General features: G+C 40.2%; 1 protein-coding gene across 3 annotated transcripts; it reads right to left on the reverse strand.

Annotated features, from left to right (window-relative positions):
• Positions 1–11,003: 11,003 nt before the first annotated feature.
• Positions 11,004–40,491, reverse strand: LOC126299336 (high mobility group protein HMG-I/HMG-Y-like). 3 transcript variants are annotated; one of them, XM_049991170.1, is made up of 4 exons: positions 40,388–40,491; positions 39,617–39,722; positions 20,092–20,241; positions 11,004–14,364 (listed from the first exon to the last, which is right to left on the reverse strand). In XM_049991170.1, exons 2-4 carry the CDS (start codon positions 39,692–39,694, stop codon positions 14,254–14,256), a joined length of 339 nt encoding a protein of 112 aa, XP_049847127.1. In that variant the 5' UTR covers positions 39,695–39,722; positions 40,388–40,491; the 3' UTR covers positions 11,004–14,253. The 3 variants fall into 3 exon arrangements, with proteins under 3 accessions (XP_049847127.1, XP_049847126.1, XP_049847128.1); XM_049991169.1 differs by having other exon boundaries at positions 40,252–40,423; XM_049991171.1 differs by having other exon boundaries at positions 40,381–40,421.
• Between the last annotated feature and the right edge of the window lie 31,598 nt (positions 40,492–72,089).

A 72,089-nucleotide genomic window follows, 5' to 3' on the forward strand; every position in this document is an offset into this window, starting at 1 on the left:
AATAGCGAGAAAATAAAAGGCCATTGATGATGTGACATCAGTGAAACACGTATGGGAAATAAAAGAAAGCGGACCCCTCCAAAAACAAATTTATTAGTTAAGCAGACATGGACAGAAAAGCTACAAACTCAAGATGATTTAGATTCTCCGTCTATAGCGCTTGTCACTACGTGCGAATAAATAGCTAGTTGTCTTTCACCAGAATGACATTTCGTGTATCAATCGACCGTTACCTTCGAGGTAATTCATAATGTTCAAACACAATATGTGTTTAAAAATCTTATTGCAAATCGATGTTAGTATTTGGGTCTGCAATTTGTTGGATTACTTCTACTTCCTTTCTTGAGTATTGATGTGGCCTGTGCTAGTTTCCAGTCTTTTGGTACGGATCTTTCGTCGAGCAAGCAGTTATATACGAGGGTTGGAACTTAAATAGTAGCAACTATTTATTCACAAACGATACAAAAGTTACATGTTTGCACCCATTACTGTCCTTCAAAGTAGGCACCAGCGTTGTGCAGAACCCGTTGCCAGCTATGTGGAAGGCGTAGTATACCGTTAGCACAGTCTGTTCTGTTGATGGTGCGAATGGAACGGTCTACTGACTGTCGAATCTCTGGAACAGTTCTGAGGCGAATGCCACGAAGCCAAAACTGAAATGCCAATCCAACGAATGGTGTCGTTAGGTGTCATTATGCGGTCACCGCGAAATTCTGAAGTGCGTCAGAGCCCCAGTATGGTGAAAGTTACGGTGATTCTCGTGTACGACTGTGACGGTGTTAACCTAACGCATCATGTTCTTCCAGGGCAGACCGTCAATGCGCAGTATTGCTGTTCGTTTTTGGAGCATCACCTGCGACCAGCTTTGCGAAAGAAGCGGCGACACTTTCTGCGCAACAAACCCATCATTTTTCAAGACTATGCGCGGGCGCATACAGCGCAACCCGTGGCTGCTCTGTTCGGTCGATGGGGCTGGGAAGTACTGTACCATCCACCATACTTCCCGGATTTAAATCTTGTGATTTGATTTGATTCCTAATACGAAGGAACAACTTCGTGGCATTCGCTTCAGAACTGTTCCAGAGATTCGACAGGCAGTACACAGCTCCATTCGCACCATCAACAGAACAGGCTCTGCTAACGGTATACTAAACTTTCCACATCGCTGACAACGGGTTCTACACAACGCTGCTGACTACTTTGAAGGACAGTAACGAGTGCAAACATTTAACTCTTTTTGTATCGGTTGTGAATAAATAGTTGCTATTATTTAAGCTCCAACCCTCGTACGATAGTTAAGTATGGGGCTATTTTCTCAGCATACTCTGAAAGGAACCTCATTGGTATGCCATATGGGCCGGAAAACTTGTCTTTTTTTAAGTGCTTTAAGCTGCTTCACCACATCGAGTAAATCTACTTCTAAGTTACTCATGTTGGCAGCTGTTCTCGATTCGAATTCTGGATTATTTATTTCATTTTCTTTGGTGAAGGAATTTCGGATTAAAAGTTTGAAATTACTACAGTGACACTGTCTGTGACTATTTTGGAATTAAGAACAGAGATAACCAAGAACAATTTTCAGCAACGTATTCAGTTACAACAAATAGTAATACAGCTAAATAATATCGTTTAATTCTGGGTATTAATTTGCACCCTAAATGATTCACTAACTATTTCTGTATTTGTGCTGTTAATTTTCTTACATTACCCTTAATTAATGTCACGCCTTAATTTTGATAATTATCAACACATCCAATAACTTTTATTTTGCTGTATTACTATGTTGTAACTGAATATGTTTCCGAAAATTGTTGGTTATCTCTGTTCTTAATTACAAATTAAAAAGTCACAGACAGTATCATTGTAGTAATTTCAAAATTAGTTGTGGTTTCGTGTGGTGACATTCTAATTTTTAAGCTTTTTTCTCTGCTGGCTGCGTAGGCACTGCAGGTAATCCCCCTGTTTACACTCTGAACTGTACGATCTACTGATAACATTTCATCCTTTACAGTCCGTTGCTTTCGCTGATTTAGAAAGAGTGTTAAATAATTCATACACATTACTAATGCATCCAGAATTATCTCTTAAACATCCAATATTCCTTCTAGATTCCCAAACATCTGTAATCTCTTCTTCAGCGACAGTGGGACGCATGAAGTTCTGGTCTTGCCGGACTTACGCTGATTGCCAGAATTCTGGATCCTTTCTCCGCCACAGGGAAGTTAAACGTTAACAAAACCCCATCAGCAAGCCGCCAGGAAGTAAGCTGCGAAGACGGCATTGCAATTCCAGTACTTGTCGGGCATTAAGAAGAACTTACCCATCTTCTATAAATAAGGAGTGAACTGCGTATATTCACTGTCGCAATATCCCACTAGCAGCATCCAGAGAACACTCACGTGACAGATTGCCACGGAGTTATTCATCTCCGAAAGTAGCTACCGAAAGCGTCCATCGCGTACTTTCTACCATATTGCGTTGGCGGTATCTCCTAATCGGACCGTTAATATGACATGGTGTTACATAAGTGAAGGACTGTTCTCTGGATGCTGCAAGTGGTATATTGCGACGGCAGATATTTATCGAGTTCCTCATCTCCGAATGTAGAGGTCGAGAAAGCGCATCGCGAATTTTCTGCAATATTCGGTTATCAGTACGTTGATTGGTTGGTTTAAAGTGGAGGGAAGGGACCAAACTACAAGGTCATCGGTCCCTTGTTCCCAAAACCTACAAGGTCATCGGTCCCTTGTTCCCCCCAAAGAGAGAGAGAGAGAGAGAGAGAGAGAGAGAGAGAGAGAGAGAGAGATATTAAAACCACCATAAAAGCACTAGGGTGGAGGCAGTTAAAAGTCTGCCACAGAGCGGATAAAAGTGGGCAGTGAAGCAAGAGCTGGACGGCTGTCATTCGGGAGCCACAGCGAGGTGGGCCCTCGTGACGGAGTAGGTAACCATGCATTAGCCACGTATGGCCAATGCGGAACTGGCAGAGGATAACCGACTCTGCTGCGAGAGGCCTGCATGGAAGACTTCCACACATTCATAGTCTCCTTAATGACACGCAGTTTGTTGTGCGCGCTGTTATGCCATTCCCTCTCCCAAAGCCGGAAAACCCTGCGGTGAGACAGAACACAGCTTCGGAGATGCCTATCTCCAGAAGGGGTTTCCGCGTCGCCTGTTACCATGTTCGTTGTCAGGGATTCCGACGTGTCCTGGGATCCACACAAACACCACCGAACGGCGGGACTGTTCCAGGGCATGCATGGATTCCTGAATGGCCGCTACCAGGATGGTAGCGAGGGTAGCACTGGTCGATAGCTTGTAGGCTGCTCAATGAGTCAGTACACAGGAGAAATGACTCGCCAGGGCATGAGCGGACGTACTCAAGAGCACGAGATATGGCCGCCAGCTCTGCAGTGAAAACACTGCAGCCAACTGGCAAGGAGTGCTACTCAACATGTCCTCCATGAACATATGCGAAGCCTACATGACCATCAGCCATTGAGCCATCGGTGTAAACCACTTCTAGCAACGAACACGTCAAGAATCGAGAATAAGTGACAGTGGAGAGCGGCAGGGTTAACAGAGCCCTTAAGGCTGTGCAACAGGTCCAGACGAAGCTGCGGCCAAGACGTACACTATGGAGGCGTACGTGAACGGACCGCAAGTAGAGGTGGTAAAGGGAAGGGCTCTAGTTGGGAGAGAAGGGACCCACACGAACCGCAATCTTTAGCCCCGATCTGGGCCGCCGGTGCCCGAGATGGACTGCCGCGAGCGGGAAAAGGAGACCGTAATTCTGATGCTCAGGGGAACTATGAATGTGTGCTGCGTAACTGGCGTGCATTTGAGTACGTCTGAGCTGCAGTGGAGGCACATCAGCCTCCTCCAGTACACTGATCACCGGACTCGTCCTACAAGCTCCTGGCGCTAATTGAACCCCATTGTGGTGCACAGGGTCGAGTAAAAGCAATGCTGAAGGCGCTGACAGACAAACCACACTCTCATAGTCAATTCGGAATTGGACAAGGGCAAGGGCTCACGCAATCAGGTTTGCCAACTGGTAAAGGCTGTTCAGATGGCAGACTTAATGGAAACAAGATTATCAGTGGTAGAACGACCCTAGCGGAAGCCACCTTGACACGGAGCCAGCAAGCCACATGATTCCAGGACCCAACCCAACTGCCGACACACCGTACGTTCCAGCAGCTTACAAAGAACATTGGCGAGGCTCAAGGGCCAATAGTTATTCACATCAAGTGGGTTTATACCGGGTTTGAGCACCGGAATTAGCGGGCTCTCCCGCCATTGGGATGGAAAGACACCATCGCACCAGATCCGGTTGAAGATGACGAGAAGATGTCGCTTGTAGTCAGATGAGAGATGTTTAATCATCTGGCTGTGGATGTTATCAGGCCCAGCAGCAGTGTCGGGGCAATGTGCATGGCCACTCTGTAAATGGGGTGTTATAGGATTCACTGAAGGATTGAACGAATGAGAGGATGTTCCCTTCCAGCGGCTGAGTGTGCACAAGGCTCAGGGATAATTCTCTGAAGCAGGTGCTCTGCAATTGCGTTTGCATCATTACATAACTCGCCTTATATGGAAACACAAGGGACAGCTGTTGGGGCCTGGTACCCAAAAAGACATTTGATCTTTGCCCAGACTTGGGAAGGTGACGTGTGGCACCCAATGGTGGAGACTTATCTCTCCAAACACTCCTTCCCTGTAGCAAACACTGGCAGGGAGCCGTTTCAAGGCTATGGGGTGCTCCAGGGAAGGGTGCCGCTGTAGAGCTCGCCAACACTCCTGGATTGCTTCAACAATTTCCGGCGACCACCAACGGACTGCCTTACACCTCGGGCACCCTAAAGAGCGAGGGATCACGTTTTCTGCTGCAGAAACAATTGTGCTAGTCACCTGCTCAACCATTACATAGATTTTACCATGTTGGGGAGATTCAACAGTGACAGCAGAGGTGAAACTTCCCAGTCCACTTTGTTCAAAGCCCATCTAGGCAGGCATCTGTGTGCCTGACACTAGGGCAGTGACAGGAAGAATGGGAAGTGGTCACCACCACACAGGTCGTCATGTGTTCTCAAGTGGATAGATGGGAGAAGTCTGGGGCTGTAAAATGACAAATCAATGGCCAAGTAACTACCATAAACCACAATGAAATATGTGGTGGCCCCAGTATTTAAGAGGCAGAGGTCGAATTGCAACAGTAAAGTTTCGACGTCTCCGCCTCGGCCAGTTAACATGGTACCACCTCACAAGGGTTTATGGGCATTAAAATGAAGTAGGAAAGCTTTATGGAGTTTATCAATCTGTGCAGCTAATACATTCAGGGGTACTGCACCATCTGGAGGAAGATATACACTGCATACAGTTATTTCCTGTGTCGTTCTTATTCTCATCACCACAGCTCCAAAAGGGGGTTTGAAGGGGCACAGGTTCACTACAGACACACACAAATGCGAACTCTACCTGACAATCTATTTTAGTCACTATGGTTTCTCTAATATCCCTTACAGCTGCGGAGGGCAATGCAGATAGCACATTTAAGGCTTAACAATTGCCGTAGCTCAGGCAGGCGGCGGAAAAAACCGCTGCAAGTCCATTGGAGGTTGACATAATGATATTGGGAAGGCATGGAACATTAAATGAGCAGTTTACACCTCACAGTCACCTGCTACCACCAATTTATTGCCTGAGCAGTCTATATCCATTGCGTGTGAAGGTCCAGCGAGATCCACGTCCTCAGCAGACACCAAAATCTCCATCCCATCCTCAGCCACAGAGCTTGTAGGTAGGGGGTGCCACTACAAGTTCCTTGGTCTTAGGAGTTTTCTTTTGAATTTCTGTCGCTGCTCCTTGGGTTTCCCTGGCTGGGAGGACTTCACTGGCTAAGGGTCCTGGACTGAGAATGAGCACGAAGCCCTATGACCAGCTGCTTTTGGGCTCTTCAGCCACTGGTGGGTCCAGTCTTTCCCACTAGAAGAAACCTGGGAAGGGAGTGACCCAAGGGACCCCTTCCTAGCGAGATAAGCCGAAGAAGACTTACGCACCTCCAGCTTAGAAGTGGGGACGGATGTCCCAGATGGTTGGGTGTAGGGGGGACGGGGTGGGGGGTGTTGCTCCCGAAGAAAGTGGTGCAGGAGCAATAGGGAGGAAATGACCCACACCATCAAGGAGCAGCTGTAGTCTTCCAGCTCTGAGAGGCGAGCTGGGTTGGCAGAGCTGATGGTGCCAGAACTGTTGTAGCAGTGGCATAAGATCATGTCATACGCACAGGATGCAGGCGTTCTGATTTTCTCTTAACCTCAGTGTAGGTCAGTTGGTCCTTTCTTTCTGGAGAATCCTGCACTCAGGCAAACAAAGGGAATGGTGCTCTCCGCAGTTGACACAGATGGGAGGCGGGGCACACGGAATATTGGGATGTGATGGGCGTCCGCAAACACTGCATGTGACACTGCAGGTACAGAAGGAAGACATGGCCGAACTTCCAGCACAGCATCGTGGGAGGGATATAGGGTTTTACACCACACTGGTAGACCATCATCTTGACCTTCTTGGGCAATGTATTCACCATCAAAGGCCAATATGAAGGCACCGGTGACAACCTGATTATCCTTCGGACCCCAGTGGACACGCCGGATGAAATGTACACCTCGCTGCTAGAAATTTGCATGCATCTCACCATTTGACTGCAAAAGAAGGTCTCTAAGCTCTTATGGGCCGTGATGGTTACAGAAATATCCTCCAGATTGTCACAAGTGAGTAACTCCTGTGACTGGGCGGAGGATGCTGTTTTGATCGAGACTGACCCAGATCTCATTTTGGACAAGCCCTCCACCTCCCCAAACTTGTCCTCTAAATGCTCAACAAAAAAACTAAGGCTTTGTCATGAGAGATTCGCCATCAGCTCTCAAACATACAAGGTACCGCGGCAAAATAAGATCCGCTGCCATCCTTTGCCTGACGTTCCTCCCATGGTGTGGCCAGGGAGGGAGACAATTTGGGGTCATACTTCTATGCGTTTAATCGAGCTCGTGATCGGTTAAGAGACTGCTGGTGTTTTACCACCAGCAACAGATGATTTACTACACTTCACTGTGTGTCATCTGCTCTGAAGCCACCCACTCCAACCAGGGGCCCTCCCCACGGATGCCACCCAGCCACAGCAAAGGCCACCTGGCAGGATGGCCATTGCCGGGAGTCCTGATGCCCCAGAGGGATGGGTATCTACCCCTTGGCACACATGGGGAGTTAATGGCACAGGCATCAGCAAAGCGATCCCTGTGTGGTCAGTGGGGCTACAACCAACAGGGCACATGGCAGCTCCACCACAACGGACTGGCTACGGTGCTGGTTATCAGGTGCAAAGAAGTCCATGGTCATTGTCAACGCAGAAATCAACAGTGCACAGACCATGGAGGTAAACGCACCCAGGAAGGTGTCCTTGCCCAAGAGATGGAGAATTGGCAGGACTGCAATGAGACGACGAGAAAGTGGGCTAAAGATCTCAATGCACAATGGACACGATGCACCTTGTAAGGGGCCCTTCCCCAATTGGCTCACTCTTTGGGAAAATTTTGAAGAATGGAGGTCAAACCCTACAGGGGACCATCACAAAGGTGGAAACGTGTGAAACTCCGCAGGAATACCTTAAGCCTATTCGAACACCCAGAACTGCAGGGGGCGGGCAATTCTGTGGATAACTGCGACAGAGCACAAAGTCGTTAACGAAAAGGGAGCCGGAGACACTTGGCAGGAGACAGTGCATACCAGTGTTAATGGCTATAGGAAAGAAGATGCTCACTACGGGATCTTGAGGCACTGCATTATCTGTATAGTTTCTGAAAAGGTCATCCATACATACCTTGAAACTGAGCGTTTTAAAAATTCCTGAAGGAAATTGGGCAGGCAATTTCAGCTGCCCCACATGTATAGAGTACAGAGAATACCAGTCCTCCAGCAGGTTAAGTAGGCTTTCTCCAAATTAAAAACAAGGTGTGTCTTATTTCCACAGAAAACCATTCACGGAATGGGTTGGCGAAGTGACGAGATGGTCGACTGCAGAATAGTGTGCACAAAATCCACATAGTACAGTCGTTATCAGATTGCTAGACTCTAAAACACCATACCAGCTGGCCATGAATCACACAAGCCATCACTTTGCAAACAAAGCTGGTGAGAGAAATGGGGTGTTAGCTAGAAGGAAGGTCTGTCCTTACCAGGCTTAGGTATAGGTATGACAGTGGCTTTACGACAGCATCTGAGAAATGTGCCTTCTGCCCAAATGCGATTGTACGCACGAAGCAGAAAGTGCTTACACACAAGAGAAAGTTGCTGCAATATCTGAATGTTAACTTCATCTGATCCTGGAACAGAAGACTGGGATGAGGTGAGGATGGTCGTAGTAAAGGGGAAAGTGTAGCATTCACGAGTCTGAGGAAAAGCATACCACCAGAGCTACCTCCACTCGTTTCCAATGGAGGAGCACAGGGTGTTAGTGGATTGAACTCAAAATCTCCAGAAAATAGCAGCACAAGGTGTTGGCGGTCCCCAATGACAGCACCTGCTACTGTCAGGCTGGAAATTGGAGAATGAAACTTGGTCACAGAGAGTCAATAAAGGTTGCCTCATAGGACAGAGGGTGTGAAACTGTTGAAAGAACTAGTAAAGGAAATCCAGATAACTTTACTGGTATACAACAGATGCAACAACACTGCGCACACAACTCTTATTAATGAATACAATTTACAATCACAGGATAATATGCAAAAATGCACAGAGCACACCTTCGTATCATGGCACACCTCAGTCCACCAGTTGATCAGAACATTGCACAGTAAGCAAGTGAGAGGTATAGAACATTCTGCAGTGGTTAACGCTCTTAAGGTACTCTGCCTGGTCATCACAACTGGAGAAATGTTTGTCAAAAGTCACTAGGGAGGAGTAAATATTTTTTCTCTATATGGGCGGTTAGAAGTAAAGGGATTTGATATTATGGCAACCTTTTCAGTAATTGCTGACCCAACTCTCCAGTAGAAAGTAGTACTGCTCAGTGAGATAACTGTTGGCCTCCAGTAAACTAAGGGCTAATAACAGACTATATTGAAATTTAGGTACGTAAATCCTTAACTTCTTAGTACACTCACCTCACCCAAAGTGGAATGTCAGTCTAGAGTAATTTATCACTGTAATCATTATCCCACATGGTGGCTATATCCCACAGCACTGACAAAGTCAAACAGTTATCATACTACTTGTCTTAAAGCCATTGACAGTACGCAGTTCAGTACCTGAACATTTGCACCTTACATCAGTCACTATGAGCCCTGCTTCACCATAGGCTAGTTGAGACATCACTGCTGTTTTGGGCAAAGGGAATTTGACGGTATCCAATGCAGATACACAGCACTGTGTTTCCAAGCACAATGTTGGATAAAATATAGTGGTACAGGCGAGTCCAGTAGGATTGGAGAAGCTTGGGGAAACGAAGTAGTTGTGCAACACCAAAAGCAGTACAATGTACCAACTTAAATGTTGTGTTTCTACCAAGTGACGTGATTTGGCAGTGCCTGGAGAGGAGGGGGGCATACTAAAAATCAAACTGTCAGCTGTTGAGGACAAGCAGTCAACTATACCAATTAGTGTTTGCTCAGGAAAATAAATATTATGGTTGGTAGAATGTAATAATTTCCAATGGGTCAGTATTTTCCACAGCAAATGATGGTCCATTATATGTATATAGCCTGTGTGATCCCAACCCTACATCAATGTCACTTCACAGTGGCTATGACAGTTTGGTGCTGAATATGTTCCTGTGGACATTGGTTGGCTTGAAACAATAGATGGCTGACTTCATCCTGCTCAATATATTCATTACGGATGTTTTAGTTTTATCAGTGCAACAACACTACCCTAAGGGACTGATCTGTTCCAATGAAGGTCACTCACCAATACACATCAGCTATGATCATCTGTAGTACAACAAAAATTTATCTTCAAATGGCTTCCTCTTTCATCAAACTCAGTCAGGAAACATGGCTAGAGATATAAAGACCTGACCTTGGACCAATAATTAGATACAAGTTTTGGAACACCACCTCGGCGATCTGGGACGAGGAGGCTGGAAATGCCTCCTCTAAAAATGCAGATTGTCAATGTGAAAGGGCTTTAGGCAAGGTGTTAACTAATAAATCATATTGTGTGTCCTTTTGACACCTGGAAAGGTGTTAAGGACCTGTAACTGTTCATTGTTGATTTCATGTCTTATACAGATTCAATAAATAGTAACACACGAACAAAATATCTACTGCTTATATTCAGTTATTTCTTATTGCTGTTCAGCTCGATTCCACCTCAATTACAAGTGCCTTTTTCATCTCTCAAATCCTAGGAATGACACTGGGCAGGTTTTGTTGCACTTCTAGAGGGTATGCTCTTCTTCCCGAATGTCAGTAACTTCCTCAATTACACTTGCAACTGAAAGTGTCCTTTGTTTTTATGAGCAGTAATACAGAGTATGTGATTGGCTCCTGAGTAACAACTGCCAGTTGAAATTTCAGCAACTGATACATTTTATGCTCTCAAGCATACATTGTCAAAGAAAATTGGAATTAATCAAGTGTTCGAAGTATTGTGACATGTGAAAAACTACAAAAGTTTACGGTTTAGTGCTGTGTCTATGCCAAGGTTATTAGCAATGGAACCCAAGCCCATATAGAACTATCATGCTCACACTCTAGACAGACATGCATCCAGCTGGGTCATTACCAATGCATCATGGTTCAGTATTTCCATCACAATTCCACACATTACACATTATTAGACCATCTATTACCAAAACGAAAGACCCTTTATGACAATACTCACCCTTAACATGCCTGACAAATTTTACACAAAGGATGGATGTTTTTGTTGTTAACATAATTACGAAGTATTTCTGCAACTGCTCATGTCAGCTTCTGGAAATCTGTTTGATTCATAATACATATATATATCATTTCCGTATGTTTATTTAGAAAAGAAAATGTGCAGTCGATTACATGATCAAGACAATCTTATGACATTTTGATGATTTGTATGCAGATCTTAAAACTACTTCCTTATGTTTACAGTGTTAAAAGTAACACTCAATTTGGACACAAATAACTGATCTGCTTTACAATACTCAAAACAGAAATAAATCACGTAAGAACCTGTAACATACTTGTAATGGCATGGCAATTGATGAAACTGAACTGCTTATGTATGCAGCATTAAACTAATCAGTTTTATGTATTCAGTGATGGGTTCAAGCCTTAAGGGTGACACAGACCCAGATGCATGTGATACACTTCTTAGATAGTGAACAACCCAAAAGTTTTCCACTCAAAACTTTTTACTGTTAAGTTTAACTACAGCTTGTACAAAATTCTGCAAAAGATAAAAGGTCTTCTTCATACATTCAAATGTTTGCTACTGATCTAGCACAGAATCTTAAGCATTCTGTGATATAATATACTACTAAAATCTATACATAAAACAGAGTATGGGGCTAAACACTGACTATCAGATTCCTACCAAATATCAGCCTTTAACTACAGGATCCATATATTTTAGTATGCTTCAGTTATGAAACGTTCAGCAATATTGCCTACTTACGAATATCACACACACCTGTTTACAGATCTCTACATGAAAATTAAATGTGTGCAGAGAATATAAAAGCTGGGAGAAAGGGACAGCACAAGTGTTAGAAAGTTTGGTGCCAGTGGCCTCTTTCCCTAACACCAGATTTCGAACAACCACACGCAGCACTTCATTACAACTGTCACCACGACAATGACATACTATAGATCAGATGGCAGCTAATCTAAAACCTTCAATCACATTGCTGATGTTACCTGTAACAGCAGTGTAAATGTACCCATGCCATACAGATCACAATGTTTACTTTTTACATTACGTGTTAAGTACCTGCAATAGCCAATCGCACTAATTAAACTGACTCATTGGCATTATTACATAACATTTTTAGCAACTGGTTTTTGAGGAAACAGTCCTTTTACTTTAGAGTTACAAATCAAAATTTGCAATTTTTTTAAAGCCTTGTGTCTTTTTGCTCTGAGAGACCAGCCTAACAGATGCCATTACTGGTGTTTATTCTATGATCAGAAGTATGGTATTTGCATTCCTACATATCAGTAGAGTATGTCTGCTACATAGACAATTTTCAGTGCCAGCGGCATGTGTTTTAAGGCAACATGCTAAGGGCTGATATGTTGGATTAGTTTCTCCTATCCATCAATCCACGACAAAAATGAAATGCTAGGATTCCAAGTTTTGTAGTTTATTTTCCACAGTTTTCCTGATAAGACTTAATGACAATATAGAATTTAAACATTAAAATACTGGTTTTTCCTACTGAAAACAAACAATGGCTGCAAATGGCCTCCGAGTCACTGGTAAAATAAAAAGGCTGAACACACCGATATATCTCTAAACTTGAAAAATCTACACGATTCCCATTAACGAAATTCCTGTTATATTGCAGAAGCTTAAAATATGTGTGTGATCAATGTTCTATATTTAGTTTCCAACTAGTAGTGCTGATATTCTATAAACTAGTAAGGAAAAATAAGGTGTTTCTGGTAAATAACACTGGCTGTTACAGTGAATAATGTAAAGTGAAGCACAGTTCCATAAATAAAATACATTAATTGTAATCCACTAGTCACAAAAAGCTGAACACTGTCATTGCCTCTGAATTATCCCAACATGTAATCTTTTTCTAGATACCTGTGAAACGAAGTAATGCTGTGCACTTCACGTTTGCTAAATACTTTAATTCTCACTGAGGGAAAATATGCAGCGTCCACAAAAGAATACGGCCAGCACTTTTCAATGAGCTGACAAACTTAAAAAGTCCTTGTTAATTAAAAAGAAATTCATCCTATTGATTGAGATTCTGCACTAACTTACATGTGAATACATCATAAAATAAAATATCGCCAGATTCACATACATCTGGGAGGATAAATTGAAACACTATGATTCCTATCAGACACACTTCACAAAATTAAGTGTCATATTGCACACACTACAAATAAAAATTGTCAACATAGTACGTCACACAAAACAGGACTCAAACTTCATTCTAAATCCATGTATATGTGGCAGTGACATGACTGATTATTCTCGACCGTTTAAAAGAATTAACAACTATTCGCAATGAACTAATTCTACAATGTAAGAAAGTTGCTAATGAATAACTTCAAATATTTTCAGTGTGTTCATTTAGCTGAGAACTCATCTGAAGGTTGGGATAAAACACAAAGAACAGGCATAAAAAATTATGTATGTTGGTATCTCCCACCCATAATGTGTAACTAAGCTTGGCCACTGTTCATAATGTAATGGAACAGCAACAGTCCTTTCCATGTAATTCCCCCAACATCTTTTGTCAAAACTTTTAATGTTGCCTCATATATATTTACTTATACAAAATGGGTAAGGGAACAACTGCAGTGTTATTTTATTAGAAGCAAGACCAGTCAAATGCCTTGCACTCTCGGGCAACTCCCTAACTTACTTTGCTTGCCTATAGGCATACTGCAACATTAACAGGTACAAATTTCTTATTTTTCACAGGTACACGCATATGAGATTCAAGAACCTGTAAGAAGGAACAAAAGGGGAAAGACAGGAAATGAAACTGTAGTGCACATTATTTCAATGAAATCTAAAATGGAAACCTTAAACATAGTTGTATAAATGGAACAAGGAGCTACTATTTTAAGAAAGAACTGTACTGTGTCCAAATGTGTAGCAATGGAGTGAAGTGTCTCCAGGCTCTAATCCATAGTTAAGGACTTATAAAATCTGTACAGTTTAACACAGCCCACACACAAAGTTCAAAATGACAATGTTAAAAAACATGCATAAATGCAGTGAACACACCACCTCCCCTGCATCTGAACTGTCAATTCAGTACACCTCTAAAGACATAAACCTTATGGTCACAAACTCACTCCCTAAATAGTTGAACATACAGATTAAGAGCCCAAGCAATAAACATATTGCCCACTCACAACATAGTACACACATTATCAAATTTTGATCCCAAAGGAAGAGGATTTGTCGAAAATGTTACCACACTGTCACTTGACAAACAGTTCCAAAGAAAACAAATGCACTTTCAAATCTCAAGATTATTTTGATCTAAACCACTTGTCAAGTAGTGTGGGTTATATCATACACTGCTCATTAATCTTCCCCTTCTTCCTCTTCATCCTCATCAACTTCCTCCTCATCCCCACCAGATTCTTCTTTCTTATCTTCCTTCTTGGGACGACCACGAGCTCTGTTGCCAGGTTTCTGTTTGGTAGAACATGCAATTTTTCAGTTTTGTGGCAATTTTATATGAAATTTATTAAAATAAATGCACTGCTGATTACATTTGTTAAATTTTTTTTTAAATTTCTGTCAAACATATCAATCAACTGATGGTATATGATAAAACAAGATTGCAACAGTTGTAATTTACAATAATTTAATTTTCTACAAAGTCTAACAAGTATATTTATGAATTACAAGAAGTAAATGAAACTTCAAACACCACTCCAGTACCAGGTTTCTTTCAGACAATTTTAAACTCTCAATACTACAAATATTTAGGAGAAGCACTACCCTGACAGGAAAGATATATGTCAAATAGTTCACAAATTTCACTTACAAGAAACACCTTACTCTGGCACTACTTCACATCAATTCTTTACAAGAAACCTATACCTCAAATGCTAGTAAGTCAGTGAAAAACAAACCACCTCTAAAAATCTAATAGATGTCTTATTTTCATACACAATTTTACATAAAAATAAAGCACATATCTTACAGAAAATGGAGTATTTTAGAATTCTCTAACTAAAATGGCTAACATCAAACCCAAAACATTTCCCTTTACTCAAGGGCAAGTAGATACTAAATTTCACATAGCTGACTAAATATTCCATTATTTGTTTACAAATAATATAAAATGGTGGCTTCTCAATTCTGTTAAATTTCCACGAAAGAATGAGACATTTTTATTGTGCCTTCACAGCCATTCAATTATTTCAAGGCTCGTACAAAAAATTTCAACAGTTAACAGCGTACAATTCACTGCTGACAGCTGTCAGGTCAGTGTGCCGACTGCAATTGAAAATGGAGAAAACTGGGTTTCATGCTATTAAACATTTTCATTTGAAGGGCTGGGGCACCACACAAATCTAAGCAAAATTGGATGAAGTTCACATGGACTCTGCACCATCATTGAACACCATTTACTTTTGGATTAATGAATTTAAACATGACTGGATGAGCACCAAAGACGAAGCAGATGCCAGTTGTTCAGTTGAGGTCACCACAAAGGGAACCATTGACACAATCCACGATGTGGTAATGCAAGACTACTCAAAAATTCATCAGACAACCGAGACTGTAAGCAGCTTAACTGAGTGAGAGTATAATACCCTGCAAAGAAATTGGATATGAAGAAACTGGGTGCAAGGTGGATGCCAAGATTGCTCAGTCGACCAAAAACACATCCGGCACCACATTTCAACACAATGTCTGGCAAAGTTTAAGTCTCAATCTGCATAGTTTTTGCATCTATTTGTAAATGTTGTTGAAACATGGAACCATCATTAGACACCAGAGTTAAAATGGCAGTCAAAACTATGGATGAAGGTTGGTGAAAGAGCACTAAAAAAGAAAGACCATTTTCTCAGCTGGTAAGGTGATAGCCACTTCTTCAGAGATTCCACAGAATAATCCTTGGAAAAGGCACAAACATAACTGGACTATTATGCTTCATTGTTTGATCATTGGACAGTTACATTGGCAGGCAAAAAAAAGGAAAATAAACAAGGTTGGCACGCAATAAAGAGCTCTTTCACCAGAGTAATGCACCGCCCCATACATCAGTGACAATGGGAAAAGTGCACTAATTGGGCTTTGAATTGAATTTCAATTCACTAAACTTAGCCCCAAGTGTCTTCTTCCTGTCTCTGAAGTTGAAACTGGCTTGCTGGGAAAAAATTTCTATTGAATGAGGAAATGATAGTTTCAGTCAATGAGTATTTTGCAGAGTTTGACAGAACCTTTTTTTTTATGGGATGAAACAGCTCAATGACTACTGAATCACATATATCCCACAAAAGACATTAAGTTGAGAAGGTGAGCTGCTCATGAAAAACATTTATTTATTTATTTTTAAACATTTGTATCAAACCAACCTCATTAGCACAAAAACCACATAATCACAAGCAAATTTATTACTTTACAAAACAACCGATTTATCAGGTTTTAAAGTAAACATTATTTTGAGTCTACTACACAAGACTTCATCATGAAGTGATGCCAGTATTCATTCTGCCACATATCTGCAGGAAACATACAGAGAAGGTTATTTCATCAGGTAACAATATGGTGCCATAAGAGGGAATAGATATTATCAGCTACCAAAACTGTATGACAACAGGATGACAAATGTGGCCACAGTCTATCAAAACTTTTTTTATCTCTGTTCAAGTAACAGGAGTTGTGGTCTTTACTGGTTACAATCCAACAATTTGTACCCAATATGTGAGGCATTCATACACTGAGTGGACACTGCTTCAAAATTTCCTGCCAAATAAGCTGCTGTTTTCGGGCAATACTTGTATTGACAGCTATATAAGTAAAACATATGACCGACAGCCACTGCTTTAATTCTGCCAGTACCTCTCCTGCTTCAGTAACTTCACAGAAGCTTTCATATGTACCTTGTCAGCCTTGAGCACCCAAAGAAAGGACATTCCAGAGAAAAGGTTTAGCTACAGCATACAGGCTGTTTTCAGATTGAATGTGTGTGTGTACCAGAATGGAGGTAAAAAAATATTAGTTTAACACAGCAGCAGCAACAACAACAGAGTGCGTATGTGCAACTGAGGAAGGAAACAGTTCCATGTCTTTAAAACTAAGTATTTTCACATTAGCCTAGTGGGATCTGAAAGAAATGATTGAAAACTGATTTGCATGGCCAAACAGTGATCCAAATCACTTTCATCCCAACTGCAAGTCAGGCATAACTGCGAAGTGACCTCACTCCGTACTCTACTGTTAAGAATGTGTCTTTTTGATGTGTGGGCAGTTTAAAATTACGCAAGCTCTAACCTAAGTGCCAACACACACACACACACACACACACACACACACACAAAGCTGAATCAAAGATTCACCCTTTAACAAATCATTATGTCATGACTAAGCTGCTTCTCCACAAAAACTTGAAGAGTAAGAGAAAGATACTTGTGAAATTGAAGCTTTCTAAGTTGTGCCTGGACAACTCCATAGGACAGAGTCCTGTCCAGGAAAACTGAGATCACAGGCTTGAGTCCTGTGGTTTCAAACTCACAAAAAGTTTCAGTGCCTTATTGCCATACATCTTTCTTTCAGACCAATACCTTATGCACATCAGCTGCACTAATATTGAAGTGAAACCTATTAATAATTTATTGTTTTCCCTGTCATGAACCGCTGTTCTTCAAAATGTGACCAGTGTACCAAATGATAATCAAAATCTAACAGTGTAGAGGAAGTTGTGCTTAATAAATCCCTATGGTTAAGTGTCCCTGCAAGAGTTGCAAAAATAGTGAAGCAACAATAATTTCTATATAGGACCACTTTATGATAATACATGTTCATGTTCACTGATACATCTTCCCATTTCATCTTTTGGTATGGCAACTATTACAAAGTAAATTATGACTTCATGCACTTTGACATAATTTCAGTGTGTCTCATTGATAACCATACTATTTTGCAACACTGCTTTCTCAACTTATTTGATTTGGCTGTGTACTGCTAGGTAAAATTCTTCCAACTGTAACTGTTGGACATCCTGACCGGCTTACATTACTAATGCCCTTGGGGAATACATTTTTACCGTTCTGATGAGCCATGTTAAAAACAATTACTGACCATCCTTTATGACAATAAACATGTATCAGAACAATATGACAACTATCTTATCGTTTATAGTTGGTACTTCAACAGAATTATTTGTACCTAATGGGTTGGGATAGTAATAGGAAAAAGGCAAAGAAGTTTTATGTCAGCTCCTTAAGTGCTCTTTAATAGTTCACAGGGTATACTATCCAAAGTGAAATCTGATGTGACTCACTGTTCCACTCACTCACTAAATTTTATTTCTACATGAATTCCACTACAGAGGTTTCATTTCTCTCTCTCTGTCCCTCACAATTCCTATAGTGTCTCCCTCCCCTCCCCCTTTCCCCAAATGCCCAATTTGTTCCATGGACAAATGTTGAGACAAATTATTCCTTATTGACTGTACACAATACATATAATTCCTTCTTTAAAGTTTAGCGTATGAAGTATGATAAGTATATTACTGCTTCTTTCACCTCCAGAATTTTCAGAATGGTAAGGACTAATCTAGATCTGCAACCAATTCCACTAGCAATGAAACATTCCCAGAATGGAGTAGAACGATCACTAACTGCAGTAACAACAGAAATACACTTATCTGAAAGTATGCTACTCTAAGGGCCCTGCCTCACTGGGATGCCACGGCAAATCTGCTGGCAGACACACCAAACAGAAGAATGAACGCAATGGAGCCTCTCGCACCGGGCAGCACCTGACAGTGGCAGCTCTGCCGGCAGAGTGGCCAATACAAGGTTCTACCAGCAGGCCTGCCAAGCACTACCTGCCACTCACCTGTACCTAGTTTTATATGCTCACATGAGCATTATGGACAGTTTTGACATTGAATCTTATCTGTGAGATTCACTTGGGACACTTCATCTCTGAACTATTCAAAACAAGAAGTGGAAGGAAGTGTTGGGAATTATGAGGGTCATAAATGAAGTTCAGTTTGAAGAACAAGTCTCCACATTACAATCACATTCAAACTACTTACAATAATGCACTTTTTGGACTCTGGCTGGTTGGAGATAGTGGAAATTAATCAATTCTCAATTTCCTCACAGCCACTGTGTTTACTATCCGGGCTAAGTATGTTTTTCTCAAAACCTAAATCCAGACCGAAATAGCACAACTACCTCTCCTGCTGCTGCAGCAAGTGATGCTTATGGACCAGATACAATAGACATGTTAGAATTATTTAAAAAAATATGTAAACAAAGGAGACAGATTTAATTTCAGTTTATAATAACATACTCTTCAAATAAAAACTGGAGAGCACTTCTACGTATACTTTACATTTACAACTAAAACTGTAAATATCACTGCAGACTACACATAAGTAGCTGCCAAGTACACAGGTCACTAAACTCTTTTCCTTTAGACTACTTTCCTCAAAACAGTGACTTTTTTTGTCCGTTAATCTCGGGAGATCTCCACTACCTCGTCAATTGAACAAAATGTCATCAGGATACTAGAAAATTTAGCATTGCAACTTCTTTAATCATTATTAAGCATGTTGAATAACACGTTACTGTCATGATCAGCAATTGAGGTTTGTGCCCAGAAGTTTTTTTCTGCATTCCCTTATTATTTTGAACTTGCACACAATGCTTGTAGCTCCTCTTCTGAGTAGTGACTGGAGGCATTCCTCTGGCATCTCTGCCAACATCTTGTACTGTAGGACCTGAGTGGTGTCAACAATGCAACCAGCAGACCTGCTGTAGCACCCCAGTGTGGTACTTCGCACCCACAATTACTGACTTGCCAGTAAAAAACATTTGATCTTTCTACCCCCAATTCTCAAATTGCAATGTACAGTACATTCACTTAACAGGGGTAGAATGGTCTACAAAATCAATTGTCTATACTATATTGTCCAACAGTTGTAATCTGATGCACGAGATTCAAATTAAATTTTGTTCCGTTTTCATATACACAAAAATAAGATGACCCCAGATAAATTTCTGCTATGGAGATACTTTTTGAAATCAAGACATTACTGGTTGGAACACAATTTGGCTATCTAACTTCCTGTGACTCAAGTAACTACTTAACTAAACCAGTTATAATGTTCTTATACTCTGAAAGAAGAAAAGGCAATTTAAAAACTAACAAGTCCTAAAATACTCATACCTTGGCAGCAGCCTTTCCTTTTCGCTTAGTGGAGCCCTTAGGCCGGCCACGGCCACGTTTAGCAGGAGTAGCACCATCAGTTTTTTTCACTTCTTTCTTATCTTCTGATGGAGCACGGCCACGTTTTTTGGCTTCCTTTGCAGGAGACTCCTGCATGGAAAGCGACACTTCAATTACTAAACAGCAAACAAATGACATATTCAAAATAATGGACTAATCTTTAAATACAGTTTGAGAAATGACAAGTTTTCGCAACTGCTGCAATGAAAATATACCACCCCACATTTCTATAACACTTTTCTTAGGAAATTTGACAGTGCATAATGCCATAACACCATAACACTTTCACTGTAAGCATGAGTATGAGCCACTAACTCAGATGTTAGAAACTGGGTGCAATAATATGAATTACTACAGTAAAATACTGTTACATTTGTGTTCTGTATATTTCTAATATCAACAGTTGACCGTTTGACAGCTTTTTCCAGAAACAATGTATGGTCACTTTAGTTATGTCTTATAAGTAACAATATGAAAAGAGTATTTCTCATTTCATTTTCTGACATGGAGAGGGTAGGGCATACAAGGCTACTAATAAGCACATCTGGTTCAGAAGATAATTGCACAAAAACTACACGACATACAGAAAACAAACATCAGTGCTTCGAGTACCTCTCCAAGTTCTGATTCGTTGGTTGGTTTAAAAGAGGGGGGGAAGGGACCAAACTGCTAGGTCATTGGACCCTTGTTCCTAACTACAAAACAGATTACCATGGCTGGCTGACCAAAAGAATAATAAGGAGAAGCCCGCCACTCTGCAACACATTAAAACCTCCACCCTATAAGTACTAGGGTGGAGGACACAGAGGGACAAATGACATGCGCTAAAATTTAGATCAAATGATAAAACCCACAGTCACAAATAAAACTTAAAACTATGTCTGCCAATGAGGTGTTGTCAGATAAAATTTGTGGCAACAAGTGCGATAAGCAGAGATTTCGTCGCAGGGCAGTCAAAGTGGGACAGTGCACCAGAATATGGGCCACTGTCAAATGGGCGCCGCATTGACACTGAGGTGGGTCTTCACAGTGCAGGAGGTAGCCATAAGCTTGGCCAATGCGGAGCCAGCAGAGAACCACAGATTCCCTGCAAGAGGCCCACATGGAGGACTACCACTCATTTGTAGTCTCCTTAATGGCACACAGTTTGTTGTGCATACTGAGACTATGCCATTCCATCTCCCAAAGCTGGAAAACCTTGCGGCGTAATAAAGAATGCAGGTGAGTGAGTGGAACGCTAATCTCCATAAGCGTTTTCTGTGCAGCCTGTCAGCAAGTTCGTTTCCTGTGATTCCGATATCTCCTGGAGTCTACACAAACACCACTGAATGACTGGACCATTCCAGGGCATAGATGGACTCCTGGATGGTTGCTACCAAAGGATGACGAGGGTAGCACTGGTCGATAGCTTGTAGGCTGCTCAGTGTGTCAGTACACAAAAGATATGACTCCCCATGGCAAGAACGGATGTGCTCAAAAGCATAAGATGTAGCCACCAGCCTTGCAGTGAAACACTGGAGCCATTGGACAAGGAATGCTGTTCAATATTCCTCCATGGACATATGTGAAGCTGACGTGACCATCAGCCACCGAGCCGTCTGTGTAATCCACATCATCGCCTTGGAACATGTCAAAAATTGAGAGGAAGTGACAGCAGAGAGCTGCCGGGTGAGATGTGTGTTTTGGGCCTCGTGAAAGGTCCAGGTGAAGCTGCGGCCTAGGTGTACGCAAATGGACCCCAAGTATAGGTCGTAAAGGCAAGGACTCCAGTTCAGATAGAAGGGATTGGACGCAAACTGCAACTGTAAGCCCTCACATAGGCCGCCAATGCAGGAGATAAACTGCCGTGGGTGGGAAAAGGAGACTAATTCAAGTGTGCAGGAGAACTACAAATGTGTGCAACATAACTGGTAAGCAGTTGTGCACATCTGACCTGCAATGGAGGAGGACTCCAACTTCCACCAGGATGCTGGTCACCAGACTCGTCCTAAAAGCTCCCGTCGCTAGTTGAACGCCACAGTGGTGCACTGAATCGAGTGAACGCAAAGCTGAGAGCGCCGCCAAACCATAAATCAGACTCCCATACTCAAGGCGGGATTGAACAAGGGCTCTGTAGAGCTGCAGAAGCGTAGAGTGATTTGCACCCCAGTTGGTGTTGCTCAGGCAGCAGAGGGCATTGAGGTGCTGCCAGTACATCCACTTAAGCTGACAAAAGGTGAGGAAGCCAAGTCAACTGGGCAGCTAAAACCAGTCCTAAAAATCTGTGTCTTCACTACAGAGACGGGATCATCAGTTAGGTAAAGTCCTGGTTCCAGATGAACAGTACAACACCGACAGAAATGCGTAACACACGACTTTGCAGCCGAAAACTGGAAGGGATGGCTCCCTGTAGGTGCTGTTCAGCAACACCAGTACTGGTGGAACAGTACAGATTGCAGAAGTCATTTGCATACAGAGAGGGTGAGACGGACGGCCCTAAAACTGCTGTTTGACCATTAATGGCCACTAGAAAGAGAGATACACTCAATACAGAGCCCTGCAGGACCCCATTCTCCTGGATAAGGGAGGGAGAACTATGGGAGGCACCAACTTCCGACAAAGTATGAAGCAACAGGAAATTCTGCATAAAAATCAGCAACGGGCCTCTGACACCCCACTCGGATAATGTGCCAAGGATATGGTGCCGACAGGCGGTGCCATACACTTTTCATTAAAAAAAATTTAAAAAAAGGCACTGGCGCCTGGAAAAGGCTGTTCACATGACAGACTCGAGACAATCTTATCAATGGTAGAGTGACCCAGGCGGAAACCGCCCTGGCAGAGATATTAGGCCAGGTGACTCCAGGACCCAGCCCAACCCAACCGCCGACACATCATACATTCCAGCAACTTACAAAGAACGCTGGCGTGGCTGATGGGCCGATAACTATCCACATCAAGTGAAGTTTTTGCCAGGTCCGAGCACTGATATGATGGTGCCCTCCCGCCAGTGCGATGGAAAGAAGCCATCACATCAGATCCGGTCTGACCCAATATGTTTAATCATCTGACTGAGAATCTGATATGGCCCAGGAGGTGTCAGGGCAATGAGGAAGCCCCCCCCCCCGGGAGAGCTGCAAAGGGCAGGGGTCAACATTGCCGGGAACCAGGTTTCCTGAAGGGCTATGCAGAAAGCTGGTGTAGAGCTTAACAGTTACCGTATCTCAGCCAGGTGGCGGAAAAAACCGCCAAAATTCCACTGGAGGATGACCGTACCGTGAGGCTGGGAAGGCATGAAGTCCGCAAGGAGGCAGGTTATGACTCAGGGTCACCTGCTGCCACCAATTGAGTATTTGTAGCCATTTCAATGGTGGTTGAGGCGTCAGTTAGATCCAGATCCACAGGGGACACTAAGGTCTCCACCGCATCCTCAGATGCAGAACTGGTAGTGAGTGGTTGTGGTGGTGGTGGTGGGGCCACCAGAGGCTCCTGGTTCTTAGACTACTACTTAGTTTGCTTGCTCTCCCTTCTCTTTAGGGGCTTGCTGGGAAGATTTCTCTGAAGCCGCTTCAGATATGGAGGAAGGCCGTGGAGCTATTCATCCAGCTTTCGGCTCCTTGAGCCATTGGCGAGAGTCTGCTGTGGCATTAGTGGAGTCTTGAGAGAGAGAGAGAGAGAGAGAGAGAGAGAGAGAGAGAGAGAGAGAGAGAGAGAGAGAGAGAGAGAGAGAGAGAGAGAGAGAGAGAGAGAGAGCACCCAAGGGACCCCTTCCGCGCGAGAGGAGCCGGAAGAGGCTGTTGCTTCTCCAGCAGGTGAGAGGGGACCAAGGTCCCCTGCACTTGGGTGGGTGGGTGGGTGGGTGGGTGGAGGGGGGCTTGCTCCCAAAGTAAGGGCTTTGGCAGCAATGGAGGAAGATTTGCCCCCTATCACCAAGAGGGCAGATGTATTCCAGTGGCCCAGAGGGCCCACTGTTCGTTGCACAGAGTGAGGAATCAATGGCACTTGGGACAATAATGGTGATGTAGTTGCAGGGTATGTAAACATCAAACGAATGGGGCGTAATCTTTCACATTTATGTTTAGATTCTATGTAAGTTAAGCCTATCCAGGGTCTGGTACCCCACGATTTTCCACTCCTTTTGAAGTACTGGGCAGTCTGGCTAGCAGGGAGACTGCGGCTCTCCACAGTTGATGCAAGTGGGAGGAGGCGCATGAGCAGTATCTAGTTGCAGTGAATGTCCACAGCGCCCGAACTGCCAGCACTTCATGCATCACCCAAGGGGAGGGACATATTGTTTAACATCACAGCGGTAAACTATCACCTTGACCTTTTCAGGGAAGGAATCACTCTCAAAGGCCAAGATTAAGGCACTGGTAGCAACCCTGTTGTCTTTGGATCCCCTGTAAACGCACCAGATGAAGTGAACACCCTGCTGTTCTCAATTGGCGCTTAGCTCCTTGTCAGACTGCTAGAGGAGATTGCAATGGAAAATGATCCCCTGGACCATATTGAGGCTTTCATGGGGAGCGACAGAAAAAAGAATATCACCCAGCTTGTCAGAGGCGAGTAACGCTTGGGATTGGGCTGGGGATGCTGTCTGAATCAAGGCTGCACCGTTTCGCATCTTTGGCAGCGCTGTCACTTCTCCAGACTTATCCTGAAGGTGTTCAACAAAAAATTTAGGCTTTGTAGGTAGAAACGACTCCCCATCAGTTCTGCTAACAGATCAAAAACTGAGGCAAATATGGCTCTGTTCTGTAGCTCTACATTCCTCCAACAGTATGGTTCAGCATTGTATTCAATCTTGCCCTTCTTAGAGACTGCCGGTGCCATACAGTCACCAGCAAGAGTTTACTTAGTCCGCTTGATTGCGGGTCATCCACCCTGATGGCACCCACTCCGATAAGGGGCTCTCCCCACAGGTGCCACACAGCCACAGCAAATGCCAACTGGCATGATGCCCCAGGAAGACAGGCATCTACTCCTTGGCGTACATGGGGAGTTTACAGCTCAGGTACCAGCAGTGCAATCCCTGTGTTGTCAGGGGGCTACCACCAAATGGGTACAGGAAAAATTCTAGTGTACAGGTGGTTTGCTTGATTAAAAAATGGTAAGATGTCGATTGACGACGACCCTTTGTTCTGGACGTCCAATTGCTTGAATCTATGAAAATATTGAAAAAATTTGAGAGCTTGTGCTCACAAGAGCATTGACAAATGTTTTATTTGGAAGTGTTCGTCAAAAACGACCTGGTTTGTGGCAGACAGGACACTAGTTTTTCCACCACAACACACCTGAACGAACAGCCATCTCAAACAGTTTTTGGCTAAAAATGGCAAGGCTCCAGTACCCCACACACCTTTTTCACCTGACTTGGCTCCATGTGACTTTCTTAAGATGACTACAAAAAATTTCAAGCAGTGGAAGCACCAGAAGGACAAACATATTAGTTGTAAAGGAGAGTATTTTGAATTGGATAAGGTTGTTTTTTAAACAATTTGAAAATAAATAGCTTTTAAAAAATAATTCAACTTTTTTGTGTACCCATGTTGATATTAATGATAGCCAAAGGGTTCAAGTTCACAGATGGGAAGGTGGTGTTTGCTGTAATGTAGGCAGCACTGCTATCGTATTCTGTCAGTATCCTTCAACTGGAAACACTCTTTACATCTCTCAATGCTTATTATTCTTTGGTTGGTTCCCATTTTGCATGATTTATGTTATGTGGTCTCATCACTATGAATTTCAACTGAAGGAAGTAGTCACAATCATTTAATTCTATACTTTTACACCATTTTACTCCAAGTATTTGTTGTACAAGTAATGCAAATTGGAAAGTGCTATATCTATAATGTTGGAGAATAGATTATTTTAAGCCAGCAAACTCCCACACAAATGTGTGTGTGCGCACTAACATCTGAGTTAAAAATACCCCATGTGATAATGTAGCCACCGAACTACTAATAAATGCCTTCCTACTCTAGGCATGTCTTGGAACTAATAACTTCCTGTAGAGGAAAGGGGGGGGGGGGTTAAGCCAGTGCAGGTATGAGCTTCAGTGAGTTAACTTTTGCCCTTAGAAAATAAAATCTGTGTGTGTGGTCCACACACCTAACCTTGTCTCTCTTTGGAGCACACCTGAGAAGGTAAATAGCATACATAACAATTACATGGAATAACTACCTTCTTATTCAAGCAGGTATTCGTGAAACTATTATTCACTCAGACATTGGTGGCTTTTACTTTCACAGTTAATTTCCAGATTACTAACACTAGTCTAACTACCCTACCAAGAAAATTTCTGTAAATAAATATTCCTGAAATTCAGTACAGAAGCTTGAATTTTTCTAATTCCAAAAATGTCTACTTCTACTATAAACTTTATTAATTAGTCAATTTGGAAAACTCAAGTTTTCAGCAAATTTTGGTGTGCTATGGGAATCCCCATGGATGTAAGAATAGTTTACATGAAATCATACCTACAATTTTGTCTTTTCTGGTAATACAGGTCATCGTTAAATCAACTTACTGTTTTGTTATTAGAATTATGCATTTTCTCATGTTAATATGCAACACTAATTTTTATTTTTATTCTTAGGTGTGTCTATAAGTATGCAGGTTAGTGAGTCTATCAGTTGATGACTTGCATTCATTACATCAATACCACAGACAGTTTTGTGTTACAAAATATACAATCAGTCCTTGTAAATGTTGTGTGACTAGGGATTCCCATCGGGTAGATGGTTCGCCGGGTGCACGTCTTTTGATTTGACACCACTTCGGTGACTTGGTCGTCAATGGGGATGAAAAATGATAATGATTATGGCAACACAACACCCAGTCTGATCAACCATTAATGTGTTAACACCTCTCTGTTAACCGTCAGTTGCAGAAATGCATACCTCCTTGTGCATTAGTCACAAGTTCACAACTACATGTACCTACTTTGCAGATACCATGAATTAATCCATGGGTACAGCTTACGAATCTGGCTTCAATATTGAGACTTCAGACATCAAAAGCTAATCATAATAAAACAAAACTGGGTTGCAATAAATATGAAGAAATTGGAAACCACGAGCTCTAGTTTTGTGTGTATTCTTTAATGAACATCAATCATACCCAGTGCAGAGCATTTTTAGATTCAATAGGGTTGTAGCTATTTCAAACTATAATAACAATTTACCACATAAATATGAAACTATAGTAATAATTTTCCATGTAAATATGATGTCAGCTTCTGCTCCTTCCAATGCAAAACAAACTTTCCAGCATGTACTTTCCACCTTGTGTACTTTTTATAAAATGTTCAAGACTGTTCAGCAGGGAAATTTTAATGTCCTATTTATGCATTTTGTCTCCTATATATTATCCGAAGAATTGCAGTTTCATCTAAAATAATTCAACAAATAATTATTAATTTAACCCTACTACTGCATTTATAATAGTCTACAGGCATGAATGGGAAGCAGCAGTTGAGAAGGGAGTAAAACAAGGTTGAAGACTTTCCTCAACATTTTTCAGTCTGTACAGTGACCACATAGAAAGGGAAACAAATGAGAAAACTATGAGATTAACATAATCATGTAGCTGCTGCTGCTGCTCGTACTCTTAACTGTATCTGTATTTTGAAACCAAGAATGTTTCTTCTTGCATTACTCGTGTAATGTAATATCCAAGCCAAGTGTGCATCTTTCATTAACAGGTCTCTAGTTACAAATCTTAGACCCACCTTCCGTATCATCATTCACATCTTCATTTCATGAACTACACAGAGAAATATGTTATCTGTAACTAATAGCTGTCCTGCCCAAGAGGCCAAATGTTCTGTAATCTTCCATTAACATACTTGCTGCAACTGGTGATACAGGACAACACATGGTGATATTGTGTCATAATTATTTCCATTGAACAGGAAGCAAGTTAAGGTGAGCACAAACAAGTGTAGTAAGATTAGTCTCACTACATCAAAACTCACCAGCAGGCTTGAATAATTGCAGCAATGTTCCTGTAAATGACGTACAAAATTAAAGTAATTATAGGTGTTGTCTTGGCATTTCTCCCCACAAATGGACTGAAGTCAGGTGTTGGGCCCATGCGTATATTGCTACTACTTTACTGCTGACTGCAGTGGGCTGTCCTCTTTGTGGACTTTGGACAAAAATGTCATGGTGTTGCAGCAACTTTTGGTTGAAGTTTCTCTCGAGTTTTCACATCAAATGTCCTGCGAAGAAGTTTGGTGGGTTTCTCTTCGAACCACTTGCTCGGCCGCCTCCTATCGTATACACTGCGTAATTGAGATGGTTGTCAATTTTCAGTTTACATTTTGTGTGCAGGAGCAACAGCATTCCGACTTCCAGCATACAGAAGACAATCTGGGTTGCCACACATCACACAGATGACCGGTTTTTCCAAATTTGAAACATTCACCCTACAGTAGTGTGGCCCTAGTGAACATGCAGCCTCTGCCACAGCATATTTGTTCAGCATCACTCACAGTGCAGGTGGCTGATTCCACACTGCTTTTGATGTCTATCATCGGTAGTGATGTTGGTGTCAGGGCTATGTTTAGTCCTTTCACTAAACAGCATTGCTGTATAAGTCTCTCTCTCCGATAAGTTGATTACATAGGTTCATATGTCAATTCTTGATGCACTGTTAGTCTGCTTTACTCGCATGAGTGTGTCAACCCACTCCCAAGAACTGGGAAAGAATGCTGACACAATCTTGAGGTGGTAACAGCCAAAGTATACACAACATTAAGCAGAGCAGCAGTCATTAGGAACCACTTTTCAATGACAACTAGACTAGCTGCCAGAATACTGTGGAGATCTTATGAGACCCAGGGAGACAAGAATTCTACGTCTTACAAGTACATGAGGAAACCTCAAGACTGCCTATTGAGTACCTTTACAGGAAGAATAAGCTTCCACAAATGAAGAGGCTGGACAAGAAACAGATCAAGGAGTGGCTGTTCTGCCCACTCACATTTCTGCCTAGATGTCAATATAGTACTTGATAGCATCTTTTGTCAATCTTGACACATAAGGACTGCAGCAGTCACTCGCATCACAAGATCCGCCATCTTGGCACTGGTAAGATACAGAATTTGCTATACTTGTCATTGATTACCTACAACCTAAAAAAACTATTAGGTACTCGTCAAGACAATTATCTCACTTTTTATTTCTATGTCTGAAAGATGTCTAATACAAATTTTGTGGCAGATGCATAAGAGTGCCACTAGTAGCACCACTAGGAGGGTACAAATCACATTTGCTTTAAATACATGCTTTAATGGTCATGAGTGTCTGTTACTTTTGAGATTGGACATGGTGAGTTGATGTTAGTCAAGAATATCTTTAGGGCCACAAAGACACCAATATCAACACCTCACTGAGGTTGAATGAGGTCATGTAATAGGGCTATGATACTGTAGAAATACTTGGCAGGAATGTAGCCACTGTACACGACTGCTGGTCACAAGAATACACAGTCACAACAAGACAGGGCTCCAGATGGTTACATCGCACTACCGAGAGGTAGTTTTGTTTGGCATATGACTTGGATCATACTAGAAATGCAGCAGCATCTGAGCAGCAGTTTGCAATACAGTGACAATGAACAGTTACAGATATGCTACCTCATATCCAGCTGCGAACAAGACACCCTGTAAGTGTGCATTCCACTGACCCCAAACCACCACCATTTGTGACTTCAGTGGTGTCAAGCAATTGAATTCACAGGAGGACAGCATGGAGGTCTATTTTGTTTTCTGATGAAAGCTGTTTCTGCCTCAGTGCCAGCCATGGCCATGTGTTGACCAGGAGGTGTCAGCTGAGGGCCTTCAACCAAACTGTCTGCATGCTAGACACACCAGACCTACACCTGGAGTTAGGGCCCAGTGTTCAATTTCATATGACAACCGTCATGCACTTGTGGTTATCCCATACATCCTGACTGCAAATGTTATGTCAATCTGTAGATTCACCCTTCACCCTGCTGTGCTGCCATTCACGAACAGCAATCCAGTTTTTTTTTCTCCAACAGGATAACCCTTGTCCACATACCACCGTTTTAACCCAACATGCTCTACATGTTGGCATTTTGCCTGGCCTACTCGATCACCAGATCGCCTCGAACTCAGCACATATGGGAAATCTCACAATTCCAGGATCGTCCACAAACAGCATTAACTCTTTGTATTGACCAGCCTAGTGCAATCGGTATGGAACTACATCCCACAAACTGATACCTGGCACATGTACAACATAATACATATATATTTACATGCTTGCATTCAACATTCTGGCAGTTACATTGGTTATAAGTCTATCAGCATTTTACACCTGCAATGACTTCTCACATTACATTAACCTGTGATCTTGAATTTCAATCAAATATGCTACATAGACAAATTTATTCCCAAAATTTCATTATTCTACATTAATTAATTTTTGGTGTTGGACACCGCCCCAGTCATTATACGTTGTTAGGCAATATAATTTTTTAGTCCTTTATGCACCAATTCAACAATTATGACCCCTGGGACAAATTTCAATTCGTATTCACATTTATGTTAGAGGGGTAATGACAGTCCCATTCAGATTATATGTTGCACCTGTCTATCACAGAAGAAAGATAGCTGACAGTCAAGTTTTTTTATCTCGTATTGCCTTAGGATTTTCCCATCTTAATAAAATGGAAATGTATACCTCATAATACACATACATACTGTTAACAGTATTAGAACATGACAGGTGGTTGGCTGAAGCCTTACTATAGAACTGTCCTGGCATTTGCCTGAAATGGTTTAGTAAAACCCTTATCAGGATGGCCTTACAGATTAAACACAATCCTCCCAAATATGAAGTTACTGCCTTAATAACTGCACTGCCTCATTCACCATGTCCCTATACTGTGTGTTCCACTCAAAACTTATCAGCTTTGTATGTCACCATGATTCAATGAGAGCAGAGAAGCTTCAATGAATTCAGCTTCCAGTGTTAACTCTCAATAGACATCACCACAAAATTTATACGACTGACCTACTGCTGTTTTTATCATCTGGATCTCAAGGCTGGCCAGTGAGCACAACTGACTTTGTTGTTAGCTGCACTTATCTGCAAATGAACTTCAGCCTCCAATTTACTTTAACATGACAGCCATTGTGTTCAGTAGAAGTTACAAATAATATATACGCTGATATGAAACTTCCTGGCAGATTAAAACTGTGTGCCGGACCAAGACTAACTCAGGACCTTTGCCTTTCGGGGGCAAGTGCTCTACCATCTGAGCTACCCAAGCATGACTCATCCTCACAGACTCAATTCTACCAGTACCTCGCCTCCTACCTTACAAATTTCACAGAAGAGCTTCAGTGAAGATTGGAAGGTAGGAAATGAGGTACTGGTATAATTTATGATGAACGGATTGTGGGGCACTTAAGTGCGAGGTTATCAGCACCCGTACAAATTCCCAACCTTTGCTCAGTCCAATCTCGCCACTTGCATGAATGATGATAAAATGATGAGGACCACAGAAACACGGAGTCATCTCTAAGCAAATGAAAATCCCTGACCCTGCCAGGAATCAAACCCAGGGCACTGTGGTAGAATTGAGGCTGCGAGGATGGGTCATGAGTCGTGCTTGGGTAGCTCAGATGGTAGAGCACTTGTCCACAAAAGGCAAAGATCTCAAGTTCCAGTCTCAGTCCGGCATACAGTTTTAATCTGCCAGTAAGTTTCATGTCAGTGCACACTCCATTGCAGAGTGAAAATCTAATTCTGAATATATATGCTGTTTGCATAACTTTTAAATTTCTGTTCACTTTCAACTGGTAGGCATATTATTTTACTGAAAAATGTTGGTACTGCTAGTATATGTCAGAATGGAGCTAGCTCTTAACATGCCCCAGAACATTCAGTGGGTGGAATGAACATTCAGTGTAGTATTCCTTCCTCATCTGAAGACCCGAGCCTCGGTACATTTTCCATGATGTCTACAAATTCTATGTTGAAAACTAGATAAAACCATTAAAACAGTATTTTATAATATTAAAAATATTTTATTAAACAGATCAATTCTTAGAGAAGGAAACAGCAACCACCCATCTTCAATAATGCCATTTATTCACATAAATAGCACTCGTATGTTTTCAACCAAAATGTTCACTATCAGATGGCTGATCACATTAAGGTACATATTTATTGTTTCTATTGCTTTTCAATTTTTATTCCCTCTGTGGTGTGCCCTACAACCAAAATGTGAGGAACAGCCTATTTAACTGTAGCTTTACGTAATAACAAATGAAAATAATTTAAAGACTTTTCTGCATCTACATATATTGTTTTCAATCATTAGTAGGTTCAATTACAGTTAAAAAGGATATTTCTCACATGTTTTTGTTGTAGGGCACCACCATGCCAGGGATTTTCACAAAAAGAATAAAAAGTGAATAGTAATGTGAACAAGAGTAAATGTGTGTCAATGTTAACGGCTGCCTGACAATGAACTTGTCTGTCTGAAACCAGTGATGGTGCTATTTAAATGAATATATAAAATTATTAAATGATGAAAACACTGCAGACAGCTAGTAAACTTTGTTTTAACTGACCACACTACAGGTTTCGCCACTTACATTCTTCGTAAATATACTGCCATTCTGACAATGCCATCGATATTTAATAACTCGACAGATGAAGGATAATTGAGACAGGTACCAGTATACCTCAAACCAGACATGGAAGGTTTAGCCTTGCAGAAGTAGGTCCTGGTCTTCACCAGCCACTAGGAAACACTGTCCACCTAATTAATTTCATCACATTTGAAGTGGGATGAACAGTACTCTCAACCAATTTTGTGATCTGCTGACATTCACTTGTCAGCTCCTTGCACATAAACTTTGTAACCAAACTTTTAGCAAAAAGATATTCAACACCAATTCTGGTTTTATATAGTAAGTAGCCAATGTCCACTAAGTTGCATCAGGTTCCAAAAAGCCCTGAAAATGATTTTGTAGGGTCAATCATGTCACAATGACTTAATTCTTAAGTTTTGAGAGAGTTAAAAGTGTGTAAAAAGTAAGGTTGGATTTGTCTAAACTCATTAGTGGAAAACAAGTGAAATGTTAAATGGGAAGATTTGATTGTCATTTGCACACTCCTATCAATGCATGAAAGTCTTTTCAGCAAAGGCAATTCCAATCCAAGCAATACAGGAGGATTTATAGCTTTTTCATAGTATATTTGATGGAGGTTCTGATGACATCAGACAATCACTATCACGTTTCCTAATATGACAACTTTTTCTGTCATTGTGATTCACAACACTCAAGTTCTACTTGATAAATATACATTATGTGTGTCTGGCTGTTTAGTTTTAACTAGTTTTTTTGGACTTTTGACACTGTCACCATTCAAGACATCCCAATTTTGCAGTCATTTCTGTAAGTGGCCTTCATTAAGGTCACCATAATACTGATCCAATCTTATTACAGCATTTTATCTGCATCTTTGTTGTTGTTAGCCACAGTAGCGCGCACAAAAGCAAGCCTTGCTGCGAGCAGCGACAGGTCGTAAACACGCATTATCAGACTGTGACAATGCATGACAGTACAGTAATGCATTTTCAGCTTAGAGCGACGTAAACACCTATAACAAAGAAAACGGCACTTATCAGATAAAAGCAAAATAAGCAATCGATTCAAACCAGACGAAGCATGCGAAAAAGGAAGGGTACCCGTAAAAATAAGGATGGAGCACCTGACACACAGCACTGGCTATGTGGTAAAGCTTAACTGTTAAGCTTTCAACTCGAACCAAACTACTGTAGCTGTATCTTCATCCATTCAACCTCAATTGTGTTTCACGTTACAATGGTCCAACAGTTTTTCGATTTGGAGGGGCTGTCAAACTTTTCTCTCACCTTTAATTTAGAGTCTCAAATTTCAGGAGCGGCTTAGATTCGGGAATTTTTTTCGCCCTTCATTTCAAGTAATTTTTCGGGTGCAGCTTAGATTCGAGTAAATACGGGAATATGTTGCTGGGTACTGATGGCATCATGGAGTGGTCTGTAGCAGAGTTAGGAAAGACCACACAAAACTGGCAGATTGGCAAATCAACATTGTGAGAGAAATCCAGGACCTACACCATATTCAAAGTGATAGGTTTCTGATGCCAGTGTAGTGCGCTCAAGGCATCTGTTTATTGATGAATCAATACTGAAAGACATAAAACGCTGTACGGAAATGGAGGCAAAACGTGTTCTAGGAAATGAATTCGGGAGTGTAAGTTTGGAGAAACTAGAGGGTTTTATTGCTTTATTGTACACTTGTGGTGTTCTTGGAGTCAATAGTACTGAACTTTATGAACTGTGGTCAAAAAAGTGGAGCCCACCTACCTTCGGTGATACTATAGGGAGAAATTGCTTTTGAGAAATTCAAAGATTTTTGTACTTCAATGTTTTAAACACAGGACCAGAATGTCTTAAAGCAAATTCACTTCAGTATCAAAAGTTTGGAACTAATTCATTGAAAATTGCCAACTGACCTATTCCAAGTGAAAACCTGACAGCTGATGAACAGCTTTTCCCAAGCAAAACAAGGCAAAATGCCTAACAAACCAGATAAATTTGGTATACAATTTTGGCATCTTGTCTATGTTAACATAGTTTCTGTGTAATGGGTTCCCTTAATTAGGAAAAGACAACCACAAATCATGTGGCCAGACTTCTTGCATTTGTAGTAATGAAGTTGATTGAGCCGTTTCAAAAGAATGGGGGAAACGTGACTATGGGCTATTTTTATTTAACGACAGCAAAACTGGACGAGAAGTTGAGAACTAATGGTACTAGAATTGTTGGAACAATTAGACAATCAAGAAGAGAAATCCCTCATGCTGTGAAGGCAATGAAGAGTAATGTTATCTCTTCAAACATTCCAATGGCATTCTTACTGTATATCAAGGCAAATGAAACAAGAATGTGCTTCTGTTTAGCACTTTGCATTCAGAATTTGAACTTCAGACTGGTCTAAAAAAAAAACTTTTCCAGAAACAATAGATTTCTACAGCCATACAAAATATGGTGTTGATGTGGTGAATCAAATAGCAAGAAAATACGCCGTTTGAGCTGGTACTCCTAGAGAGCCAGTCCATGTATTTTATAATATTTTTGACCTGACTGCTATCAATTAATGGATAATTTTCAAGAAATTAACAGGGATGAGGATCACTCATCGAAATTATATCCTGAAGCTAGCAGAGGAGCTTCGTATGGGATACATGGACTCTAAAAAGTAACTTGGTGGAAACAGAAGCTGAATCTGTAAACACTATGGAAGGAAACAAAGTGATGAGACAATGTCAAATGAAGTTTAGAAATAGACAAGTTATATCTGCAAAAACTGCAAACAGCAACTGTGTGGCCCTTGTTCATAGGCCATAACTAATGGCATGGTATGTAGTTCCTGTTACTAAAGATATTGAATTCACATCAGTGAGTGCAAATAAACTGAATAAAAAAATCAGAATTTTACAGATGTTATGGTATGTGGGTTGGGCAAACAGATTTTGCGACTATAAAAAATAATTACTGTAATTAATTTCACAATAATTATTACACAATAAATACGTTAGCTTCTTTACTAAAAGAATTTGAAATAAAAAATCTGTTTATTAATTAGACAAAGCATTTTTAAAAACTCTCTTGTTTGTGATAAATGGAAAACTAGTAAATTTGAGAAAATTTGTATAATTCATCTTATTTTAGTTTTATAAACCTAAAACGCACATTTGAAACAATAATGAGAACAAAAATAATAATTTTCATATAGCAGTCAAAATGACCACATTAGTGGTCCTAGGTATGTAACTTGTTCCGTCAGTTCGACTATTAATAAGTTGTGCCTGAAACTACTCTCAGATTATTTACAGAATAATGGCACACTGGCTGAAGCAGACATCAGGGGAAATCAATGTGTGTTCCAAATACTGAGACAATACTGACCCTACAACTTTTTTTTACAAAATGGGTTAAAGAAAGGCAAATTATGTTTACACCCTCAATAAATTTAGATAATGCTTTTGATAATGTTGACTAGAACACACATATTAAAATCCTGAAGGCAAATGGTTATTCACAACTTTTTCAAAAACCAGACCACAACTTTAAGAGAAGTGACATGAATAGAAACAGTAGTTGCTGATGCAGTAATATAGGACAGTAACTCATCCCTAGTTTTACTCAGTCTGAACACTGAGCAAACTGAAGGAACCACCGTGAAATCAGAGAACAAATGAAAAAGAACTTTGGTGTTTTCTGCTAACATTGTAGCTTTTCTGTTCTTAAAAGTTGAATGGAATGGATAGTGACTTGGAAAGAGATTATAAGATGAATATCAACTAAAGTAAAACACGGGCAATGGAATGTAGTCTAAATCATTTGACACAGACAGAATTAGACTAGGAAATTAAACACTACAAGCAGATGATTTGGCTATATGGTTATCAAAATACTGATTAAGTACACGGGCTATAGAATACAGGTTGGAAATACTAAGAATAGCACTGCCCAGCAAGGGATATTTGTTAACTTTGAAAATAATGATTAAGAAGTATTCTCTGAAAATATCTCTCACATGGAGCCTTGTGCAGAATTGAAACATAGGCAACAACAGTTACAACATGAAGAGATTAAAAACTTTTGAAATGTTGTGTTATAGAACACATTCAGAGGCATCACGGAATGATCAATTTTGTGACTGAGCAAAGAGGGTTGGCGCAGGGCAGGGGGGTCTAGAAGTTGTGGATTCAGATCAAAGGTTGACTACAGTTAGCAGGTTCAAATTCATGTAGGTTGCAGCAGGAACTGTGCAGAGATGAGCAGTCTTGCACAAGACATAATAGCATGGAGAGCCACATTCAAATGAGTGTTCAGGCTGATAACTTGTTATTGCCCAGATACAGCTCTTCACACCAGTCTATCCTGTGCAGGCCCCTTCACCTCTGCATAACATTGAAGCCTCCATTCATATGAACGTGCTTACTGTACTCACACCTTTGCTCCAATTCCACAATTATGCCTCTTTACACCACATTCCATTGCCGAACTGACAATTATTTGACAACTCAGAATGTGTCTTATTACCCAGTCAATCACTTCTTTTAGGCAACTCTTCCATATATCTCTTTCCCCAGTTCAATTCAGTACCACCTCATTTGTTATTTGAGCTACCAATCAAATCATCTGCATTCCTCTATACCAAAATTCTATATTTTTCTTCATGTCTGAACTACTAATCACTTCACTTGCATACAAGGCTACATCCCTAAAATGAAGCAATACATTTCACAATTTTCTATATCTTATGAGTAACATATGGGACATGAAATTTTGAAAATGTGTGGAACTAAATTTTACAATCGCAAAATTAACTGTAACAGTTGACAAAATATTCACATAAACAGCATTCTAATGTTGATTTCTTTTTGGGAAAAAAAAAGAGAGAGAGAGAGAGAGATATTAGTACTTCATCCTGAATCAGATTTAAGTAGCAACATCACAAACAGATGTGAAACTATACGAAACATGCCTGAATGAATACGTCAATCAGTCTAAAGTTTTATTATGTCAAACATCGTAACTTTACTGAAAAACATGTATTATATAACATATGCAGTTTTTGAACCTCTTGGCACACACATTATTCTGCATCTGAAGAAGGGTATTATGTAGCAAAACCCAAAATTATGGCACAGTACAACAAACCTATATGGCACAGCTGTCACAGGCATGCCAACAGAACTACATTGGATCAACATAAGTTCATTAAAGTGGTATATGTCAATGGATGGCTACTGCACGGACATCATATGATTCAACATGAGAAAACTACAAAGATATCACTGTTGCCCCTCCCTCCTCAAGCTTTTATTACTACTGGTCTACCACTAGCACAGAAATGAAGCCCCCAAAAGATGCAGTTTAATCACAAGAACTCTAACTAGGACTGTGGGCAGTGTTACATTTATGGACATTTTGATCACTTTGGAGATACAGTAGAGAAGAAATGTCAATTAAATGAGTATTAAGACAAGTCAATTCAAGCCTTACTGTAAATATGAGTTTCCACACTTTTCGTGGAAAAACACATTTGACCAGGTCATACAAAAGGAGACAATATAAAATATCTTTCGAATGTTTATCAATACTTAGGGTACAGTTAGCTACATATTCAAAAGAAAACAGTCCAAGTTCTTAATTAGCAATGCAGAAAGATTATGAGCTCTAAAATGTGGGGTGTAAATTACTCTTGTTTAAAGAAGCCAATGTCTCTTCCTATTACATTACATTACATTTAATCACTGCTGCTCAAGACATTTGTGGATAAAACTACCAAAATGCAGCTACTTTCACACTTATTTATCAACATGAAAGAAATTTAGATTTTGCACTTTTTTTCTCAAATCCTCAAAAACTAAGAAAGAATGGAGTATTAACTAGGTAAATACCACTAGTTTCCAGACATACATTGCTATACTTTTTTTTTTAACTTGGTCCAACTGTGTGAACAACAACCATCATATTGCTACAATATACTATCTTCCAGCCTTAAAAGTTCATGCAAAACAAAAATATTTCCAGTAAATGTTTAAAAGTGTAGAGAAAACAGGAAAACTACATGGTACCAGATTGAGCAACTGCTTCAATGAATAACAAATAATAGAAAACTATGGCTTTTTTTTTTTAAATCAAGAGACGTATCACTGGCTGTAAAACATATCTCCAGACAACCATGGGACTTTTCATACATAAAATTTAACTATGTTTATCAGTAATAAGTTTCAAATTTACTTAATGGTAAACAATGCATAAAAACTTATGTTTTGGAATGTTTTAAAAACCTCGCAAATCTACTGGGAACTGGTCTTCTAATAAATCTTCCGTTCCCAGTTTTCACATAAAACTGTTTCCATTCAACCAGTTCACCACAACACTTAAACACCTTATGACATATTTTATATCCAGTTTTGCCCAAAATATTCTATGAAAGAGATGAAATTTTTCTTTTTAAAGTGTTACAAATTTATTAATGAAAATGCAAGCCAAAGATTAAAATGCCAATTTGCGGACAACATGTACTGCAAAAGAAAAAAAAAATTAGGATAACCAAATGAAGATATAAAATTACTGCATACAAAAGCATCGCAATTGCATTACAGAAGACATGGACCCCTCTAATATTTCCATGTGACTCCCGAAGAAATCTTAGCACACGTTTTACCTCTGCAAATACAATTATGCAGCATCATGTGAGACAACCTGAGCTTTTGTTTTTGAGCACCAATATGCTACAGAAATTTGTGTATTAAATATAAATTTATTTTTAATTAGACATTTAAATTCAATGGGGGACGATACTGCATTCATAGCAAATATTTTGTCAACTGGTCAGGCATCACTGCGTGTAACAGATTTCTGACGCTACCTTCACTTCTCCTCCTTTCGCTGGCCGCCCTCTCTTCCTTTTAGTATCTTCAGCGGCTGAAGAATCGTTATCAGACATCTTGACTTTTCTCGTGGCTATTTTGACCCTGTAATAAATAAAAGTCTTACTGAAAGACTAATTTACGTACTGTCTATCATTAGCGGACAAAATTCATAACGCGCCATTATGGCGCGAAATCTCTCCCCCTCTCAAAAATAGCCACAAAAACATAAACTGCCAATCACATTCATGATACACAGCGATGAACTTTTATCCGCACACCCATTAATACATAAATTCTATGACTGTTCGTTACGTAAATACAAACAGCACTTCAGATTCCGTGCCCGCCATTTTCAAATCAAATATTTCTACAAAGAATATTGAAGCAATAATGCCCCTATTTATAGCAGATATAAATCCACCGATAAAGGGCGAATATATAAAACACCAAAATTATATACCTCATATCTATCACTAATTAAGTGCAAGAAAAACCTTAAAATAATTCTAATTTCACTTGAAATTTAACTACTTCGTCAAATAATCAGGCTACACCAGTCTTCGATCCACCGGACGCCATGGTTCTACTACAAAGCTTCCACAAACGCCAATAAAGTTTTAATTCATCCTACCTCATTTATGATCCCAACAATTCCAATAAAATTTTCAGTAAAATGTATAAATTTATTCCGTTGAGTTAAAGCGCCTCAGTTCTGTATCGAACGCACACAATAACGTGAAACCCCCGGCAAAATACCTACTGCTCACCTCGCACCGGCGCGATGACGGCTTGGCAAGAAGTTAGTTCCAAAGCGTTCACACAGATAGCGCACGCTTCCCGCCGAAAATTCTGTTCGTTATCAATGGTTGAAATGAGAGAATGCGACAACGGAAAAAATATATAAACAGAGGCATTCTGTATTTTCGTTATTAAATATGGAATTTTGTCAATGTCACTTAGCTCAGAGATGAAAATGTATTTATTGAACAAAAAGAAATTCAACGTACAAACAACGTTACAGCCAAACAAAAAATTGTTACATCGGGAGAAAAGCAATTAAGACTAAAATTGTATTATTACGTACCCGAAATAAATTAAATTTTAAGTTTAGTTAGTTATCATTGAAGTTAACAGCTTTCAAAAACACCTATGTATTTAATTTCAATTGTAAATAAATACGACGCCATGAGTTGTTGGGTGCCGGAATGGCAGTTTGTAACCATTTTCGTGGCAAAAAGAAAGACTCCAACATGAAGCGACAAGAAAACTAATATATTACGTTATAACAGAATATTTCTTCCTCTCATTAAAAGTAAAATTATAAATCGATTTCTCAAAGCTGTGAAGACATTTTCTCAGCTAAAGTAAACGCACGATCCCAATACATGCTAACAACTATATAGGCGGACAAACATTGTATTGATTTAACCATCTGCTGCCTCAGGAGACAAAATTTTGTAGACATACTGGCGATACAGAGAGTTACGTCTTCTAATCGCTTACAGCCTCGTAGTGTGAAACAATTTTTGTATGTTGAAAGAATAAAGCGTTCGGACTGGAAGCAGAAAAAGATTAACACCCCAGACTGAATTTGATCACTTTAATTTCTTTTTGTTGGAAACAACACAGTTCATGCAGCTGAGTTTCAAGATAACGTGATTTAAGGTCCTTATATTGGAAATAAAATAATTTATACGACTGAAACTCCAAAATACAAATCCAGAGCTAAATACGGGTACTTATTATTGTGGAGGCAGACATGCAATAGATCCTTCAGTTCGAGAAGGGACACAGACATGAAACTATTTATTTCACGTGTCATTTACGTGGATCTGCAAGGGCTAAAATTTTATTAGAAATCTTAATGGCAAAATAAGAGATTCGTTTACACAACGCTGTTTTGTCGAAAATTATAACTGGACCAGCTACTAACCACACTTGTACTGTTTCAATTACAAACATGATAAACACAACGCGTATCGCATTTTGCAGTACTGAGACACGCTGTATGACTACCGGTAATCTGAAAACTTTAATGAATTCGTCGTTAGAGATTTGAGAACTGGATGAAGGTCAATGGTGTTCGCTTCCTGACGGTATATGAACAACATGAGGATGTTGATGGTATCTGCAAACGATTGATATAATTATACGTATTACTAACGGGTGAAATATGCTTAAAAATCGCAACAGCTTACCTCGGATCGTAAGCCTGTTATCACATTAGTCCCAGTCCTGGTCTCCAGACGGAGATTTCTTAGTGAAGACGCAAAGAAAAGTAATAATTAAAGGCTAAAATATGTAGTTTTGATTATAATACATTTACCCCAGAGGGGTATAGCTTGGATTAGATTATATTAGATTCAGTTTTCGTTCCATAGACCCAAAAATGATTTGCGTCTCATGAATGTGGAACAAGTCAGTAAGTATAACGTAAAAAAATAGCATTGAATATCAACTGGCTGCTGCAGCTGGTAATACCACCAATTAAATTGTAAACGTCCGCCGAGAAAGATGAAGTTATCGTGTACCGCTATAGAAAATTAAGTTACTTTTATAAGAAATGAGTCGATCACAAAAATACATTTAAATACGAAAAAAAAGATTACGAGTAATAAATAGCACGTGCATGTGAAGAACGTAGGTAACATGTAGTGTGCAAGAGATAAAGGAACTTAGAGTCATTCATTTAAAAAACAATGCCATTAATCTTCAAAAACTCACTCCCAAACTCTGTAAACATCAAAGCTTTTCCTCTCTGTGGTGTATTGGCCATAATTACGGTCAGGCTATTGATTTTTTTTTTTTTTTTTTAATGCAGAATGAGATATTAAGTATAGAAATGGCTTACCAAGCATGCTAACTAGATAAACAAGAATTGAATTCATCAAGTTGGCTTTGTTTCTATCTTCAACACAACTTTCTCTGTCTACCTGAGTTCTAGTATGCAGCCATTTTTGATACACCTTCTTTTTCCTTTTACAGGCTGCCTTGAGTGTGTCATTCCGCCAAGCTGTTTGCTTCATCCTACCTTTACACACAACTGTTCCAAGACATATTAGCCACTTCTAGTACTGTGTCCCTATACCTTGTCCATTCTTTTTCCAGTGACTGTAACTGACTACATTTAACTAACTGGTACCTTTCTGAGATCATTGTTATGTACTTGTGCCTGATTTCCTTATCCTGAAGTTACTCTACTCTTATCCTCCTACATATGGACCTGACCTCCTGTACTTTTGGCCTCACAATACCAATTTCACTGCAGATTAAATAGTGATCACTGTCATCAAAGAATCCCCTGAAAACACGTGTGTCCTGCACAGTCTCCCTGAATTCCTGGTTAGTTATTATATAGTCAATGACAGATCTAGTTCTCCTGCCTTCCCAAGTATACCGGTGAATGTTCTTATGTTTAAAAAAGTAGTTTGTGGTTACTAAGCCCATACTGGCACAGAAATCCAAGAAATGTTTCCCGTTCCTGTTGGCCTCCATATCCTCTCCAAATTTACTCATAACCTTTTCATACCCTTCTGTTTGATTTCCAATCCTGGCATTAAAATCCCCCATGAGCAGAACACTGTCCTTGTCCTTTACTCTAACAACTACATCACTGAGTGCATCATAAAAACTATCCATGTTATCTTGATCTGTCCCTTCACAATACGAATATACTGACACAATCCTAATTTTCTTGCTAGACATTGTCAAATCCATCCACATCAGTCATTTGTTTACAGGCCTTATTGCAACTACGGTAGGTTTCATTTCTTTCCTGGTGTAAAGCCCTACACCCCATTGTGCTATTCGTGCTTTGACTCCTGCCAAGTAGACCTTGTATTCTCCCACTTCCTCTTCTTTCTCACCCCTTACCCGAATGTCACTAACTACTAAAACGTCCAACCCCATCTTACTTGCAGCCTCTGCCAGCTCTACCTTCTTCACAGCGTAGCCCCCATTGATATTAATAGCTCCCCATCTCATTACCATTTGTTTGCCAAGTCGTATCTTAGGAGTCCCTGGTTTGTCAATTAGAGGTGGGACTCTGTCAGATCCAAAGGTCCAAGGCATTTTGCTCTGATTGTTGCCAGCATCATATTTAAAGTACCAGGGAAGCAGGTTGCTAGCCTTACTTGCCCCGGGTCCCATTGAGTTTGACCCCTAACGGTTGAGGGACTAACAGGTGGATTTGGTAGTCTTTGCCGTCTGAGCACAAAGGTGACCATGACTCAGAATATGTCCAAGATGTTCACCTCATTCCAAAATAACTGGTATCCCGACTGTCAGGACCACTTACGTGGCCACTCATACGTTGCCTGTGGTTCATGAACTAGGACATGACAACAAGAACCCACACCATGAACCAGTCTGTTATGCACATAAAAAATGGCCCTAGTAATTACTGTGGAAATAGCTTTGTCCATGACAGTGGAACAAGATCTAGACAGGATGTACATTTATCAATGAAGAATAAACATAAAACTCAAAACAACTTTTTCTGTGAAGGAATAAAATTTTGCAACAATTTTCCCAACGAAATTTAAGGGATTAGTAAAACTAACTCATTAAAAAAAAAAAAGACTGTTAAAAAGTACCTGTTAAGCAATAAATTCCATACAGTGAAGGATTACTTATATAACACAAAGTAGGGGGTCGGGTAAAAAATGTAAAGCAAATAAATAATAGCAACAATAATAAAATATGTTATTTCACATAACACATTCTCACTATGTTTCTTCCTTCTTTTTATCTTTTCTGGATAAACTTACTGCCAAAGCTATGCAATGTATAATACTAGCACATTATTTTCTTTTTTAGCACATCATCTATCTCATATCACTCATAATAAAGGGATTCTGACCCAGATTTTTAGTATAGAAAATGGGAAGTTGTGGCACACAAAATGGAAATCAAACATCATTGCTATGGCCCTGATGTCAGCTGATAATGTGTACAGTGTTACAGTATGAAACAATGTGTGCATAGTATGTGTATGTGCAGTGACAGAGTGAGAAATAAATGGACATTGTAGCATTAGCCTTTTACATTATTAAATAATGACTCTGCAAAACAATATTGTACACTTTAATCCAGTCAATGAAGGAAAATTAGGGGAAAAATTCATATAGTCACAAACTTTTGTACATTGGTAGGGGAGAGTGTCATGAAAACACATACTAAACACCCCCCCCCCCCCCCCCATCTGTGGGGTGTGAGTGTTGGGGTGGAGAGGGCATTTAAAAGTCGCTTTTTTATGTCTCTCTCGAATAACTAAAAAACCACAGCTTCTTGTGCAAATGTTTCCCAGTACAAAATTAAACTGCATTAAATTTCCTAAAAAGCAGGTTCTATTCTTTTTTCCCTAGAACTAATAGTTTATCCCTTGCAGGGGATGGAGGCTTTTTTATGTCTCTCTCGAATAACTCAAAAACCACAGCTTCTTGTGCAAATGTTTCCCAGTACAAAATTAAACTGCATTAAATTTCCTAAAAAGCAGGTTCTATTCTTTTTTCCCTAGAACTAATAGTTTATCCCTTGCAGGGGATGGAGGAATTGCAAATTATTAAAAATAGTGTTTTAAATATATAAAATTAATGTTTAATGCCCACTAAACTTTGAAATAACAAAAAATTCACATTAGTTATTATAAAATAACATATTATCTTTAATGGATACCTTTCAAAAATAAATAAGTGTGTCATTATTATCATCAGCATCATCATCATCATCATTATCATCATCTTTGCAGATCGAGTAATGGTGCACCATTCTTACGCGTATCATGGCATGTGCTGAAAACAATGTGGCCCCCATACTTTTCTCTCAGTCTGTCCTGGACTGTCTTTATATGAGGTAATGCTACTGAAACTTGCTCTGACAACTCGTCTAGGTGAACTGGCACTCATCATTCCCCTCTTTGAAATTGAATATTTCCTCTATTGATGCATTAATTCCTTCATCCTCTCCTCAGAACACCCACTACTTCTATATTTTGGTGCTCAGCCTATAAAGAACTTTTTATAGCAGTCGTCATAGTATATTGCATCTGTAGCACGTAGCTCCAGCAGAGCATATTTGTCTTTTCAGATGGTGCCTCCTCATTCATCCTTCCTCTCCTCTGCATGAAATGTAATTGCATTATTTTAACTGAAGGATCAAACACTGTAAACCTATTGCCACTGTTCCTGGGTTTTTTTCCCTCTGTTTATCAAAAGCTCCATGATCAATAGCTTCTGCACAAAACAGGCAGCTAGTTTTAAAATCAAATTCCACTTCAGCTAATTGTAAATGCTTGACTCTACCTGATGTTGAATGCTGTTCCTCTGAAACAGCCTCTCTTAGAAATCTTTTAATTGATTTATCTCTGGTGCACTCTTTTCTGTAAGATGCACGAGCAACACCATGTTTTTGTTTCTGAAACTATCAGATTTTCCATCTTTCCTCAGATAACTGGCATTTACCAGTCCACATAGTCCTTTCTCATCACCATTGCATACGTCACTGACAACATCACTCACACAGATTAAACACATCTCAGCCATTGATAATAGGAACACATTTTACATAAAAATCTCTTAATTATGAGAAATAAATACTCACTTAATACACAGAAAGTCACTCCACTGTTTAAACACAAGCACACATAAGCAAAATGGACAGGAAATGAATTTTGTGGAAAATAAATACTTCCAGGCTGTCAGCACACAACACATTTCTGGAAAATAAATACTCTCCAGGAGTGTCCACACACTGCATCACTAGTGATTTACAAGGTGTGCTGTGGGAGTGTCGATATGATGGTGAAAGAGTGTGTTGTTTGTTTCCTGCAATGTAGTGGTCTGCGAACTCATTTGCTCACTCTTCGTTTTGCAGACACACAAATGGGGGAAGTAAGTTATCTAATTCTGATGACCTGCCTTCCTTCATACTTCTACCATCCACCCCACCCTCCCTTCCAGAACCACCAGTCAAATCCCCAGAACACAATTTATCTCTCAATATGACTCTACTGTACTTAGACATGATACAGTCATTTATATTTGGTCTTCCCACTTCATTTACCAATAAACATGATTTTTATACCATTAAAACACTATTCTTAATAATTTGTGATTTTTCCATCCCCTGCAATGCAGAAACTATTAGCTCTAGAGAAAAAATGAATATGACTTTTTTGTAAAAAAAAAAAAATGTGTACTTTAATTTTATACTGGGAAACATTTACGCTAGAAGCCACAGTTTTTAAGTTATTCAAGAAATACATAAAAAAAAACCTTTAAACGCCCCTCCCCCCCCTCCCCAATGCTCACATCATGCAGGTGAGGATTTTTAGTATGTTCATCAGGGTATTCCCCCCCCCCCCCCTCCCTCCCTCTCCAACCTTCCACTGTACAAAAATTTGTGACTACCTAAATTTTCTCCCCTATTCGCCCTTTTTTGGTCTTTGTTGACTGGGCTAACTAGGGATAAACTGAATGAACTGTTTTAAATAGACTGGCTTCATATTTGGGAAGGTGGAAGCTCCAATCTTCATCCAGACATCCTGATATGTTTTCAATGGTTTCTCAAAATAACTTCAGGAAAATGCCAAGAACCATCAGCTATGACAGACTACCTGCCTCACCCTTGTTAAACTGTACACATAAGTATTTAACTTTCAGTATGTATAAATTGTGTTATTTTTTTGTTATTGTAAAAGTAATCTATGGATAAATACTACTACTGCTACTAATATTACTGCTGCTGCAATAATTCTGGCACAGAATACTGCAGCACAACATTCTATTTTCAATTGATGATGGTACTGAAACATGCCGTAACCCCAAGCAGCATTTCCACACCTGAGAATGTGCCGGGCACCGAGCTCCTCTCATAAGAGCACCAGTTGGAGCAAGTATATATGCTACTCACTAAGTGAATAGCAGCACTGCATTGGTGTTGTGCATCTGACTGGTACAGTCTTTGCACCTGTCATCAGTCAAATGTGCGGCCTGGCAGCTATAGCCTCAGTGAGCGGTGTCATAGACTAGGAAAGCCACCGGTCTGTGAGCTCCCAGCTAGCAGTAATAGTTCCGAGCTTCAAACTGGGTCCACTGAGTTGGGTGTCGTTCCCTTGATACACTAGACAGTCTCCAAGGGTCCTGGGTATGACTCAGGGCACCTGCAGGTTTGAGGCAGCTACCCTGGTCTACACGCAGTGTACACCAGTCCAGAGCAATGAACTTATTGTACCCAGCTTAGGTCAGGAAAACTGCCATCATCAGTGGCCACTGTTATGCTGTCACAGCATTTTGCTGCTCTAGTGTACACACTTACTGCCCAGTAGCTTCTGTCAGCCTCTAGGCCATGGTAATGCATGGAAGCACTGACTAGTAAAGAATATTGTGGAGTAAGCATTCTAGATTATGCACTTTCTGCAGTATAGGATATTTCATCCCAAAGCTCCCCACAGACAGCACTTTGGAGGCAAAAGCAGCCATCCTCAAAAATAGTGTTAGACAACTGTACACTGGTGTCAGCATAACAGTCATAGCACAACTTGACCGCTACATTTAGTGTGAGAAGAGCCAGTACCTACAAGTGACACTACGAAATGACAATCTGCAGCATCAGTTCAGCCTGGTGAGTGAAAATGAATTGTGTTGCAAGAAATAGGGTTCAGTGCACAGTGCCTAATCACCAGAGTAGGAAGCCTAGACATTACGCTAGGGAATATAGGGAATGCCCATGATTAGCACTAAGATGCAGGAATTAGGTGTGTCCAGTGGTAGCATCTACCTTATCAGTCAGCAAAGAGGCATGTGTACCAGCTACCAACATAATTCTGCAGATGAGTGCTGCAATAATGCTGGTATATCATTCTGCAGTGCAATAGTCTACGGACAGCTGTGGATGGGACGGGTAAGAGCTGAGGTGTCGAGCAGCATTTTCACAGCTGACTACATGATGAGAACACAGCTCGTCATAACACCCCCAGGAGGAGCAAGTACATCTGCCCTTGCACAGCCATCAGCAGCATTCCATCAGTGCTGTGCAGACACTGGTCGAGATGGTATCATTGCTCTGTGAGCCTTCCTCTAGCCATGATGGTTCTGGACTCCAAACTGGGACTGGTGAGGCTAGGTCACGTGGTGGTGCCATCAGCTGACACTCCAGCCAGTCTCTGAGGATCCAGGTTCGAACTGGGACATCTGAACATTTGAGTCAATCACCTCTGCTGCATGCAGTGTGCCACAGTCCAGCCATACACTTGCTGTACAGCAGAGCTGACACTGCCTTGTGACAGCAATACCACCGTCATTGCTAGTCACTTCCCCAATGTACTTACTCACTGCCAGCTATCCTCGGTGGCATCTGGATTACAGTCACCAGTATCCTGTACAAAAGCATCAATTAAAACAGAATGTCATTGTTGAGTAAGTATTTTTGATTGTGTGTTCACTGCAGTACTGGAGATCTCATCCCACAGTTTCTTGCACATGCCACTTTGGAGGCAGAAGTGACCATTCTCCAACATTGGTGTCAAACAGCTTTACACTGATGTCAAAGAAGTGGTTATTGCATAACATGACAACAATGAGTATCACTGCACTTGCTTAATTTGTTTTACAGACACACGCAAAGTTGGGCTGAGAACTGCAGGCTGCACAAATACATTTACAGAAAAAAATCACAACACCAAGAAGGAGTTAGAAACAAATGTTGGTAGACATGTTTCTACATCTGAAAGATGATGTCTATTCAAATTTCATGCCAGTTATGTGAGAGTGGCACTAGTAGTGCCACTATGAGGATGCAAACCAGGTTTACCTTTAAAATCGTGCTGTAACAGTCATGAGCATTTCTTATCTTTGAGGCCGGAAAAGGTAAGTTGACATCAGTCAAGAATGTCTTTAAGGCAGCAAAAATGCCATTATCAACACCTCACTGAGGTTCAAGAAGGTCACGTAATAGGGCTATGAGAAGCTGGATTTTTTTTTCTGTGATATTGCAGAAAGACTTTGCAGGAATGTAGCCACTGTACATGACTGCTGGCAGGGGTGGTAACGAGAATATATGGTCGCATAAGCACTGAGCTCCAGATGGTCACATAGCACTACTGAGAGTGAAGACCATTATGTTTGGTGCATGGCTCTACTGCATTGTAGTGCATCATCAGCAGCAATCTGAGCAGTAGTTGTCATCAAAGTGACTCAATGAACTGTTACAAATTGTTTACTTCAAGCACAGCTCCAAGCCAGATGCCCTGTAGCATGTATTCCACTCCCCAAATCACCATTGTTTGTGACTTCAGTGGTGTCAAAAAAGAGCTCATTGGAGGGCAGGGTGGAGGTCTGTTGTATTTTCTGATAAAGCTGGTTCTGCTTCAGAGCCATTGATGGCCATATGTTTTTTAGGAGAAGGCCTGGTGGCAGCTTGTAACCAATCTGTCTAGACACACTGGACGCACATCTGGAGTTATGATTTGGGATGCAATTTCATATGACAGCAGGAGCACCCTGACTGTGAATTTATATGTCAATCTGCTGTCATGTGCTGCCATTCATGAACATGTTCTCCAACAGGATAATGCTCACCCACATCCTACTGTTGTAATTCAACATGCTCAAAAGAGTGTTGACATGTTGTCATGGCCTGCTCAATCACCAGGTCTGTCACCCATCGAGCACACATGGGATATCATGAGATGACAACCCCAGTGTCAGCCACAAAAAGCATTAACTATCCCTGTAATGACAGACTAAGTGCAAAACGCATGGAACTCCATCCCACAAACTGACATCTGAACAACACAATGGGTGCACATTTGCATGCTTGTGTTCAACATTCTGGTGGTTACACCAGTTATTAATGTACCAGCATGTCACATTTGCAGTAGCTTATCTCATGCTTACATTAACCTGTGAGCTTGCAATTTTAATCACTTAATTATGTTACCTAGACAAATGAATTCCAGAAATTTCATTATTCCAAATTAATTACTTTTTGGTGTTGCAATTTGTTTCCATTAGTCTATGGGACCACAAAATTACACTTCTCCAAACTCAATGTTAAATTTGCATCTCTCAGCCTCAGGAATACTTCCCTTAGGTGTTGTATGTGCTTCTCCATATCACTTGTGAAGACGATTACATCATCAAGATAAACTATGTATTGATGCAGTTTCAACCACCTGAGAAGTCTGTGCAACAACCTATGAAATTTTGCAGGTGCATTCTTCAACTTGAAAGATATCCCCTGAATTGATAATGTCCCCATGGTGGAGAAATTGCTGTTTTCAGTCAGCCATCCAGAGCGACATCTAGCTGATTGTAGCCATTCCATACCTCCACCTTTGGAAAATATTTGCATTGGCCTAAATAGTGTATGGTTTGCATAATGCTCACCTACAGTGAGTGCTATTGGTCCACCCATCTATTCAACTGCCAAGTTCTTGACAACATTATTATGACCATATGTGGGCCAATTAGATTCTTATATCAAGAATTCAGCCCATTTTATCAGTAAATTAAATGGCATAGTGGTACAGCCAGAGGACATATTACTTAGTTTTTATGTGACGTCGCTATTCACTATGATTCCACTCAATAAAGTGTGGCAACAGCTGAATTGGATTTTTCCTCGCGATGTTGTGGAACTGTTTAAATATTGCCTCACAACCACGTATTTCAAATGGGACAATGAGTTCGATAAACAGATGGATGGTGTCACTATGGGGAGCCCCTTAAGCCTGGTTATAGCGAACGTATTTATGGAAAAATTAGAGAAGAAGGCATTGGAAACTGTGAACAAGAAACTGAATTTTGGTTCTGTTATGTGGCTGATACGTCTATTTTGTGGCAGCATGGCAGGGAGGAACTGGTCGTTTTCACAAACATCTGAATGGGATCAATCTGAATATTCAATTTGCGAAGGAGGAGGAGGAGGATGCAGGCACAAGATTAAATTTTCTTGATGTACTAGTTTTGAAGAAAGAAGATGGTAGCTTGGGCCACACAGTTTACCGAAAACCCATGTACACAGACCATTACCTACACTGGGATTTGAACCACCACTCGCAACAAAAGCGAGGTATCATAAAAACGTTGGTGGATAGAGCAAGGAAAATTTGTGAACCAGAGCTGCTTGATGCAAAACTAAAACATCTCACCATTGCATTGCTCAAGAATGGTTATTTGTTCGCTGAGGTGAAAAGAGCATTATGACCACTGCATAGAAATCATAGTGATGCTCAAGTGCCGGTGAAATCTAAAGTTTTCCTGCCATTCATTAAGGATGTGACTGACCACATAGGAAAAATCTCAAGAAAGCGGAACATTGTGGTAATTTACACAACCACACGGAAGATACAAGGTAATCTAAAATCAGCCAGGGATGCTCGCCAACCACAGGAAAAAGCTGGAATTTATAGGATTTCATGTATTTGTGGGGAGGTGTATGTGGGTATTACAAAAAGAACTGACAAAAAGCAACTCAAAGAGCACAACAGCAATTGCGGATGAGGGTAGACTGACAAATTAGCTGTTGCAGAACATGCTTTATAGCCAGGATACCATCACACTCATTTTGACCGGACTCAAGTAGTGGCAGCCACAAATGGATACCACAAAGGCTATACAGAGAGGTCATAGAGATTGTGAAACACCCCAGGAATTCTAATCGGATGGAGGAGGGTGTGACATTGAATGAAACTTGGATTCTGGTGCTGAAGATGATGTGTACCTGTCTTCGACTATGGGATGATAGTAAGAGTGGATGACAGCAGTTGACAACAGCCAGTTTCGCTCACCTATTCAAAATGTGACGTCACACCACTGTGTGGGAGCTAGTGGAAGCAGAAATTTGCTGTAGTCTGTAGCAAGCCAGGATGTGAATTGGTTGTATAGCAAAGCCATGATCTCCCTTGAAAATGTCCTCTACAGATGGGGATGAAACGTCGGGTTTCAAAGTGAAATCTCTTAGAGCACTGCACAACAGTCCAGTATATTTTATTAACTGTGACAATTCCAGCCATGAAAATTTACATTTTACAAATCAGATGTATACCATGGTGAAAGACTGTGTACATGAAGTAGAGGAGGGCCTATTAACTGAAACCAAATTAAAGCAAACTTTTACTGAAAAGATTCAGCCTATAATATATATTGAAGTGGGAGAAATGTATGAGACTGCCTTAGTGAGTACTGGGAATTCTATTTGTGGGATAAAACAGAATTTTATGAGCACATTAAGAATAGAAATACAATTGAATTTTCAGTCACAGCAGTAAGAATTAAAATAACCATGGGAGTTTTAGTAAGCTAGTGAGGAAGCAAGTAGTCTTAGTTGTAAACATTGATGGAGAATCACTTATCCAAGCACTTCTTGTGGTATAAAATTTTAGCATAAACATGGTGCTGGGCATAAACTTCTTACACAAACATAGGGCACACAGTGATTGTAAAGATCAGGTGCTGGAATAAAATAATAGTAAAGGAGGCAGACCACCAAGAAAACATTGGGGAGTTAATTAAGGGATTTAAAAATGTAGAGTTAACAACAAGCATGGATATAACAACTATGTTCTGGGAGGTGCCTGTGTCAGTAGACAGCAAAAAATATACCACTTTTCTGTTTGAGTGCAAAGCATAATAATACCTAATAGCCCAATTAGGTCTGCATGTATCTGTTGCTGTATCTGTAACAGTACTGAATTATGTACATGGAATTGAGCTGATGAGAAGGCTTACTATTTATGTGGACAATATACTGATTGCAACATCAACTTGGGAGGAGCACTATTTCTATTTTTACAGCTTTGCATAGAGGTGGAATGATACTCAAGTTACAGAAATGTCAGTTTATCAAAGAGGAGATAAATTACGTGTGATATTTTTTTTTCTTTTCCTTTTTTCTTTTTCTTCTTCTTTTTTTTCCTTCTTCAGATGTGATTGTACCTAATGAAGACAAAACAGCAGCAACAGAAGAGTGTGCTAAACCAAGGAATCGGAAGCAGGTAAAAATCATATATAGGAATCGTCAGCTCTTATCAAAAATTCTTAAGTGATTTAAGTCTCAATTCACCAAACTTGTCATGGCTATTAAAGAAACACATGTCACAGGTACGGACAGTTGACTGTGATAGGAATTTGAAAAAATAAAGTGTAGTTTATGTAACAGTAAGTTGCTCTATAATCCATACACATCACTCTCATTTTATCTCACAACAAACAGCTCTGATTATGGTTTAGGTGCTGCTCTGTTCCAGAAGAAAATAGTTTATAGGTAGATAGAACACCAAAGTGTATCACTTGTCAATACGCTGCCATCAAAGCACAAGTGAGTATATGGCATTTTAGAAAAGAAGTATTGGTTGTAATATGGGGCTTCATGAAATTTTGAATATGCTTGGGAGGACATGAAACTATAGCAATGACAGACACAAGGCTGTAAGTTATTTACAGGACTTTAAATTATTAAATGTGAGGCTCACTCAGTGGGCACTGTTCTTACAACAGTTTCGATACCAGACCAAATACATCAAGGTACCAATAATGTAATTGCTGAAGTGCTTTCATGCATACCAGTTGGAGGAGATGATAATGTTAAGGAGGAAGAAGAAAGGATTGAATTTAAAATGATGTACAGAAAGGGGGTAGATGAGGAAAAACATATTACGAGTATATTGAAGGATATGAGATGGGTACAGAACAATGATCGTAATCTGAAATTAGTGAAAAGCAGTTTGTGGATTAAGTGGAAAGCAAAACTTACAAAATTTTACAAGATTTACAAAGGAGTACTGTTCCATAAGTAAAACGAAAACAAGCAGGAGTAGTGTGTGTACTGGCCTGAAGAGCATGTACCGCCATTGATTATATACGTATATCTAAGTCATGGGCATTGTTGGGAACAGAAATGCACAGGCATGGCTATGTTCTATTTAAGAACAAGGACCATAGAGTAAGGAAACAGTTTGGTGCATGTGACAGTGCCAAAATGTAAGGCACAATACCATTGCCAGTCAAGGAGAGATACAAAACATTCTATCCACTAATGTAAGTGAACTACTGGCCATTGATGTTTCCAGTTCATTACTAACTAGTAGGGGTGGTCAGAAATACATTTCCCTTCCAGTAGATGTATTTTCTAAGCATGTAAAGTTCTGTGTGATGAAAAAGGCCTCTAGTAAAATAATGTTTCGGAAACTGGAGACAGACTATTTTATAAAGGTTGGGAAGCTGGTTTTGGATAATGGTTCACAATTTACTTCTAAGCTATGGGAACAATTTGTGCTGCAGGCAGGAGTGAAGCACATCGGAACATTAGCATGACACCTGGTAGGAAATCTGGGAGAATGCTATACACGTGAACTTGGATGAGTATGCTGTATATACTGCAGCCACAAAGACACATCATGGACTGAATACGTTTCTACATTTGAGGACATGATGAACAGTGTTAAAAGCAGTTTGATGGAATTCACACAGCATGAGGTAATGTGGAATAAAAAAAGCAGTAAACCTGATACCTGAGGCAGTAGAGGTTGGGATGTTTAAGGGGGACTAAACAGCTAAGGTCATCAGTCTCTGAGGCAGTAGAGTTTCTGCCAGGAACCACAGTTTCAGAACAGGAGAGACTAAAATCAGTGGTTGAAGAGATGGTAAGAGGATTCATACAATAAAAGTATCAGTATAACACTAGGTACAAATCAACTAGGTACATGGTGCATGACCTGGTGCTCATGAAGACCAAGGATCAATCAAAAGATACTGTTGGTGAGATACACTGTGGGGCAAAAGTGATGGGATACTTCCTAATATTGTGTCGGACTTCTTTCTGCCTATCATAGTGTATTGATTCAATGTTGCATGGACACAACAAGTCATTAGAAGTTCCCTGCAGAAATACTGAGCCATGCTGCATTTATAGCCACCCATCATTGTGAAAGTGTTGTTGGTGCAGGGTGTTATGCTTGAACTGATCTCTTGATTATGTTCCATAAATGTTTGGTGGGATTCATGTCAGATGATATGGGAGGTCAAATCATTCACTCAAATGGTCCAGAATATTCTTCAAAAAAGTTGTGAACAATTGTGGGCTGGTGACACAACACTGTTGTTTGGGAACATGAAGTCCATGAATGGCTGCAAATGGTCTCCAAGCAGCTGAACATAACTATTTCCAATCAATGATCAGTTCAGTTGGACCAGAGGACCCAGTCCATTCCATGTAAATGCAGCCCACACCATTATAGAGCCACCATCAGCTTGCACAGTGTCTTGTTGACAACTTGGGTCTATGGCTGCATGGGGTCTGTGCCACAATCAAATACTGCAATTGGCTCTCACCAACTGAAATCAGGACTCATCTGATGAGGCCATAGTTTTACAGTCATCTAGTGTCCAACAAATACGGTCACAAGCCCAGGAGAGGCACTGCAGGTGATGTAACACTGTTAGCGAAGGTACTCCCTCTGGTTGTCTACTGCCACAGGCCATTAACACCCCATTTCACCACACTGTCCTAACAGATAAGTTTGTCATACATCCCACATTGACTTCTGCAGTTATTTCAACTGCATTGCTTGTCTGTTAGCACTGACAACTCTACATGAATGCTGCTGCTCTCAGTCATTAAGTGAAGGCTGTTAGCCACTGCATTGTCCATAGTGAGAAGTAATGCCTGACATTTGATGTTCTTGACACACTCTTGGCAGTGTGGATCTTGGACTATTGAATTCCCTAACGATTTCCAAAATGGAATGCCCCAACTACCATTCCATGTTCAGAGTCTGTTAATTACCTTCTTGTGATCATTCTCACATTGGAAACCCTTTCACATGAATCATCTGATCTGAGTACAAATGACAGCTCCGCCAATGCACTGCCATTTATACCTTGTGTATGTGATACTATTGCCATTTGTATATGTACATGTCTCTATCCCACGACTTTTGTCACCTCAGTGTAAAGAAGCTTTTAGAACTGTACCATGGTCATTGTAGTATGCTGCCCTCACCCAAATGCTTACAGACTGGAGTACCCAAAGTCGAGGAAGCATCTGGGACTCAGAAATTTGACTGAGCTATAACAGTACAGACAGCCAGTTTAAACTGTCTGTCAGTAAGTATATTCTTATATATGTGTGTGTTTAATTTATTTATGTATGTTAAGATTACGAATTTTTGAGATATTATGGGAATTTGTACTAGATTAATATCTTGGTGGTCAATTTGTTATATATGTGTATGAGGGGCATTCAATAAATAATGCAACACAACTTTTTTTCTTGGCCAATTTTGGTTGAAAAAATGAGGAATTTGTAGTGGGACATCATAGAACAACGTTTCACGAATTTCTGATAGGTGGTGGCATTATAAGTAGTCTTCAAAATGTCATTGGTAACAGAGATGCATTCCAGGCAGAGAGCTGTTAATGAGTTTCATTTGGCAGAAAACCAGAGCATTGCAGATATTTGTAGTCACTTGCAGGATATCTATGGAGACCAGGGAGTGAACAAAAACATTGTGAGTCATTGGGCATCTGCCATCATTTCAACAAGGTCACGCAAACCTGTCTGATCTCCTGCATGCCAGCTGGCCCCACACAGCAGTGACTCCTGCATTGTTGGTATATGTGGACAAATTCATTCGAGGTGATCAATGGGTCACAGTCTAAGCACTGGACTGCACAACTGGACATCTCTGCTGGTAGTGCTGACACATTTGTCCACCAGTTGGCATGCTCAGAGGCATGTGTCTGCTGAGTTGTTCACCACCTAACAGAAGACCATGAAGAACAATGAAGGATCATCTGTGCAGAACAGCTTGTACGTTACAAGGGTGATTGTGACTTTTTTTGTCAAACATCATCACAAGTGAGGAAATATGGGTTCATCACATTGAACCAGAAATAAAATAGCAATCCACTGAGTGATGCCACAGCACCTCTCCTCCAAAGAAAAAGTTCAAAGATGCACCCTCAGCCAATAAAGTCATGGCATCAGTCTTCTGGGACTCTGAAGGGGTTATTATGTTTAATGTATTACCTCATGATGCAAGATCAAATCAGAAGTGTATTGTGCTAACTTCAAGAAATTGAAGAAATGACTTCAGCTCATTCATCGCCACAAAAATGCAAACAAATTTCTCCTTCTCCATGACAACAGAAGATGTTACACAAGTCTGCACACCAAAGAGGAGCTTACAAAACTGCACTGGACTGTTCTTCCTCATCCACCCTACAGCCTGTATCTCGCACCTTCTGACATCCATCTATTTGCTCGAATGAAGGATGCACTCTGTGGGAAGCAGTGCATGGATGACTGCAGAAGTTAACAATGCAACAAGACTTTGGCTCTGACATTGACCAGTAGAGTGGTAGGGGGAGGGGAGGGGGGTGCTGTACAGGCCCTCCAAGTAAGGTGGCATAAGGCAGTCACATTGAATGGAGATTATGTTGAAAAATAGGGTTTTGTTACCAAAAGAGTGGGGAACAATATGGTGTATTGGACTGCTGAATAAAATCAACCTGCTTTCAGAAAAACTATGTGTTGCATTACTTACTGAATGCCCCTTGCATACACAGGGCAAGTCACTTGATGTAACACCACATTTATTTTGTAAACAGTTACAAATACCAAACCAAGGTTCTCTGCAAACGATAGTACACAAAGAGGCATTTTCTTTGTTATGTGCTAAAGAGACTTAACTATAGAATTGATTAAGATATTGAAGCAAGTATTATTTTTTTAAATACAATGATAAACTTTTTAAAAGCATCTGAAAGTGCTTGAAAAGAGGAGTACAGTGATATAATGCTTGTTTAATTTGAGGCTGAAACTGTTTGCAAAAGAAACTGTGAAATATTCTAAAACTGAAAGGCTAGTTGGCTGGAATCGGAAATTGCATTGTTAGCACACTCATGTCAGGCTACATCATTCTGTCAAGCCTTTTGATTGTTCATTTGTCTGCACTGCAGAACAAGCAGGAACTGTGTCTTCTATCGGCAGGTCATTTCTGCTTCAACATTCCTCGAATTGAGACATGTACACAATTGAGGGAAAGTTAGACATACTACTTTTATACTGTGAACGTCAAAGAAATACTGTCAAAGCAGTACAGTGGTACAGGGATGTCTATTCTGATCATCGTTGTCCACCATGTCCAGCAATTGCACAATTTATTAGTTCACTAGCACAAACAGGCAGCTCCAACATCAAACAGAGGAAAAGAGTAAAGACTGCAATTGGCAGAGCATATGAAGAAGCTGTTCTGGCTATGACACATATTAATATGCATGGTGGTACAAGGCATATTGCCAAGAAATATGGGATTATCCAGATGAGTGTCATTCACACCATGCATCAGCATCTGCCACTACAATGGGCACTTAGTGGACATGATTGTGAACAGCGTATAGAATTTTGTCAGTTTGCTCTGCAGCCAGAGCATACATGTATGGTGCACCACTGCAAGAAATTGAATTGTGGGACCTTACTTCATCCCAGGGATGTTGAATGGAAATACATATGCACACTTTCTTATGAACATTCTATCTGTTCTTCCAGAAGAGATACCACTGGATAAGCAGTGCAGTTCCATGTGTGTGGTTCCAACACAACAGCTGCCCAGCTATCTCTTCATGTGTTGCAACACATATACAGAATGGGAAGCTTCCTAACTGCTGGATAGGGTGGATTGCTCTAGTACAATGGCTGGCAAGGTCCACTGATTTGACCCCTCTTGATTTCTGTGTACGGGGAGCACTGAAAGATGCAGTCTCTCATGACACCAAACTATGTTAGATGCCATGTGCTGTGAACCACCACAGCATGCAATGGTAAATCAGCCAATTTACTTTCACCTGTTTATCTAGCCCTCTAACAGAAATTACAAATGTGCCTTGTAGTCAACAGTAAACAATTTGACCACAATCTTAGGAAAAAAGGGTAAAACTTTGTTTCATTAAGAAAAGTATTTGCTTTGTGACATATTGTCAGTCATTCTGAATAAGATGTTTAGTTTAAAGTGTATTACGTGTAATTTTCATTTTGAATAGTATCTACACACACATTGTCTGACAGCAGGTGTTTTATGTTAAGAAGCTTTTACGTGTTCCCAGGCAAAGAGAGGTCAGGTATTATTTTTGTTTTTTGAAATCTAAGAAAGTTGATACAGTAGATTAAGTATGACTGACCAATATATCTGTTTCAGTTTAAAGCAGTAAGCAGCAATGTGGAGGGTTTAAACAGACAAATGCCTGACATAGCTGTAGCTGTTTCCACAGAAACCTGAAAACATACATTCATTTGAAATAATTTCTCTGACCCCACACGATGCCCCACAAGCCAGCATGTGCCAAACTTCCATATACAAAAATCATAGCTGACCCTGTATCTATGTTGCATAGGAAATGAAGTTCCATCTTAGTAGTGTAGGCCTGTCTTGCTGCACGTAATGACAGAGGCTGGCTGCTCGGCATGAAATCTCTGCTGTCTGATGAAATTATGCCGTCTGTCAGACAAAAAGAAAAAGTTATTAATCTGTGGTGATTTCAATGTAAACTTTCTAAATAATTCTGAGAGGAAAAGTGAAATAGAAGTGTTATTAATAACATATAACTTAGAATCAGTGATCAATTTCCCTAGACATATAGCTCAAGACAGTAGCACACTAAAAGATAATGTATTTGTACAGAAAGAGGATGTAAAACAAACACATGCTTTCCCTGTGGTAAATGGATTGTCAGACCATGATGCACAACTGATTAACTTACAAAACCTAACAGGGTGTACAATTCAGAAACGGTTAAGTAAAAATGTGAGGTCACTCAACCCGGTATCTATAGAGCACTTCAAAGAAAGCTTAAAAATGTTAAATGGGGAGATGTATATAATGAGCCAAATGCTAATGATAAATGCAACATATTTCTTGATAAATTTATATCCCCTTTAGAACATTTTTTTCCAAAAGAAAAATACTAAATGTAACGCCACACACTTTTCAAAGAAACCTTGGATTACTACAGGTATTAAAGTCTCTTCAGAAAGAAATAGAAAAATTTATGAGACAACAAGAACTTGTAAAGATCCAGAAGTAGTTTCACACTATAAAAATTATTGTAACACAATGAAAAAAGTTGTAAGGAAATCAAGAAATATCTATGTTAGAAAAGAAATTAACAACTCAGACAATAAGATCAAATCTATATGAAATGTTGTTAGAAGGGAGACAGGAAAAGTAACCACTGGAGTAGATAATATTACTATTAAGGAGAATGAGACCATCCTAATCAACAGTACACAAGTAGCTAATGTATTTAACAACCATTTCTTAAGTGTAGGAGAAAAAAATTGTGAGAACAGTTCAAAAGAAAAAGCCAGGCAGTATATGAAAGAATCTGTTTTGAAAAAAATTTAGTCAGATTAAGTTTCATCTGACAACCTCTTGTGAAATAAGTAAAATTATTAAATCTTTGAAAAATAAATGTTCTATTGGACTAGATGACATCTCTAATAAGATATTAAAGAAATGTGGAGCAATTACAGCTGATGTCTGAGTCACATATGTAATGCATCACTAACTCAAGGTATTTTCCCACACAAGTTAAAATATGCCATTGTCAGGCCACTCTACAAAGAGGGGGACACCACAGATGTCAATAATTATTGGCCAGTATCCTTCCTTACAGTATTTTCAAAAATCTTCGAGAAAGCAATGTACTCAAGAGTGATTAGCCATCTCAACAGTAATAGGATAGTTAGTAAATCACAGTTCTGATTTCAAAAATGCTGTTCCACCGAGACAGCAATATACAAATTCACTGTCCACGTAATAGAGTCTTTAAATAGTAAAATGTCACCAATAGGAATTTTCTGTGACTTGTCCAAAGCATTTGATTGTGTGAAACATGACATTATGTTACAGAAATCACAGTTCTATAAAGTTTCCTTATATAGGTCAAGTGATTTAAATAAGTTTGCCACTTCGTCTAACTGGGGTGAAATTACATTAGGTGTTCCACAGGGTTCAATCATGGGTCCCCTTCTGTTCTTGATATATGTGAATGACCTCCTTTCCTATCTGAAACAGGAAGCTGAACTGACAATGTTTGCTGATGGTACAAGGATCCTTATTAATCTGGTAAAAGAAACTCCAATTGAAATTAATACAAATAAGGTCTTTGGAAAAGTCACTAATTGGTTTTCTGTGGATGGGCTTGCTCTAAACTTTGAAAAAAAAAACACAGTACATCCAATTTTCTGCTGCAAAAAGTACAGTTCCTTCAATAAATATAACACATCAACAGAAGTCAGTAGACAGAGTAGAGGATACTAAGTTTTTGGGTGGACACATAGATGAGAATCTTAATTGAAAAATTCATATTTTGGATCTTCTAAAGTGACTAGGTTCAGCAACTTTTGCATTCAGAATAATTGCCAATTGTGAGGATACAGAAATTAGTAAGCTAACATAGTTTGCATACTTTCACTTTCTGATGTCATTCAGAATAATATTTTGGGGTAACTAAACATTTAGACAAAAAGTACTCACTGCTCAAAAGAAAATGGTTAGAATAATGTGTGGGGTTCATGGTCACACATCTTATAGGCATCTTTCTAAAAGATTGGGAATTCTTACAACAGCCTCACAGTACATTTACTCACTAATGAAATTTGTTCTCAACAACATGGACCAGTTTAAAAACAACAGTGACATTCCTGATTATAATACCAGAAAAATGAAAGACTTACACTATCCTTTACTCAACCTATCTTTGGCACAGATAGGGGTGAAATATGCTGCTATAAAATTTTTTGACATATTACCAGATGAAATAAAATGTTTGACAGACAGCAGTAATAGCTTCAAAAATAAATTGAAATCATATCTCCTTGACAACTCCTTCTATACCATAGATGAATTCTTGAGTAGGAATAAATAAGTCTATAAATACTGTATATGCATTTTGTGCCATTTAAGGCAATGGGGTAAATAATAGAAATATTAATCTTTAACTCTGTATTTTAATACACTCCTGGAAATTGAAATAAGAACACCGTGAATTCATTGTCCCAGGAAGGGGAAACTTTATTGACACATTCCTGGGGTCAGATACATCACATGATCACACTGACAGAACCACAGCCACATAGACACAGGCAACAGAGCATGCACAATGTCGGCACTAGTACAGTGTATATCCACCTTTCGCAGCAATGCAGGCTGCTATTCTCCCATGGAGACGATCGTAGAGATGCTGGATGTAGTCCTGTGGAATGGCTTGCCATGCCATTTCCACCTGGCACCTCAGTTGGACCAGCGTTCGTGCTGGACGTGCAGACCGCGTGAGATGACGCTTCATCCAGTCCCAAACATGCTCAATGGGGGGACAGATCCGGAGATCTTGCTGGCCAGGGTAGTTGACTTACACCTTCTAGAGCACGTTGGGTGGCACGGGATACATGCGGACGTGCATTGTCCTGTTGGAACAGCAAGTTCCCTTGCCTGTCTAGGAATGGTAGAACGATGGGTTCGATGACGGTTTGGATGTACCGTGCACTATTCAGTGTCCCCTCGACGATCACCAGAGGTGTACGGCCAGTGTAGGAGATCACTCCCCACACCATGATGCTGGGTGTTGGCCCTGTGTGCCTCAGTCGTATGCAGTCCTGATTGTGGCGCTCACCTGCACGGCGCCAAACACGCATACGACCATCATTGGCACCAAGGCAGAAGCGACTCTCATCGCTGAAGACGACACATCTCCATTCATCCCTCCATTCACGCCTGTCGCGACACCACTGGAGGCAGGCTGCACGATTTTGGGGTGTGAGCGGAAGACGGCTTAATGGTGTGCGGGACCGTAGCCCAGCTTCATGGAGACGGTTGCGAATGGTCCTCGCCGATACCCCAGGAGCAACAGTGTCCCTAATTTGCTGGGAAGTGGCGGTGCGGTCCCCTACGGCACTGCATAGGATCCTACGGTCTTGGCGTGCATCCGTGCGTCGCTGCGGTCCGGTCCCAGGTCGACGGGCACGTGCACCTTCCGCCGACCACTGGCGACAACATCGATGTACTGTGGAGACCTCACGCCCCACGTGTTGAGCAATTCGGCGGTACGTCCACCCGGCCTCACGCATACCCACTATACGCCCTCGCTCAAAGTCCGTCAACTGCACATACGGTTCACGTCCACGCTGTCGCAGCATGCTACCAGTGTTAAAGACTGCGATGGAGCTCCGTATGCCACGGCAAACTGGCTGACACTGACAGCGGCGGTGCACAAATGCTGCGCAGCTAGCGCCATTCGACAGCCAACACCGCGGTTCCTGGTGTGTCCGCTGTGCCGTGCGTGTGATCATTGTTTGTACAGCCCTCTCGCAGTGTCCGGAGCAAGTATGGTGGGTCTGACACACCGGTGTCAATGTGTTCTTTTTTCCATTTCCAGGAGTGTATGTATTAAAAAAAATCTTGTTTCATATGTGCATTTCTTGTGCACTTGACACGTTCCACATAATAACGGCTACTGTACCAAGTGATTGATCAATGGAAGACACAACTAACTAACTAACTAACTAACCCTGCTAGCAGTAGCCAACCCTGGTCACATTGTTTCCAGTTTTAATATATTTATCAGATTCCTTTGTGAACTTTCCAAGAGCTACTGAATGTAGCTATGAAAGTTATACAGTTCCATTAAGAAAAAAAATACTTTCTTCAGTATCTTGATCAATACAAGAGTTGAGGCTCTTTATCACGTATCAAAGTATCAACCAAGTGGAGGGTAATTTGTTGTTCAATAAGCTGCAACAGGTGTACTTACTGTATAGCATCAGAATATGAATTTGAATATGCAAAGGGGTGATTTGTAATCCTCGGTTTGAAGAGAATAAATTTTTTTGAGTGGAAAAATTTTTGGCCACAAATCAGCATAGTTTTAGAAAGCATTGCTCATGAAAAAGTCAGCTTGCCCTTTTCTCACATGAGATCCTGTGAACCATGGATGAAGGGCAACCGGCAGATTACATGTTCTTAGATTTCCATAAAGCACATGATACAATGCCACACTCCCAACAGTAAATGAAAGTACAATCATATGGAGTAGGTTTCCAAGTATGTGAGTGGCTCAAAGACTTTGTAAGCTGCAAAACCCAGTATGTTGTCCATGATGGCAAGTGTTCATCAGTGCCACTGTCTAAGAGACAACATACATTGATACATAATATATTTACTAGTATTATAGGGTGGCTTATTCTAGGTTGTACAGGTGGTTCCTCAAATTCATCCAACAGTTCCTTTTGGATTTGTCTCCAGCTAAAGTGATCGAATCTGTCTTCATTACATTTAGGTCAAGGTGTGTAGGGGTTTCCTGAACCATATTTTCAGCTGCTTTTTCCAGTCGGTCTACTAATTTCAAATCAAAACACTGCAAAACTTCATTACATTTAGTTTGCCGAATGTGGCCCAAATTATAGTGGTTGGAGCAACTCTGCACCTCCAAACCAGGCAGAACACTAGTTACAGGTAAACCACTTTCATTATTATCGTCGGGTTCCTTCTCAAGTAACAACTGTCACAGCCACTGGGTTCATCGACCCACAACACTCTACCCTCTACATTTTCACTTACCTCCTGCCCTAAATCTATCAGTACAGTGTCAACATGCTGCACAGGCACTTTAGATAAGAGCTCATCCTTCTCATCATAGATATTAGCATGAATTTCTTCTACTTCTTCACCTGACAATTCAGTACTTTGTAACTCTTCCCTAACATTACGTTTTTGTGCCTTCTCTTGCTCTTCCCACTTAGAAAGCGTCTCTAACATGGTATCAACTAAATACTGTGAGTGGTTTAATATTTACGCTGTATCATTGGAGGCTACCAACTCATCATCTGAATGCTAGGTTTGAGTGTTTCGATCTGTCTTACCAATTTCTATAATTACTGGCTTAGGAAAAGTAACCACTTGCAGAGCACCAGTGACCTCATAGACGGGAAATAGTTTTCCTGCCTCTGCCAACTACTGTTTCCCTCATTGCCATTATTGTTAACTGGAACAGTATTGCTTTCAACACTGTTGTTTACCTGCACATTTTCATTACAAACAAAATTGCTATCATCAGGTTGCCATTGTTGGTTATGGTTATTATTTCTCCATTTCCTACCTTTCTTAGGATGGCGAACACCTACTGTTTGGATGTTTACATTCCCATTCTGCTCATTCTTAAAATTACAATTAGCGCTATTACTATTTCTATAATTACGTGGCTGCTCCTCATTGGCAGCAACACACTCTACATATTCCAAATATTCAATGTAATGGTCACGATTGTCTCTAGGGGTGGATATGATTCTAGTTTGCCAATACCATGGCAATTTAGCTTCAAGACCTAGTATTATGATTTCAGGTTTCAAGTTTTCCGTCAAATGTGACAGACGTGAAATCCAAGATCTGGCAAACTCTTTGATAGATTTCCTGCCTACATTGAAGCATTTCCCACTCCAAAATTCTCTCAACACCTCATTCTGCTTATGACTAGACCAGTATCCATTAGTGAAAGCTGTCTTAAATTCCGCTAATGTGCTACATTTCAACATGAAATCAGCTGACCAACGCTTTGCGTCACCTGCCATATGAATTCTAATAAATGAAATTTACTCACATTCAGACCAAACTGATGGAAACACATCTTCAAAATCATTCCAGAAATCTATCGGATGGATATTTTTGTCTGGATCGAACCGTAAGAACTGCCGACACCCGATAAAAGTGGCGTTTGCAGCTACAACTTGTTGTACACTACCATTACCAGAAGCTGCTGAAGCTACTTTACTCTCAATTTTAGCAGTGTTAGTGCTAATAGTTTCTACTTTCACTTCAATGTTACCTACTCTCTGCACAACATGGGTAGTATCAGTTTTAATTGCTTCTACCTCTGCTTGACATATGTTCACTTTTACATTAACATCTTTAAATCTATCTGAGCACAGTTCAGATTCCGCCTCTATCTTTTCTGTAAACTTTTGCTCCAGTTTCACATCTTCATTTTGGAAGTCATTATGAACTTTGGACTTTGCTGTTTTATGCAGCTCAGATAATTGCTCAGCAACCATTTTCTTAATGACAGCATGGTTGGAATCAATGTTATAATTTAAACTGTCCAGTTCTGCTTTCCTCCCCCCATGGACCATGGACCTTGCCATTGGTGGGGAGGCTTGTGTGCCTCGGCGATACAGATGGCTGTACCGAAGGTGCAACCACAATGGAGGGGTATCTGTTGAGAGGCCAGACAAACGTATGGTTCCTGAAGAGGGGCAGCAGCCTTTTCAGTAGTTGCAGGGGCAACAGTCTGGATGAATGACTGATCTGGCTTTGTAACACTAACCAAAATGGCCTTGCTGTGCTGGTACTGCAAACAGCTGAAAGCAAGGGGAAACTACAGCCGTAATTTTTCCCGAGGGCATGCAGCTTTACTGTATGGTTAAATGATGATGGCGTCCTCTTGTGTAAAATATTCCGGAGGTAAAATAGTCCCCCATTTGGAACTCTGGGTGGGAACTACTCAAGAGGATGTTCTTATCAGGAGAAAGAAAACTGGCATTATACAGATTGGAGTGCGGAATGTCAGATCCCTTAATCGGACAGGTAGGTTAGAAAATTTAAAAAGGGATATGGATAGGTTAAAGTTAGATATAGTGGGAATTAGTGAAGTTTGGTGACAGGAGTAACAACACTTCTGTCCAGGTGAATACAGGGTTATAAATACAAAATCAAATAGGGGTAATGCAGGAGTAGGTTTAATAATGAATAGGAAAATTGGAGTGTCGGTAAGCTACTACAAACATCATAGTGAAATCATTATTGTGGCCAAGATATACACAAAGCCCATGCCTACTACAGTAGTACAAGTTTATGTGCCAACTAGCTCTGCAGATGATGAAGAGATTGATAAAATGTATGATGAGATAAAAGAAATTATTCAGATATTGAAGGGAGACGAAAATTTAATAGTTATGGGTGACTGGAATTCGTCAGTAGGAAAAGGGAGAGAAGGAAACATAGTAGGTGAATATGGATTGGGGAGAAGAAATGAAAGAGGAAGGCGTCTGGTAGAATTTTGCACAGAGCATAACTTAACCCTAGCTAATACTTGGTTCAAGAATCATAAAAGAAGGTTGTATACATGGAAGAAGCCTGGAGATCCTGGAAGGTGTCAGATAGATTATATAATGGTAAGACAGAGATTTAGGAACCAGGTTTTAAATTGTAAGACATTTCCAGGGGCAGATGTGGACTCTGACCACAATTTATTGGTTATGAGCTGTAGATTAAAACTGAAGAAACTGCAAAAAGGTGGGAATTTAAGGAGATGGGACCTGGATAAACTAACTAAACCAGAGGTTGTACAGTGTTTCAAGGAGAGCATAAGGGAACAATTGACAAAAATGGGGGAAAGAAATACAGTAGAAGAAGAATGGGTAGCTCTGAGGGATGAAGTAGTGAAGGCAGCAGAGGATCAAGTAGGTAAAAAGACAAACCCTTGGGTAACAGAAGAAATATTGAATTCAATTGATGAAAGGAGAAAATATAAAAATGCAGTAAATGAAGTAGGCAAAAAGGAATACAAACGTCTCAAAAATGAGATCGACAGGAAGTGCAAAATGGCTAAGCAGGGATGGCTAGAGGACAAATGTAAGGATGTAGAGGTGCACATCACTAGGGGTAAAATAGATACTGCCTACAGGTAAATTAAAGAGACTTTTGGAGATAAGAAAACCACTTGTATGAATATCAGGAGCTCAGATGCAAACTCAGTTCTAAGCAAAGAGGGGGAAGCAGAAAGGTGGAAGGAGTATATAGAGGGTCTATACGAGGGCAATGTACTTGAGGACAATATTATGGAAATGGAAGAGGATGTAGATGAAGATGAAATGGGAGATATGATACTGCATGGAGAGTTTGACAGAGCACTGAAAGACCTAAGTCAAAACAATGCCCCGGGAGTAGACAGCATTCCATTAGAACTACTGTCATCCTAGGGAGAGCCAGTCCTGACAAAACTCTACAAGATGTATGAAAAAGCCAAATTCCCTCAGGCTTCAATAAAAATATAATAATTCCAATCCCAAAGAAAGCAAGTGTTGACAGATGTAAAAATTACCAAACTATCAGTTTAATACGTCTTGGCTGCAAAATACTAACATGAATTCTTTAGAGATGAATGGAAGAACTGGTAGAAGCCGATCTCACGGAAGATCTGTTTGGATTCTGAAGAAATATTGGATCGTGTGAAGCAATACTGACCCCACGACTTATCTTAGAAGATAGATTAAGGAAAGGCAAACCTACGTTTCTAGCATTTGTAGACTTAAAGAAAGGTTTTGACAATGTTGACTGGAATACTCTCTTTTGAATTCTGAAGGTGGCAGGGGTAAAATACAGGGAGCGAAAGGCTATTTACAATTTATACAGAAACCAGATGGCAGTTATAAGAGTTGAGAGACATGAAAGGGAAGCAGTGGTTGGAAAGGGAGTGAGACAGGGTTGTATATTGAGAAGGCAGTAAAGGAAACAAAGGAAAAATTTGGAGTAGGTATTAAAATCCATGGAGAAGAAATAAAAACTTTGAGGTTCGCCGATGACATTGTAATTCTGTCAGAGACAGCAAAGGACTTGGAAGAGCAGTTGAATGAAATGGACAGTGTCTTGAAAGGAGGATATAAGATGAACATCAACAAAAGCAAAACAAGGATAATGGAATGCAGTCGAATTAAGTTGGGTGATGCTGAGGCAATTAGATTAGGAAATGAAACACCTAAAGTAGTGAAGGAGTTTTGCTATTTGGGGAGAAAAATAACTGATGATTTTCGAAGTAGAGAGGATATAAAATGTAGACTTCCAATGGCAAGGAAAGCGTTTCTGAAGGAGAGAAATTTGTTAACATCAGATATAGATTTAAGTGTCAGGAAGTCATTTCTGAAAGTATTTGTATGGAGTGTAGCCATGTATGGAAGTGAAACATGGACGATAAATAGTTTGGACGAGAAGAGAATAGAAGCTTTTGAAGTGTGGTGCTACAGAAGAATGCTGAAGATTAGATGGGTAGATCACATAACTAATGAGGAAGTATTGAATAGGATTGGGGAGAAGAGAAGTTTGTGGCACAACTTGACAAGAAGGGACTAGTTGGTAGGACACGTTCTGAGGCATCAAGGAATCACAAATTTAGTATTGGAGGGCAGCATTGAGGGTAAAAATCGTAGAGGGAGACCAAGAGATGAATACACTAAGCAGATTCAGAAGGATGTAGGTTGCTGTAATTGCTGGGAGATGAAGAAGCTTGCAAAAGATAGAGTAGCATGGGGAGCTGCATCAAACCAGTCTCAAGGCTGAAGACCACAACTACAACAACAACAGTTCTGCTTTGAGCTCAGCTTTTAAATCCTCTTTCAACTTATTGTAGCCAGCCTTGAAGGTATTGTCCATTACCTAAAACCTTTTATTAAAATTAGTTTGGTTGGGCAAAATTCTGTTACCTAAATCCTCTTTCAACTTATTGCAGCCAGCCTTGGAGGAAGTTTCTAATTCAGCTGTCATTTTAGCATTACTGGCTGATATTGCCTGCAATATTACATTTAAATCAATTGCCCCAGTATCTCTGGGTTGCTCATTAGCTGGTTTCTTATCACACTCAGGTGACGAAAAACTAGACCCAGTACCGAAATCATCAAAACTAAATGAAACATCTGATTTATCTGTTATATCTAACTTTTCCTTTTTAAACATTACCACCTCTGATGACTGTTTCATTTTTAAATCACCAGGGAAACTATCATCCAGTAAATTAACAGTCTCTGATTTCTGCTTTACTACAGGGGTTTCTGTTATTGAATCATTGCCTCTTTTCACATTATTGTCAGGGGTAATGGTTTGGATTTCACTTTAACATCTCTATTTTCAAGCAGATTGACATCTGAACCATTGTCTGAAGTTTCTTCATCAGACATAGGTTCTGATTTAATTTTAATGTATGGTGATGCTGGCGCTGCGTACCAGGATCACTGATGCAGTGTGGCGTGTTGAACTGCAAACAGCACCTTGACAGCTGCTGTGTGTGTGTGTGTGTGTGTGTGTGTACACTGTTCATCACTGTACTATTGTTCAGTTGCGTGTCGCATTTCACTCCCAAATTCAAATAATTAAAATTACTTTCACTCAGTTTAACAGTGTTTTTCCTAGCTGATTAGCACCATATGTGGGGCGGCGGGTTGACAATAAGAATTATATATATTATTTGTTGCCATTCTCAACACAGGCTTTCTAACAACAATGTTGGCAACCAGAAAGTGATTAGCGAAAACGCGATGCCTGTAATTAGAATTGACTATGCCCACTCTGATGGAGAAAAAGTTATTGATTATTGAAGTTGATTACGCTGAGGATTTAGGATGATGTCTGGTATTAATAGAAAGTGCAGTTTACTATAACAATTTACGCTATATTCTGAGAACGATAAAGCATAATATTCCAAACAAATTATTACCCTTATCAGCTATTGTACTATCAGAGCTGTTCAGAGTCTATTGCACGGATCCTATTATCCCTAGATAATGAAACTGTTCAATAATCATTATCGATGTAAATGTTCAAGTGAATGCTCGGCAAAATTTGATGTTAATACTCATCAAACGCCACACTAGTTATGGTAGAAAGTCTGTCCTGCGGTGACACATGAAAATATGAAATACGCAAATTGAGAATAAATCACTGGAGTCATTCTGTAATTAACTCTTAACCCCAATGCGAACCAATTGTTAAGTGCATACTGAGTTGGCATCCAAGGCTGTTTCTGGCAACTGCACAAACACGATGCGGCTTCCAGCACAGAGGGGGCACTGATACAAATCTAGAAGAGAACTGGGGCCTTACTCTAGCCTCCATGTCCTTATCTATATAGCCATGGTGCAGACTGCTGAAGGCAAGAGAATTATTTTAATTGTACTGCATGCAATAGATGAGCTCTGAACTTGCCCTTTGGAGAGATGCTACAGCTATAGTTTTATAGCTACCTTTTTTAAACTTCTCACATCTTTGTTATTATAGCGTATCTCCATTCTACCTAAATCTAAATATCCTAGCTTTAATTATTCACTCACTTAATCTATCTTGCTTCCATACTTTTAGGACACAAAGACAGAAAATCTTGAATTTCAACCAAAATATTACTTTGTGAGATCCAGTATGCTGTTTCCATTAAATTACAATGAAAAAGGAATCCAAATATAAATTTTGAAGTTTCTAGCTCCTTCCTGTTGCTCCGATGATTTTTACATAAAATGTCCAAATTTCGAAAACCAGTTAAAGTTACCAAACTGAAACTTAAAACATTATCATTTTATCATCATTCCTGACATGCTATCAGCTTTTCAGATTATTTACTTAACTTTTAAGGTATTGCGTAACATTTGTGAAGTCATAGA

Source organism: Schistocerca gregaria, chromosome X (genome assembly GCF_023897955.1).
Source record: "Schistocerca gregaria isolate iqSchGreg1 chromosome X, iqSchGreg1.2, whole genome shotgun sequence".
NCBI classification, from domain to species: domain Eukaryota; kingdom Metazoa; phylum Arthropoda; class Insecta; order Orthoptera; family Acrididae; genus Schistocerca; species Schistocerca gregaria.

Bases quoted from the DNA above. Each gene is read 5' to 3' on its own strand.
- LOC126299336 (XM_049991169.1), bottom strand. The intron at 20,242-39,616 runs GTAGCGTCAGAA...CTTTCCATGCAG, and splicing joins CGAAAGGAGGAGAAGTGAAG to GAGTCTCCTGCAAAGGAAGC. The intron at 14,365-20,091 runs GTATGAGTATTT...TCTACCAAACAG, and splicing joins AAGGAAAGGCTGCTGCCAAG to AAACCTGGCAACAGAGCTCG.